General features: G+C 39.9%; 6 protein-coding genes across 7 annotated transcripts in view; 4 read left to right on the forward strand and 2 right to left on the reverse strand.

Moving 5' to 3' along the window:
• Positions 1–5,090: 5,090 nt before the first annotated feature.
• LOC103358736 (RNA-binding protein 5-like) lies at positions 5,091–14,370 on the reverse strand. Of its 2 annotated transcripts, none has more exons than XM_008283817.1 (25): positions 14,255–14,370; positions 13,603–13,653; positions 13,348–13,516; positions 13,078–13,221; positions 12,407–12,476; positions 11,944–12,017; positions 11,056–11,139; positions 10,871–10,931; positions 10,678–10,743; positions 10,427–10,587; positions 10,232–10,329; positions 9,877–9,964; positions 8,597–8,665; positions 8,436–8,508; positions 8,241–8,344; positions 7,989–8,118; positions 7,628–7,719; positions 7,333–7,521; positions 7,098–7,247; positions 6,723–6,794; positions 6,459–6,638; positions 6,178–6,252; positions 5,986–6,086; positions 5,718–5,847; positions 5,091–5,516 (listed from the first exon to the last, which is right to left on the reverse strand). In XM_008283817.1, the coding sequence occupies exons 2-25, from the start codon at positions 13,617–13,619 to the stop codon at positions 5,391–5,393; spliced, it is 2,523 nt and encodes an 840-aa protein (XP_008282039.1). In that variant the 5' UTR covers positions 13,620–13,653; positions 14,255–14,370; the 3' UTR covers positions 5,091–5,390. The 2 variants fall into 2 exon arrangements, with proteins under 2 accessions (XP_008282039.1, XP_008282040.1); XM_008283818.1 differs by having other exon boundaries at positions 14,292–14,366.
• Positions 14,371–16,975: 2,605 nt separating this feature from the next.
• Positions 16,976–20,887, forward strand: emc3 (ER membrane protein complex subunit 3). Its single transcript, XM_008283816.1, has 9 exons — positions 16,976–17,199; positions 17,566–17,754; positions 17,846–17,903; positions 18,014–18,107; positions 19,311–19,415; positions 19,561–19,642; positions 19,771–19,850; positions 20,043–20,125; positions 20,212–20,887. Exons 2-9 carry the CDS (start codon positions 17,600–17,602, stop codon positions 20,338–20,340), a joined length of 786 nt encoding a protein of 261 aa, XP_008282038.1. The 5' UTR covers positions 16,976–17,199; positions 17,566–17,599; the 3' UTR covers positions 20,341–20,887.
• Positions 20,888–21,906: 1,019 nt separating this feature from the next.
• On the forward strand, positions 21,907–35,350 carry usp4 (ubiquitin specific peptidase 4 (proto-oncogene)). The gene is made up of 22 exons (XM_008283815.1): positions 21,907–22,086; positions 23,359–23,486; positions 23,594–23,724; positions 23,810–23,936; positions 24,082–24,227; positions 24,849–24,910; positions 25,090–25,236; positions 26,950–27,067; positions 27,163–27,336; positions 27,475–27,633; positions 28,054–28,278; positions 28,495–28,578; positions 28,679–28,773; positions 28,881–29,063; positions 29,265–29,497; positions 29,618–29,815; positions 29,914–29,984; positions 30,069–30,184; positions 30,268–30,417; positions 31,797–31,900; positions 32,844–32,932; positions 33,112–35,350. Exons 1-22 carry the CDS (start codon positions 21,935–21,937, stop codon positions 33,232–33,234), a joined length of 3,015 nt encoding a protein of 1,004 aa, XP_008282037.1. The 5' UTR covers positions 21,907–21,934; the 3' UTR covers positions 33,235–35,350.
• A 650-nt stretch (positions 35,351–36,000) lies between these two features.
• On the reverse strand, positions 36,001–37,790 carry gpx1b (glutathione peroxidase 1b). The gene is given in 2 exon segments (XM_008283819.1): positions 36,001–36,664; positions 37,487–37,790. Coding segments are annotated over 2 exon segments (567 nt in total). The 5' UTR covers positions 37,703–37,790; the 3' UTR covers positions 36,001–36,313.
• A 2,500-nt stretch (positions 37,791–40,290) lies between these two features.
• fancd2 (FA complementation group D2) lies at positions 40,291–57,815 on the forward strand. Its single transcript, XM_008283820.1, has 44 exons — positions 40,291–40,357; positions 40,557–40,617; positions 42,300–42,434; positions 42,523–42,590; positions 42,690–42,796; positions 42,935–42,995; positions 43,135–43,187; positions 43,285–43,363; positions 43,560–43,684; positions 43,776–43,863; positions 44,514–44,618; positions 44,732–44,826; positions 45,279–45,390; positions 45,531–45,566; positions 45,903–46,049; positions 46,171–46,305; positions 46,408–46,539; positions 46,663–46,770; positions 46,863–46,972; positions 47,079–47,133; positions 48,710–48,829; positions 49,001–49,074; positions 49,160–49,303; positions 49,476–49,576; positions 49,678–49,793; positions 49,877–49,985; positions 50,117–50,215; positions 50,746–50,840; positions 50,918–51,073; positions 51,254–51,370; positions 51,582–51,710; positions 51,802–51,920; positions 52,048–52,158; positions 52,359–52,489; positions 52,575–52,674; positions 53,668–53,790; positions 54,686–54,779; positions 55,035–55,106; positions 55,309–55,347; positions 55,445–55,519; positions 56,129–56,203; positions 56,369–56,515; positions 56,599–56,685; positions 57,368–57,815. Exons 2-44 carry the CDS (start codon positions 40,557–40,559, stop codon positions 57,452–57,454), a joined length of 4,332 nt encoding a protein of 1,443 aa, XP_008282042.1. The 5' UTR covers positions 40,291–40,357; the 3' UTR covers positions 57,455–57,815.
• A 2,357-nt stretch (positions 57,816–60,172) lies between these two features.
• LOC103358740 (testis-expressed sequence 264 protein-like) overlaps positions 60,173–68,669 on the forward strand; it is a 15,281-nt gene continuing 6,784 nt past the window's right edge. The window contains exon 1 of the mRNA XM_008283821.1: positions 60,173–60,650. Within this exon, the coding sequence (XP_008282043.1) occupies positions 60,393–60,650 (258 nt within the window). The 5' untranslated portion in view covers positions 60,173–60,392. The remainder of the gene's footprint in view (positions 60,651–68,669) is intronic.

Below are 68,669 nucleotides of genomic sequence, written 5' to 3' on the forward strand. Positions count from 1 at the left end.
TCCATAAACACTGAGCACGCTTGCTGTGTGTGGCGACGTCGTGCCCTCTTCTGCGCATGCGGGAGACTTTTGGGTCGTATGAAGTTCACACAGCCACCACATACAAGTCAGATTTAACTGGAAATGTGAACGAACTCGCAAAAAAATCGAATTTTACAAAAAAATCTGAATCGAGCATTAAGTCCTGCAGTCTGAACATAGCCAATCTGTCGGATTGTTAAGTCAGATAATACATGTTATCCTTATTTGTGACATAAAATGTCATGTCGGAGTCGGAATCCAAGGCTGTCGGTATGTTAAGGCTATTTTTAATGGGTTCCGTTTGTTTTTCCTAAAAACCTGTCGCATAGCAAGATTTTCGGATGATTAAGAGTTGGATTATGGAGTCACGACTGTTTACAGAAATGTAAGGGTTAAACAGAAAGGTGCAGCTTGGTGGGCATAGCAACACTGCAACAAATGAAAACACATTTTCCAAGTTTTACTTGTAAGGGCTCATTTCATTAGGTTGTTTTTGTATAAATACCTCTAACTACTGCTCTATTAAACAGTATTTACAGGTAAATGGACCAGCACTATCAGATTTCTCCTCACACCAGGAGAAATAGGCCAAGTAAAACAAAACCAAAAAGAAAAACACATTAGATATATCTTGCGTTGGTTAATAACACATTCAGCCAAAAGGCTCCAAGCGAATTGTTATCAGACGGTTCGTCTTAAGGGCCCCTTGGGAGTAATATCCAAAAACATTCATGGAGTAACAAATCAGCAATAAGTCAGAAATACCTCATTTTATGAATGCTAAGATTCAATAATACATCTAAACTCTCTCTAAATGAATGTGCAGATCATAAGTTCCTCGGATATTGAATTCAGTTTTCCTGTGTTTGGACAGCTGGCCTGGACTTTTAAACCACTTGCCTGCATGAGACAAGTGTATTAGCAGTGTGAGTTGTCCTGTTTGAAATTTTGCTCGGAGTATAGTCTTAGATGTATTTCCTTTTTAGATCCCTGAGGAAAGGAACACAAACAATTCAGATGTAGACAAACAAGACATTGTACAGTATGTCCTTAGGATCAGTGCGGCTTTCCAACAATCCACCTGACAACATGGCGCACAGAGCTTCCCTGTTTACACTGATAACAGCCACTTAATTCACAGCATCTCTCTGTGCACAGTTGGCACAGTCTGAAATATACATAAGTTAGTCGTGCAAAACTAAACGGCTCAGTCTTGACATCGCGGCAAACGAGTAGATTCTCGAGGAGTCGCCTAATTAAAGTCAGCAAATCATATCCGGTGTTCAGTTCAGTTTAGTGCAGCATCTGGATGCCAAATAAAAACATAAATTCTACTCTATTCTGAAATAATGTCAATAAATGGCTATGGTTTGCAACTCTGAATAATCTTCAGCAGATTCAAGAAAATAAGATGCAGAGTTAGTCACTGTGGATCTGAAGCAAAATAAAAAGTGTTATTTTTAGTGGTGCGTTAAGCAGTCTATCAGATATGTACAGAAATTAAATAGCCACTCAAAGCTCAGTGAGAAGACACAGCAGAAGAGTCCGTTTCTCATTCCTACAGCTGAAAATTACAGTAAGTTGTCAAATAAAATGCCAATATTGATGTTAACTGATTCCACAATAATTCAGACAATGTTTAGTTATAACTCCTAATCACATTAGGTTGTATATTTTTTATGGACATTTGAATATGCATTAGATGAAAGATTGTGTATGTGCAGATTGCAATACTCGTGTTATGGGGACAAAATAAAGTCCTCTTAATGTAAATTGTTAAATTTAAGTTAACCTACTAAGATTAGACTAAGGCACGGATCTGCAACTCCGGTCCTCGTGAGCTACCGTCCTGCAGGTTTTAGACGTTTCCGTACTGCAACACACCTTACTCAGATTAATGGATCATTAAAAGACTTGTGTAGAACTTGACAACAAGCTGTTGGAGATCCATTAATTTGAGTCAGGTGTGTTGCAGTACGGAAACATCTAAAACCTGCAGGACAGTAACTCACAAGGACCGGAGTTGGAGATCCCTGGACTAAGGCTAGGTGTAGGTTAAAGTTGGGGTTTGGCATAGTCGTAGTTAAGGGTTTGGGTAAGTCACCAGGGAATGAATGCAGATCAGTGTAATGTATTCTGAAGTGATGGAAACACTGGGCTCAGAGTGTGTGCATGTGTGTGTGTGCGTGTGTGCATCTCTGCCAGCTCACATTACTGTTATCTTTGAATCCAGATACGTCTCTGGTGCAGCAAAGCCAATACAGAATTGTAATGTGACAAAAACGTGAGAACAGTCTAAATTAAAACAAATTATGAATATTTAAAGAGGCAGTTGCTTAAATTCCCAGTGAAATAGATTGTCATTGTTCTATATGAGCTTTACATATTATTACTAACAAGCCAAATATTACTTTGTTGCCATCTCCTATATTTGCATTAATAGCACACTTGTTGACACAAAAGCCCAAAAAAATCATCTGACTTTATTGTGTGATATATTTTTAGGGGCTGCAGTCAGCACTGACTAGGATTGACGTGAATATTATGTGGGTTTTTGTGAGGAATAGGACTGAGTTTCATTGAGAGAAAGACATTTTGTTGCCGTCTGTTATAGTGGTGAAATGTAAAAGGAAAGACAGTGTTACTCTGTGAGGCAAAAGCCATTATCTGGGTCATCTGACCTGCTCCAAAATGGCACAGACATACAAGCCTAAAGCAATGATGCAAGGATTGTTGAACCTAAAATGTGTAACTCTGTATGTTCAACACTCGGGATTGATATCATCCAGGAATGTGCGGAAGTTTCTGGAACCTCAGACACCTCTGAACATGTGGCTGTTCTTACAAAATAAAAGGCTTTGCATGAAGTGAAATCGATCCATATTCTCATTCTCTATACATTTGTGACACGAGGTATGCATGTCAGTCTCATCCTCTCACCATTTTATTGAGCACAAATGTGGCCACTGACTGCGTTATGCAAAACGGCTTAGTCAACTGACACAGATTCTGGTAAGCTGAGCTGGAGCCACGCTGAAAACTGAGTAGGCATTCACAAATGTCCCTGTGAGACAGTGAGCACAGTTCATTCTGTGCTGCAGTATTAATCAACAGGGAGATCAAAGCTGTCATTCTGCTACTACAGGGTTAGTTAATCTGCACTGTTTGGCTGTCAGTCAAGAGCAGACCTGGGGAAGATTTTGGCTCCCATCTTTTCCACACCACATGGTATGACACATGGAATTCTGACGGGAGCGACAGTGGGGGCGTCTTCGAGAAAAATCTAATGGAAATGATTCAGATTTACCTTCACCACTGTGGCTGCTGCATCATGACCCCGACACCAGTGATCTTAATCCTCCCCGCTGCACCCGCCCACCCTGTGCCCAGCATGACTCTGTGACAGACAGTGTGGGAGGCTGCTGATGTAAACAGATAGAAAAACTACAATCACAGCGAAACAGAGAGAGGGCTTAATCCGACAAGCGGTTTTGCATAAAAGGCGGCCAAGTGATGAGCATGAGGATGCATCTGAAATCATCAAAGCACCGTGTAAAAGTGAAAGTTTTGGAAACACTTTCTCAGCTAAAGTTTCAATTGTTGGAGGATCATTTCAGTGGATTTTGTGAAAGGTTTTATCTTTTTTTTTTTTTTTTTTTTTAAATAATGACTTGTTGAGGGAACTAAAAACTGCCACTGCCCTCTAGTGATGAGGATGAGAGTGAATCTTAACACTTGAAACACTAAACTGTACAACGCATCCATCAGATTTAGAAAAGCTGCAATATCTTTCCACTGGAATTATAGAGTAACCCCACTTCCTGCTTAGAATCTTCATCACTACAGAGCAAAAGAATAAAGAACCCATTATGAGCAGTACAAGTTCCTATTTGTTTGTGATCTGTCCTTAAAAATTCTCTCAGTTCCTCCATGAAATAGCAAAGAATTGAAATAAGCCGAACAAACATTACAAAGAATCTTTGACCTTCAAAACGCTGACATCTAAAGCATGACCAAGTGAAGTATTCCGTACACTAAGGCCAAGGAAAGAGGATATGAAATCAGTCAAAGGGGGACTGACAAAAATAATAAACAAGATGTCCAGTGGTGGTTGAGAGAGATGCAGCAGAATCAATGATGCGTTTATTCAGTGTATGTTGGAGATTCCCCTCTAGGGTGCCACCTTAACGACAGGTCTCTTGCGACATCCCTGAATGGGACTGTAGTGTAAGTCAGTGTAGTCTGACCAGGCTACAAGTATCTGTACAACACAGAATTTATAGCTACACAAACTTAGATGAAAATTTTTACCGTGTGCATCAGTCAGAGTGAAGCTTGGAGAAATATTGGAGGAAGCCAGCACACAGAGCAGCCAGTTCCAGGGTCAGCAAGATCAAGTCCCTATATGTGCCTTTTATATAGTTTGACAGCTCAATAAAGTCACATAAATCAAACTATTATATAAACTCATGCCTATACAGGGGATTTCGAGCACATAGAGTTCAACAAAGCCATACAGTCTGAAGGATACTGAGACGGAGTTTAAGAGAAAAAAAGACCTCTCATATGAACTCTCCACCTTGACCCTACATTCAAACCATGAGAAGAAACAGACGAGAAATGAATGTTTGAATTTTGAAATCAATGTGCAACTGATTAGGTCAGGAGAGCGGTTTATTAGTGGTGTCAGAGAATAACACACTGGAGATGAAGCTGACAAGGATAACCAACTACTGTCAAGTGATCTGGAAGTTCTCGGACCAATTTGCTATTTGAATATTGATCTCAGAGATCATTAACACCACTCAGTTATTAAATGTCTACAGCTCAGCGACTGTGACAGAGCCTCTGTGTATTCCTTAAACTGCTGCTGCTGCTGCTTACTGAATAAAAATGCGGAGTCTGATCTTCACAACACATTAGAGTGATGACAATAACAAGCTGCAGGGGGCTGACTGAATGACTAACCAGTTACACCAACAGGCAACTTTGCATTTATAAGCAATTTTATTTTATGTTAGAACTCAGAATAACAGGAAATTTACATTTGAAAAGAAGAAAACATTTTGCAGATGAGTGTCTGTGAGGACGAACGGCAGGTTTAGTAACCACACTGATTCTCACAGAAACAAGTCCTCATCAATGTCTGCACAACTTTACGTACCAACACTATACAAAATGTGCATGTTCTGTATCTTGAAAAGATATTTTGGATGACAAAATACCTAGCTAATATTAAAAAAAAACAAAAAAAAAAAAACAAATGTACATAAATAGTATGTACAAGGGGAAAAATCTACTTTTCTGTGTCACAGTAAGACGTTTTGGCCACAAAATGAAGGTTTCACAGTTCAGTGTGATTATTTTTCTCACTCTATCTCAGTGAAGCGTGCGAACATGGCCTTACGAACAGCATCCTTGTAGGTGTCAGATGCTGACAGTTCATACGAGCTTTGTTTAATACCCAAGCCTGTGCCCTTGGTCCTTAATGAAGCCTGTGTGGAGAAGCAAAGACAGTTATTAGAGGAGACAGATTGGACGCAGGTGCCCCTCAGGTAACAGTGCTAATTGCTTTGCGTGTACAAAAGCAGACACCAACATACAGATTCCATCTGCCGGATGGGTCAGTGAGGATATGAGTGTTACTTTGAAGAAAAAAACGTGAAAGTGCTGTGAATTGCTGTTTGTCTACTCACCGAGATGGGAGCGGTGATGCCCTGTTGGTGGCGCCCCAGACCTTTGCCCTCCTGCCAGCCCATTGCTTGCAACATTTTGCTGCCAATATTATCACTTGTCAGGCCGTCTTTTGTGGGCTGTTCATAGTTTCTGTTGGTGGTAAAAGACAGGAGACAGTTAAAAGGTAGATCTTTTCAAAGAAAATTAACAGACTTCACCAGAATCAGAAGGGTCCATTTTTAAATTTTTAAAGGTGGCTTGCAGTGAGATCTAATGAATGACACTTACACTGTTGGGACTGGTGCTTGATAGAATTTCTTCTTAGGTACAGGAGGTTCAGGAACACCGTACTTCTCCCTTCTTTCTGCAGCTCTGTCTCTGTATTTCAGCTGGTAAAATAATTGCGAGTTATTCAATATAGACTCAATGGCAAAAACAGAAAGGTGGAGAATAACAATTTCTATTGTTTGAGTCAAATACCTCAGTTTCTTTCCTCTCCAGCTCCTCCAGCTCAGCTTCTGAAAGCCTTGATCTTCTCTGAATTTCCAAATTTTGCTAAAGCAGTTAAAAGCACTTTTAATAACCAAATCAAAAAGAAAACTTAACAAATATTGTACTTACATAAATATATGTAATCTCCATGTCTCCATAATATATGTAATGTACATTTTGTAATGAAGCTTTATGCACTGAACAGATGGCAGCGCCCAGAATATTCATAGCTACTTGCACATTAAACGCCTGCTGTTTCCCGTCCTCACCTTGTGGAGGTCAGAGAGCTGCTGGTGACGCAGCAGAGCCTCTTTGGTGGGGAACTGACGGCGGCACAGCAGACAAACCATCTTCTTCCAGTCTGTTATTTTTCCCTCCTCTTCTGCTGCTCTATCTGAGCCGCCCTCCTCTGGGTCACTGTCCCCATTGTAGGCATCAACAAAATCACTCTGCAATATGAAAACAGATAGAGTTTCACGTTGTTTTCATTATTAACAATAAAACAGGCAGATAATGGCAAAGGGACAACAAACCTTTGCTGGAATCTCCTGCTCCGTCAGCTTAAACTGTTCAGCCAGGAGGGATGACATCTCAAAATTTCCAATCTGTTGAAAGGCAACAAATTAAGTGTTGACAACACAAAGGCCAGTCTGTCAGCCCACATTCACTACAAATAAAAAGCTATTAGCATTTCAGAGGCCAGTACAGATGGTAGCTATGTTGCTTTGTGTGCTTGAAAAACAGACAACTCAAATTAAGGGTTTTCATTAAATTAAGAAAAAGTCCAAATGTGAGTCAGTGTGATTTTCCAGTCAGCAGCATCACAGCATGTATCAACAGTTTCCTGTATGCCATCACATCAGTCCAAAGCTAATCATACTGAGGTCTAACAGTGGATATTACATTACCTTCTTCTCGAACAGTGAGAAACCAGCATCTGCCGCTGCAGACTCTTTCCTCTCCTCTTCCTTAGAAGCTCCCAAGCCTTGGAAACTGCTCTTAAAACTTTCTTTTTGCTTATTTAGGCTTTTTGCCCATCGCTCCATGTCCTTTGCAATCTGCAGTTCAATATAAAAAAAATAATTGTTTCAAAGACAATGTAGGAGCCACGACTAAAAACACATCCCTTGAAGTAGCATTCACCTGCTGTGCCGACTTGTTTTTAGGCTTCTCTTTTTTCTCTTTGGGCTCTTTGCTAGGGGTCAAGGAACTAGCTGTGGCGTTAGCCGTAGCTTGTTCTGTGCTTGTGTCTGATTCAGTCGCTGCGGGGAAGTACGACTGCTTCTCACTGTCCCAGTACAGGTACTGCTGAGTCGCAGAGTTATAGTAGTACTATTGATGGAAAGCAAAAGGAGGGGGGACTATTAGCATTGAAAGAAATAAGAACACAAATGCAGCAGTATATTATGTCGTTTCAGTAAAAGCACATTGTACGTACTTGGCTGCTGGGGTCATAATAGAGGCCAGTCTGTGGATCATAATAGTAACCTGACGACTCATCATACTGGTACGTGGAGGTGTCAGGGACAGCTGCAAATACAAAAACAAGGCAGATGTAAAACGAAAAACTTTTCTCATGCAGACTAAATTTAATATGGATCCATTAATTAGTATACAGAGGACTAATTCTTTTTTAAGCTGATTTTTTTTGTGGTATTTTATGCCTATATTTTATAGTGCCAGTACAAAAATTAGAGGCAGCAAAAGGTACCCAGCTGGTATTCAAATGAGGCTTTCACTGTTCAGGACATCTGGGTCGATGTGGTGATCCTGTACCATAATTCTGAAGCTCATCTTACCTGTTGTGCTAGCGGTCGGGGCAGCACAGACTGTTGTTGCAGCCGTGGAGGAAGCCGGTGTTACCAGTGATGTGGTGGAAACACTAGCAGCCTGTTGTGCTGCAACAACTGGCCTCACTAGTTGATGTGTCTTTAAGGGAGGGGGGAAAAAATCCTAATTAACTTTTGCATTCACTGTATAATACCAGAGTGATAAATGACACATCAGTAGCAGTTTGCAGTACACAGATGTCATATTTATACAGTATTTACCTGTATGGCCGGCTGGCTGATAATGACAGGTTGGTAAACCTGAGCTGCCTGGGATATGACTACACCTGTGGCTGTAGGCACCAAAGTCTTCACTCCTGGAGCAGCTGTAGACAGCAATGATAAAGTTAGCAATCTCTGTGTCTGGAACAAAAAGGGTACCCAAAATATGTGTTAGTGATTGACACCTCTTATTACCTCCAAGTAATCCATCTCCAATGACAGGAGCCAATCCTTCAGGCTGCTGCGGCCATACTTGATAATTTTGCCCCTAAATGAGAGGAAATGATTGACAGTACATCAACCGAAGGTCTTTCTTGTTAAAATCATTGTCGTGATAAAGTGGGCTGTGAACTGACCTGTGCTTGTTGTGCGTAGCCCTCTGGAAGAGCAACAAAATCAGAACTGGCACCTAAACTTTGTTGTAACTACAAGAAGAATAAAAGAAATAAATAAAATTTAAAAAGAATATGAAAAATTACAACACAGTAACCAAATAAAATGTGCAATTTGCTACTGAATTAATACAAATACATATAAATGCTTAAAACCAGTAAATTTTAAGCATGTTAAGCTCCACTAAATAATTATGTATTTAAACTGACAATGAATAAAATGACCCTTAAACTTAACAGGGTTCTTATATTGATAATCCAACTGAAAAGTAACTCAGCAGCTGTTTAGCTTCGCAGGCATCAGTCCATTTGTTTAGATCCCTCTGGTCTCTATATAAATCTGTTGACAAGCTAGCAAATAAACCAATTGTACACAACTTGTCTAGCATGAATGGAGGAAAGCCAGAATAAATGAATGACAAATACGAACAACAAAAAAATTGACAGACATTTTTCATTAAGGGCTGCCAAGCCAGAGAGGAAATATTGGACTTTAATTTGACAGGAGATGAGGAGGAGGACTCCCAAAGGATACTCGTGTTGCGCAGTTAGATATGTCAATCGTTGGCAAGAGACACTTATGCTCTAGTACACTGACTGGTAAATTAAAACAAAGAGCAGAAAGCAGGAAAAAAACATAAAATATTCGAAATTATAGGGGGAATTTGGTTTTGCATTGGTATAGAAAAAATATTCTCATTTAAAGGTTCCATATTGTGCCTATTTTCTGCATAATATTCAAAGTCTCACATGGCCCCGTCTTTCAGTTATTCAGCTCAAAATACTCAAAGATGGTTCATTTTACGATCATGATAATCCTAGTTTTAGCCCCATTCTAATTCCGATTTTCTACTTTGTGAAATTACATTTATTTGGAAGCTGCAGATATATTTATTTAGTCCAAATCAACTTAATAGAAGTTAACCACCAGAAAAAAACAACTTAATCAAAAATGTAGTTATTTTGGTCAAATAATGCAGCATATTTGTTCTATTTTCATCTTCAGAGTCAGGATCTCTGAGAAGACATCTGATGAATGCTAAATCCTCCTACACACTCCACACAATTGCTTTTTCTATTACTGTTATATACGACATTTGTATGGACATAACCTTCAGGTACCTCCGATCACAAGTGCTCTTTGCCTTAATTTAATGCCAAACCACTTACTGGTGGGCTTCACGGTATTCTAAGGGCAAATAATTTAAGTTACATACAAATAAACCCAAGTGAAAACCTGATACCTGACTGGATGACCACTGAGCAGCAGCAATAGCTGTGCTGGCAACAGAGAGAGCACTGGCCCTGATCCCATCAGGTTGCACTGAATCTCTGAAAAGGACAAGACAATTATTCGTTCATCCTTAATTTTGAAGAAGATTATTCCTTTGTTTGTGCCAATCTCTGTGAAGGGCCAATTAAACTGCCTGCAGCAGGATGTAATTATGAATCAAAAATGTGGGATAACTGAACTGATTGTATTTCATTCTTGGCATACAAAAAGTATGTATAGCATATCACACTGTGTAGATCCAAAATAGTTTGTGTGCGCTATTCTGAGAAAGCTGAATCAAGCTGTGTGTGTGTGTGATGACTCACTTCCTAGCACTCTTGGCATAATCCACACCAATTGTTTTTCCGTCTAGTTTTAGGGGTGGCTGAAGGCTCTGGAGAATGGTGAGCAGCTGAGACGCCTCCTATACAAAGATTGAAAGCGTATCGTCATACATGCGCACATCCTCAATAGAAACACACCAACGTATGTTATGAATACCCTGCAGTACAGCAACATACCAAGGGAGATGAGAGCTGCACAAAGGCAAAGCCTCTATTCTGTCCTTTTTGTTTGTCTTTAATGAGGCGGATGTTACTGGCAGACAGGTTGGCATATGGTGCCAATATGTTCAAAATTCCATCGACAGTTGACAGGGGGGCAATGTTCCTCAAAATTATTGCTGTGAATGAAAACAATGGTCATTAATAAAAGCAGAATATGTGTATTGGAGAGAAGTAATATCTTCAAATGTGGCATCAAACACACTCACTGTCTCCGCTGTATTCTCCCGGCTGTTGAGACTCAACGTTTACACCATTTGCTCCAGGGGACTCTCCTACACTCAGCAATGACAAAGAGTGACATATAGCTTTCAAGTTAGCACAAGCCGCTGATATTGTGCAAAACAGAGCTGCAGACTTCTGGCAGAGATTAAGCAAAGTTATACTTTAGTGTTTACTCACCAACTTTTGCTGCTCCACACCTGAAACATTTCAGCCTCTTCCGAAAATTGTACAGCCCACACTGTAATAACAAGCAACTGTGTTTAGAGTATAAAAAGCAGCAATAAGATATATATATATACACACACACACACACACACACACACACACATTTGGATCACAATGCATTCAGAAATAACACTTACAGCATTGCAAAGCCAATTTTCAAACTTCTGTTTCCTGTTGCTGTAGTGCACTGCAATGTTTTTCCCCTGGACCACCAACTTGTTCTGTGAAGTCAAAGGCAATCAGTTATATCAAAATCCCACACGTTTAAGACAAAAGAGGCAGATGAGGTCCTGCCACTACCCCACCCAGTGAGTGAGAGCAGCTGGAACGGGAAAGAGTGGCTAGGTTTACACTCGCTGCTTAGGTGGAGTTTCTCGGGGAGTAAAAGGGAACAGAGACAGAAAGAGAAGTTCAGAGAGAGAGAGATCTGCAGTCCTCAGTATGAGGGAATGTGGTCTCAAAAAAAAAAAAAAAAGCTTCTATGTGTTTGGGACCGGAGTGCTGCCAGCTCGTCCATGTCTCACTCCAGTCTTCGGATGTTAAATGGAGATGAGAAACTATCCAAGTGACTGAGCTGGAGCAGAGTGTGCTATGAAACCACAGGGCAGGCAGCACTAAACAAGACCACTTGGGCCACTCTGTGAATAGAAAGTGTAATCTCCACAAGTAGAGGCAAAAGGCTTATTTAGCTGAATAACTTCTGCATAGTGTTTTGGTGAAGATTTGTTACAGAGCATACAAAAGATTGTATTGCATTTTCAAATGCCAGAGCCTTACACAATGGTGTTGCAGTCTACAACTTAAATCAAATAAGCTGCTGAAACAGTCTGCTCTATGCTACAATAAAATGAATCAACTGTGAAATCAAAACTATGATCTCTGGTACCACAGATTTGAATGACCAAGCTTCTCTAACTACACACAAACAGATTCAGCTCTGTAAAATGGCATCATTATTATGGTGTTAGTCAATTTGGGCTCTAATCTCCAAGAATAATTCTAGACTTGGTGATTGTTGAGGCAACCTGATTGGTCTCCATCCATCGGGTAGAATCTTGCAAGTGATAAAACTCCACGAAGGCGAAACCTCGGCTTATACCTAGAGACAGCATTCAAATATAGACGGGAGGCGTGTTAGTTAGAATGCTTTGATATAACATTCAAACTTACAATGGGCTTGTACAGTCCAGTTTTAACGTAAAACGGAGGTTGGGGGGGTGCTTACAAGGTCAAGGGGGTTGGTGGTAGAATTTGTTTATCATAGCTTTTCATGTCTGTACAAAAATGCCAAAGATGTCGTACATACAATTACCTTCTTACCTGACTGTACCATCAGACCAGATTTTGTACGCAACAGAAAGGATCCTCTGACCATTTAATATAAGTCTTGTTTTTTTTTCAGGGATAGCAATAAAGGAGGTAAAGCAGGTTGCAAGACAGAGCATAGAAGTTGACTGAGAGACACTCCTTTGAACAGCGCACACTCACCTGTCCTTGTCTTCATCAAACGTATGTCCACAGGCTGGGGTCCCTGTAGCTGCTCGAGTGCTGTGCGAATCTGGAAGATGGAGGCAGATGAAGGTCAGACTTATCTGAATACAGTTATGGTTCTTTCTTCTCGTTTTCCTGACATTTAAATTACCCGTATACATTACAACAAGTTAGTGCTTAAGCTGTCTTCTTTTCCGAGTCACAAAAAGTGCAGTTAAGGTGAATTTCTTCAACTCTACAAATTGCCAGTACAGATGCTAAAAATGTACAGTGAAGCCAGACTGAATGCAGACTGCAGCCATCACCTTTAGCTGCTTGATGATGGATAGATTGCCGTGCCAGATTAAGTACTTTTGCAGTGTCAGTAAGGAAATAAAACAGATCCGCACATGAGCTTCCTTTGATTTTAACCATTTACACGTTATAATTTGCAAAGATTGTTGAGGTCTGGTTTCTGCTTACAACAAGAGACTTTCACACCTATTACATGTAAGTTTGCTGATTTGAAATTTGCCCAAAGCAAGTGCCTGCCCATTTCTGGCTGTAATCCCATCAAACTTGGACATGGATTTGCTGCTGCTCATGAAAAATGAAGACTTGGCTCCTCATTTGATGTGGTTTTACCCTTAAAAAGCATGAGTGAAGCTGGATGATTACTGTGAACTTACATCATCCTCTGTGACATGGGGAGAGAGACCCCTTAGCATGATAGTCTTGCTCTCCTCCTCCTGCTCCGTTTTGTAGTCCTGCTCTGGGTAATCACCATCATATTCATCGTCTGATCTGTCGCTGTTGCGTCGTTTTCGACCCCTCTGTTGCAGACCAAAAAAAAAAACAAAGCTGATCAAATTCAGAACCAAGATGTTGAGTTGTTGAGTATTCTTCTGCCAAAGGCTTACAAGTAACATGAGTTTACAAAGGACTTCCTATTCACTTACCTCTGGACTGTCTCGGTCTCTGCGTTCATCAAAGCGTTCTCTGTGTCTATCTTCAACCCAGCGTCGATCGTAATCCCTCTCCATATCTCTGCTTCGCCTGTCATACCATTCTGGATCATCTCTCCTCCCGTCCGAACCATACCTCCCACTACGTTCCCCACGACTGGGCCTGAAAAAGAAAAAAGTGGCAATAACATAAATATATGAGTACACTAGACTTGTGCCAACACATTACAAAGACTATGTGTGGCTTACCTCCTATCAGTTCCCATGGTTGAGTGTAGGACACACGTTAGAGCAGAAAATCTGTGGGAATATTTAAAAAAGCCACTGATTTACTGTTAAAAATTGGCACCAGTCAGAGCAACAAAACCTCAAAATCTCACGATACTTTGTTTATTTTGTGTAGCTAACATAAGTCGAGGCAAATGTATTTATGAAGCACATTTAAAAGCAAGACTCAGCATGAAAAAAGTAGCAACACATAAGACACAGTAAAAAGACAAATCTGGACAAAGGCACAATAAAATAATGAAACACAGAACATACAACACAATAAGGAATGAAGTCAAGGTGTCACAGTAAACATAGGTGGGGGTTGAGGTTAAAGATGGATATAAGCTAGGCACATCTCAGGCCTTGTATAAAACGACTGACAAAAAAATGGAATATATTTATTTAATCTGTTTAAGATGGAGATTAGCTTGGCACAAATATCTGCTCTACAACTCGCGCAGTGCTCGGACGTGACTGTTTTTGTTTTTGTCGACAGTCCAGCGATCCTTCGCTGGCAGTTAGCAACAATTAGCTCGGCTAGCCGCAGGAATACACTAGCGTTACGTCGACTAAATTAGCACAAGTTACACAAGACAAGAGATGCAATCCCGCCTGCGTCAATGCTACATACCGTTTTAATGACACAACTTGCTAAATATGATGAACACCTGAAAATACCAGAAGGTTTCTAGAAGTTTTTCCAGCTCTTCAGCTGACCTGCGAGTACAGGGTTGTTTTTTTCTTCTTCTGTAAAGCACCGTTAGAAAACAGCACAGTGCGCATTAGCCCCACCTACTGATGACACGTGATAACTGACAACTGGTGGATTAACAACACAGAAAATAACTAAAGATTCAACACAGTGAACAAACAAATAAATAAGCAGGAATGTAATAAAGCATGACTTATTCTCAGAAATAAATGTAATAAAGCATGATCAATGAGAATAAATCATGCTTTATTACATTCTTGCTCATGTGACCACAGAAAACTTTCTTTTGGAGTAACTTGCTAAATTCATATACAGTTGTGCGGCAATACATGTATTTGTTAATGTCAGAAGGGTAAATCAGGGTAAGTAGGACTTCAGAGGGAAAACATCCCCACAAATGAATTCCTCACTATTATAGGCTCAACATCCCTGATGATTGGTGATTTGACTTCAAGAATTTAAATACCAGTGACATTAAAGTTACAGTGAAAGTTTAAGTTTGGCCTTAATTCATCAGTTCTGGATGAATTGGCAGCTTTAAAAAAAATCAAAAATTATTTCTGCATTTGTAACATTATATTGGGGTTAAAGTAAGTACAAATTCTAAATAAAATTTATAAAAGTTAGTCTTATACATAAGTAACAAGTTTGCCTCTTTTCCAGGATTTTACATTTAGTTGAATACAAAATTGTGGACTTTAATGATTTAATTGGCCTCTAATTCTGTTCACTTAGGCACACTTCTTATTCAATACATATAACTTATTAGATCATCTATACAGGTAACTTTGCCCTTTTTGTCGCCTTGTAAATATACGTGTACATCTTGTGAATTTTTGCTTGAAACTTTGCTAGTCAAAGGTTTGGACACACCCACTCACACCCAGGATTATCTAATATTCACTATCAGTCACGTTGTACAGTTCTATTCACAATACTGAAGATTTTAAATTGGGAATAGTCTCCAGCATCCTATACCTCCACAAGGTTATGCAGGTATAGCTAATAGAAGGATGGAATTATTTAGTAAACACAACAAAAAAGTTAAATCCACTTTTTTGTTTCTTTCTTTCTTTTTAAACATTTGCAAGGTATTCTCAAAGTAGCCACATTTTACTTTGTTAACAACTCTTCACACTCTTAGCACAGTCTAAACCCTCCAGCATAATGGGAGCAGCTTATGTCTCCCGTTACTTCATAGTGGAGCTTGCAGCAATGAACATCAAAGTCAAACTAGATGTTAATTGAACTTTGCAGGATAAGAAACGATAGATGCCTGTGGTGTGTTTGAATGGGTCTCAGTAAGGCTGCTAAAATTAGCCACAGAAGACAGATCCACTTATTTTTTAGCGGGTTTGAAAAAAAAGAAACACATTTTTTTGTTTAAATAGTCCTTACAGAGTACAGAGGTGTGTTCTTGAAAAACAAACAATGGTCCTCTGAGTACAAACCTGTTGGGACTGCACAATGTTTCACCTTCATGACTGTATGTAGCATCTAACCTATATGTTAATGTTTTCTTATCAGATCTTAGCGTTGATGTCTTTGAGTGTATTTTTCTGCAGATTGTCCCTGGCACTGTACAGTAATAAGATGAGACCAATCATTTCATGTGAAAACATGTTTAGTATTCATAGACAGAGCAGCTGTTCTGTTCCAACCAAAATCCCAGTATTATGACTGTTAGTCAGGATGGAATGACCAAGATTCATGACTTGAGAATTTACATCTGGAGCACACATAGTTTCAAAGTACATTTTTTGATAAAGACTGTGATTTCAACTTCTTTCAATTGCATTTCACTTTACATTGATCTTGCATTCTGTTGATATGGGCCACTGGCATTTTTAATCTATTCTATTCCAGATTTGCATTAAACCATTAATAACCTAATTCCTATTCTTAATAATCCCTTGGGCAAGGCCCTTAACCCTATTTGCTTCAGAGGCAGCTTAGTTTGTGTGACCCTGCGCTCTGAACCTAGCTTCCCAACATGCCGGCATATGCCAAAACAGAATATCCCCTTGTAGGATTGATAAAGTATAGAAAATCATTTTTAAAAATGTTATTGGGGTATGTATCAGGATCTGAATCAGTTTTAAACAGTGACAAGCAGAAAAGTATTCAAGAAGAATTTTTACAAATGATTGCAAGTCAATATAATGTAAGTGTAGCAACTCCGAGAGATTATAGGTAATAAAAAGTAATACAATATTTATAGTGTGCAGGAACGTGCACATTATATAGTAGGAAATTCAAATAAAATACTTTACATCGTGATGTTAATTCATGATTTTTATTAAGCTTATGATTATTTCAAATGTAAGAACACAAAATAAACGTATTTCTCTTGATTTTACTTGTGAATGACTGAATAAACTAAATCTATCATTAATTCCCAGTCTATTAATTGCAGTTTATTTTTACATAAACACATGAGGCGCATGGTTTTCCTGTCTGACCGAGTTCTGGTTGCTTTCCTTGACTTTGTTACTGCGATACAACAACTCTATGCCGACCGATGGAACACCGACTGCAACACCGGGCGCTCAGGACATCAGTGGCCGAGAATAACGCACGCTCCTGCGGGCACCTCCTCCATCACCGCGGGGAGGCGCTGCAGTCCCGGCGAGTGAGATGCGAATGAGCTGCAGAAGCAGAAATCTGCTCTCATCCCTGGAGCCAACACAGCGCGATGACCGTGGCGGTGGATGCGAGCTGTTGAAGATTGTTACCTTGGTTGAAACTACCTCACACGGTGCATGAGTAGCGGCTGGTCGCGGCGGGAGGAAACACCGCAGCTGCTGGTCACTACGGACGGCTCGCCTGCTCTCACCGACTGTGACCCGGACATCAGGAAGAAGGTAGCCTGCTGGCTAACGTTAACATTAGCACACCGCTAGCGTCGGCTTTGATTAGCCACGGTTGAAGTTGCATACACGACTGGTAATGCTTTTAATAGATAGTTTCCACACTGTGTGTTTGAGTTTAGATGATGTGTTGTTTAACGGGAGCTAGTTAGCCTAATATCTGTCGTTAGCATTAAGGTCGCTGGCTAGCAAGCTACAGCCCATCCCTCTGTACGTCAGTGCTAGCTTGACATAATGCTTCTTAGAAATGTACTTCCCTTTTACAATAAGCAGGTCTCACAACAGTTAACACTATATCGGAGTAAAAATAAAACTTGCCTTCTATCCACCGAAAACCTTTTCCTCAAACCAATTTTGCAGTGTTTGTGACTGTCCAGTGAAGCCAGCAGGCAGAATGGCTGAGCCGGAGCTTCTGTTGGACTCCAATATCCGACTGTGGGTGGTGTTGCCCATCGTCTTCATCACCTTTCTAGTCGGGGTCATTCGCCATTATGTGTCCATTCTTCTTCAAAGTGACAAGAAGTTGACGTTGGAACAAGTCTCTGACAGGTACGGACTCTGTGATTGTAAAGTGGATCCCATTCATGCAGCATTTACAGATGCACTAATGAAACATGTGTTGCTTTATGTTCAAATCCAGTCAGGTTCTTATTCGGAGCAGAATTCTCAGAGAAAATGGAAAATACATTCCCAAACAGGTATGCAATTTTATTTACTTACAATATACTTAAATATGCACAACACACAAAAGCAAAACCATTGCTCTTTCCATGATTATGCTGTTCCTGAAGCTCTCTCTGTGTTTCAGTCCTTTTTGATGAGGAAGTTCTACTTCAATAATCAAGAAGATGGGTTTTTTAAGAAGACCAAAAGAAAGGTGGTTCCACCCTCTCCAATGACAGGTAAACCTATTAGGTTAAGTACAGGTTGCACTCTGATGCAACCATCAGTGCAATAATCAAAACAAATTAATGAAGATAATTTATGTTGAGCAGAAATGTCAGTTTTATTGAGATGATTAAAGGCAAGATTTTAAGTTAGGTCTGTTCTTACATGGCTAAATGCTACCCCACTTGAAACCAAATGAAGGAACAGACTTTTACTGTATTAATTTACCGCAAAGAGTCTTATTCTTGTATATCATGTTGCTGGTACTGGCATTTTATTTTTTTGTGTCTTAATTAATATATTACAAAAAAGTTATGTCCATGACAGCTGAGAGATCTCATGCAATGAAACCGATTAGTATGAAAACAAACCGCAGACTAACTCAGGACTTCACAACAGACTGAAACCCAGGCACAGGCAGAGCTGCAGTGATTAATCTACTAGTGGACAACTATTCAATTGGGATAATCAATTCAGTGCTTTGAGTAATTATTTAACAGAAAAGTCGTCATGATTTTCTGATTTCAGTTTCTTTAATTAAAGGTTTGATGATTTCTTTATTCCTCTGTGACAATAAATAGAATATTATTGGGTTGTGGACAAAACAAGACATTTCAGAATGTTATCTTGGAAGTTGGGAAACACTGATCAACGCTTTTCACAATTTTAATTTTGTAGACTGCACAACGAACGAGTTAACTGAGGAAATAATAGAGATTGATTGACAGTTGAAATAATTGTAAGTTATAACCTAGGTACAGGAGGGCATGATGTTGGCTCTGTTATATAGGATTGGCTATTAACATGTATTAGTTGCACTCTTGAGACCAGATTCTGCAGGATGGGCAAGCGACTGGTGCTTCTACATGAGGTGGAGTCTGCTAAATGTGAGGGTTACTTACTTGGACCTCGTGACCACCTGACTGTGTGAAGTTATTACAGTCTGCAGGAGAAATAGATGCATTTCAGAACAAATACTGCAGATGTGGTTGACCAGTAACTTCAACTTCAGCCTCTTTCTGTACATCAAGACTAAAGCAATAGCTTCTGCTCGTGTGTAGAAAAGTGTTCAGGAATATATGTGTCCAGGTCTTGAACGGCTGGTGCTTTATGTACGTGTGTTATATGACTCACTGACTTCTCATAGTGCAGCAAACTTACTTTGTTCTTCACATTCAACATTGAGTCAATGTGCTGCTCATTGCACATCTTCACAGATCCCAGCATGCTGACAGACATGATGAAAGGGAATGTGACCAATGTGCTTCCCATGATCCTCATCGGCGGATGGATCAACTGGACCTTTTCAGGATTTGTAACAAGTAATGATCCTTCTCACTCACAGATGTGGCAGCCTGCATCGCATCATATACCGAAGCAACATTCTATTCTACCTTTTCAAAGATATCAGTGATGTTACATTGGAGTTATACGCTGAGTCTCTTTTTGTGCTCTTATTTCACACAGCTAAGGTTCCCTTCCCTCTCACGCTGCGCTTTAAGCCCATGCTGCAGCAAGGAATCGAGCTGCTCTCACTGGATGCTTCCTGGTAAACCAATAAAATGAGATCTGCGGACATATACTGTTTCAGTCATTATGTAATATTCTCAAATGCTTAAGCTAGTGTATGACCTTCCTGTGATTTGCTCTTTGTTTTTGTGTGCATTTATTATCTAGGGTGAGCTCAGCGTCATGGTATTTCCTGAATGTGTTTGGACTTCGAAGCATGTACTCCTTAATTCTAGGCCAAGATAATGGTAAGTTTAGATAAGTGAAAGATGATTGAAGTGTTTTGTTGTGCCGAATGGGGACATTTAATGACAAAATGAAAATATTGGCAAAAGGTGAAACATGGTAATGTCTGACTTCTGTAATATCTTTTGTGAAGAACGTGGTATTTTTCATTCCCAGAAGCTGATTGTGTTTTCTATGTGATGCATTCCTTACAGGAGCAGATCAGTCAAGGATCATGCAGGAGCAAATGAGTGGTGCCGCCATGGCCATGCCTGCAGACACGAATAAAGCTTTCAAAGTATGTAGTATAGCGTCAGGATAATGAGCAACTGAGGGTTGGCAACGGTAGTTGTTTTTTCATGTGGTGTTTGTCTTTGATTTTAGGCTGAGTGGGAAGCACTGGAGCTGACCGACCATCAGTGGGCGCTGGAGAGCGTAGAGGAGGATCTGATGAGCAGGGAGCTGGACTTTGATGGCATGTTTAGCAAGGAGCTCCCCAGTGGTATCTTCTGATGGCCTAATCGTTTCTACTCGGAGCCTTCAATTTAATGTTTGGTCATTGCAGGGATTTGTTTTTGTGTAAAACCACACAAGTGGGACAAATCCCCTCATATTATGCAAAGTTTACATCAACTAATTTGTGGTCATTGTCTTTTCACATGTCTTTACCTTTCCATTCCTGTCCATAAATTATCTGAAATGACTTAAAATACACTGGTTCTGCTGCTGTCTCATGCATATTAGAAAGCATTGCTTTGTTGTGTCATCTTTGAGACAAGGAGATATTTGGGAGATATTAAGTGACTTTTTGCGTATTGAAAAGCATTATTATTGGCTTGCAACTTTATGCCATCAGAATGCTATAAGGTAATAGATCAAGATAGATCAGCTGTTTTGTGTCAGCTGTCTAAAGGCGAAAGCAGGCCCAAGTACAGTTAGTTTTTAGCAAGAGGACATGTTTTTGTGATTGAAAAATTGTGTTTCTGAATTATTTAGACAGTTTGTTTTGGAATGTAACTCCCTTGTGTTTTGTACAGTATAAAATCTGTTTGACTAAAAATCTGGTTTTATTTGTTGCAATATATCAAAAAGTTTTTTTTAAAATATGCAAACTGATAATATTTCAGTTTGGAAATCAGTTTTCAAAAATGAGGTGTTAATGCATTTCTTACTAATCAGTTGATATATTATAAAAGGACAGAGACAATGATATGGTAATCAATAAGTTCTCCTTGAGTGAAACATTTACTGGATTTACCTAAGGATGAATGTTAGTGAGACTGAAATAACTTCAGATTTAAGACTTTACAAAACAGGCAAAACATAGTTTGAAAGTACATTTTTGATTATAAGCTGTAGTTTGAGCTTTCCTCTGGTTTCGTTTTTTAAGTTGTGTTTACATTTATTATAGGTTAAAATATAGCTGATTTAAAAAAAATAAAATGTAAAAGACACATTCAGTTTTGATCTAGCCACTTCTTCCAATTGTTAATTGCCAAAACAGACGCCATACAATATGTAAGTGTTTTGTCCCTGTTAGGTTACAGCCGAATAATCATATATAGATTTGTTAAATCTTGTATATTTACATGTATGATAAACACTCAGATAAGGAAATCAAGGCTGTTAAATAAGAGGAATAAACTATAGTGTTATTCAGGCTCTTTGCTATTGCTGCTGTTTGTTTTTTTTGTTTATTAAGGATAAATATGCGTTGTCATACATGGATATTTCCACCTGCACTGCACCTCTTACTTCCTCCTTGCCATGGTGAATAATAGTATTGGAGCTCCATTGAGGTTTCATTATGTTCGTGCAGCGACAACATCAATTAAACTCACGTGTTCTGCAGACAACTTTAAAATCCGTTCAAGTCAGAGTTCAGGGTTGAGAGTTTGTTAAACCTGCTTTCTGGAACAGGCCCCTGGACACCACTGCTGACCCTCTGCTCTGGTAGTGTTGAGGACTGAACGCTGGAGTGCAACAGCAGCTCTCTTCCGCTGAGCAGCGACCGTCGAGGAAGAAGGACGTTTCCAATGAGCTGCACTCTGAGGCTCGCCCGAGTGCGTCTCTTCCAGCGCGTTCACGATACCGGCACACAGGCTGCATGATGGCCGAGGGAGGCGGACCCGAGTCGGGCAACGCGGCAGACTCCGACTCGGAGCCGGTAGCCGCGCAAATGCCAACTCCTTCAACTGAGAGTCAAAAACAGACAATTGGGTCCCTTTTGAAAACAACTCTGAGGAAGGGCGACGAATGGTAAGAAGCGGCAGCGGCCAAACGTTACCGGGGTGTTTAAAGCTAGCCAGCGTTAGCTAGTGAGAAACAGGAAATGCTAACATGCTAACGCTAGCAAGCTAATGACAGCGATGGGTCTGAAATCGACAGCTGCTGTGCTACTGATATTTTGGCAGGCTAATGTTTAACAGATTAGCACGCTAGCTGCTAGTCAGCCCGACTTTAAAATGCGTCTGCTAAGAGTGGCGGCTGTAGTAATAGGCATCAACATTGGTCGTAAACAACCAAACCAGCTACCCAAGTGGCTCATTTGTACAATAATTGTACCTTAATGGCTGTTTTGTGAGAAGTTGGGCGATGTTAGCTGATGTGGTGGTAGCTAGTCGGCTGATAGAGTAATTTAGGCCCTACTTTCAGATTGTAGGTTCTCCTTCCAGTCAAACCGGCTCGTTAATGCTGAGTTGTGATCGGGGAAGAGGCCCGTCGGCAAGATTATTACGAAATGTCGTTATCTGCTTGTAGTGGCATGCCAGTTTAAATTGTGTGACGGATTCTAACTGGCCAGCCACCTGTGTTAGCTAACATAGTTTCAGACCATATAGAAGATCCAGGCCGGAGCATAATGCAACCAAGGTATTAAAGAGGCTACAGCTCAGGAAATAAACAGTACAGGAATGTCAAATGAGGAAGCATTTCTGTTACTTTATTTGATGCAATTCGGCAGCAAAGGAATCGGTTTTAAAACAGCTACAAGCTACTCAACTTACGGTTTTATACAGTGATTTCATTTAGTCAGGTAGTGCATTTAGTTGATGTTTTATGCTGTTAGGAATGAACTACCACCCATGGCTCTCAAGTTGAGGTTCCCTATGTATACTAACAGCTTGGCCAAATTAATCTCTAGTTAAAGGACAAATGACATATACTTACACAGTGCTCACACTAAAAAAAGAGCTCCATGACCCAACTATGTGAATCACCATGTGATTGCTTGCTTTGTGAATACAAGCCTATTAGTGAAAGGAGATTTTTTAGATGAGATTAAGTCAAACTAGCTTGGTGTTACTATATCTGCAAATGCCAAAGCATTTTGGTGTTGCATAATGTTCTTGGATGGCATAGGGCAGAGTACAGTGTCTCTCTTATACCCATGCATTTTTATCATCGCTTGACCCTGTCTAGGAGAAAAAGTCACTTATAAGATTATAAATGTTAAAGCTTTTATGAGACACAAGCAAGTTTCTCAGTGTGTGATATGTTTGCCACTAACAGTCCCCTATCAATGTATTTTAGGTATCTAATAGACAGTCGGTGGTTCAAACAATGGAAGAAGTACGTTGGGTTTGACAGCTGGGATATGTACAATGTCGGAGAACGTAGCCTGTATCCAGGACCAATTGATAACTCTGGACTGTTCTCAGGTAAAACTGTTATTTTTGATTCTACTTTGAATACAGTAAATCCCCCTTTGCTATTAAAAGAACTGTATTTTCCAGCCTGTACTTATTTTTGTTTTTTTCCCCTAAAGACCAGGAGACTCAGGCCCTGAAAGAGCACCTTATAGATGAGCTGGACTATGTCCTTGTGCCCACTGAGGCATGGAATAAGCTTGTCAGCTGGTACGCCTGCCTTGAGGGCCAGAGACCTATTGTCAGGAAGGTAATGCTGTTGAAGGTATTTTTTCATTTTGAGCATGAACCATAATGCATGGACTGGGCTTCCAAATATCTTCTTTCTTCTTTAGGTGGTTGAACATGGCATGTTTGTGAAGCACTGTAAAGTGGAGGTCTATCTGCTGGAGCTGAACTTGTGTGAGAATGACAATATGGACAATGTGGTCACACGTCATTTTAGTAAAGCTGACACTATAGGTAAGGGTTTACATGAATATTCTATGGTTTCAATCTGTGTGCTTAAGGCAACCAGCTGACATTGAAAATAACCCAAGAAATGGCTCCATGCACACGAAAATGTCGATGTCTATCCATTATTATTTATCTTATCCCATTTTTCCAGATACTATAGAGAAGGAGATGAGGACACTGTTCAATATACCATCAGAGAAGGAGACCAGGCTCTGGAACAAATACATGAGCAACACCTACGAGCAGCTGAACAAGCCAGACAGCACTGTACAGGATGCTGGTCTCTTCCAGGGACAGGTAGTGTAAACACTTTTGCTATTCAAATAACCTTGAGATTACTGATAGACCACATAACTTTTTGCATCCTGGTAACATACTGGTACTCATTGTGCATACATAATTCATTTACAGGGATTGCACTTAATAACAGGAACACCAGAGAGCCTAATGTTATGCAGTACATTAGCCTGAGAATAAAATATGTCTGGTTAAAGTTATGATGTTTAATTCTTGTTCAGACTGTCAAAGAGAGGTCAGACTGTAATTCAGCTTTGATATTTGAGAGCGAAGCTTATAATGACATTGTATTGCAAGGGTAATGTAAGGTCTCACAAATATTTTGCTTCCCCTGCACATAAATCTGCCCCAGGGTTGGTCTCCTTTTACCACAGCAGTCATTGAACTTCAGATCCATAACAGCACCTGTTAGGATATTAGAGATGTCCACAATTTTTTAGAATGAGCAAAAAAGCTTCAAATGTATGCATATTAATTACAATTAAAACTGCTTTTAATTAACCTGCTTGCAGCTGCTGAAACATGGCAGCATTGGGGACATATAACTCAAACCACGTGACAGCTCTGACATGAAGGTCAGTTCTCCAAGCTCTGTTTTTCATTCATCTTGTTTTCCCACAGGTGCTTGTGATTGAGCGCAAAAACGAGGATGGCACATGGCCCAGACAAGCATCCCATCCCAAGTAAGCAAACCCCTTGTGGTTTTTATTGAAAAATCTGTGAGAAGGTACACAAGTTGTGTGCTGAATTAGAATCTTTAGAGCATTTGACCAAATATGTATCAGTTTACGTAAGATTAAAAGTTTAAGGTAACCTGTAAAAGTGTTCTTTTCTGAAACATGCTTTTGTTTCTGCTCACCAGATCCAGTACAACCCCATCAAGGAACTTCACTACCTCCCCAAAACTCTCCTCAAACTCATCAGTCAGTATCTCTTCAACAGTAACTAATGGAGACAGCAGCTGTAGCCCTGGATACACGCTCAACAACAGCACCTCATCTAGCAACAGGCAAGGGATTTTTTCTCATTTGTTCCACCTTCACTCTTTCTTTGTCCATGCCTACATTTTCCCTTTCATGGATATGTACTGTATAGCCTGCAAGGCACAGGAGCCGTCTTCATTGATTTTATTCTTTTCAGCGATGATTACAAGGCTTTGGAAAACATGTTTTTTATTCTGTTTATTACTTACTTTCTCAACTCTTGTACTCTCACATTGTACCTTGGTTAAAGACACATTGAATATTATAAGTCTTAATGTCAAGTAGAAAAAAATCTTGCACATTTTATATTTCTCATGCATCTCATGTGTTGTAAAGGTGACTAAAGAAGATCTTAACACATCACTCTAGCTTCTCAGACACACAATAAATCAGTATGTTAGTCTTTGAGGTTCTTTGTTGTCGGAAGAATGAATAATTTACCGTTACACACAGCACATTATTTTTCTTCTGTCAATAACGTCACCTTATCTTACACTACTCTCACTTCCCATTGGTTTAATGTTTTCCATTTTCTTTCATCTTAACTTTGCTTTTACTGGTGAATGTTCTGTTTGCTTTCACATGCACAGTGTGTCACCCAGAGTAACAGAGCATATCAACACATTTGAAGGCAGCCTGGTGTCAGATACATACCTTAGGGTTTTGTATAATTTTAATCCTATGGCATGATGAGGAAGATGCAATACTCCACTGTTACTGTGGCAGTAAGCGTCCATTACACTACCAGCTCATTTGCTGCATCTAAAGACATTTTTCAGCTCCACTTCATTTTGCACACTGTAGACTGATTACATTAGATTTAAAAAATGTTGTGATGGTTTTCCCATCCGTATGTATGTCAGCAAAAACAAATATGTGGAAATAATTGCAAAGCTTTTGAATTAGCATTGGGTTTAGCTTATACGACTGGCATCTCAGTATGAAGATAATTGTTGTAGACTTTGTGCAGTGTTCCTGCATACAACATAATATATGATATACAGAGGAAGATTTATGCTCACACTTAAGCCAGGCACAGTGTATTAAGGCACTGAGAGTGAACGTCTGAAGGGAATTAAAACGTAACTGCAGAATTGACATCTGAATTCAGTGCTGACTTTGTGAAATGGCTGCACTTCAAAAGGCTTTGATGTTCCTTTGATTTTCCCTGACTACCTCAAGAAGTGATTTGAGACCTGAAGTAGCAGTAATATTTACAGTTCCCATTTTAACAGCTGTGCAAGTAGAAAAATACCACAACTGCTTACTTGCTGAATAAAGATGCACGTGTGTATTTGTTACAGATACGATTTGATATCAAGCTTCAAATGGAAAATTACACATTTGACTGAACTTGCATATGCCGTCAGGATTTAATTTAATTATACATAAAAACTAATAAATTGTGGATTACAATACATAACTGCTCTGAGCTTCTGTGATCCTCAATCTTTTCTCAATCAGAGTGTAGTGTTGATTGCCTGCCTGGTCAGCATTAGTTGTTCATATAGGTGTGTGTCATGAGTACTTGACATGCTAAAGACACGAATGAACTTTATTCATGTAGTACCTTTCATACACAAAATGCAGTGTTCAGAGTGTTCAGTGTTTTGTTGCTGTGATGTTGCATCCACGTACCATATTTCAATGCCATGTTTAAACATTTGCCTGAAGTATTGTCTTCATCCCTACACAGTGTCTCTAAGATACAAACAGTAACACATCTGCTCTTCCAACAGATTTGGGGGCTACAATTCATACAGTTCCTCCTACAACTACAGAGAGTCACAATCACAGCCTGGTCTGTGTGGTCTCAGTAATTTGGGAAATACGTGCTTCATGAACTCTGCCCTCCAGGTAAAAATAAATAGCAAATATATTTGCAACTTCCACATTTTTTGGTATTGTGTTCATATAATCCACTTTCCCCTCCTCTCCCCCTGTTCCTCTAGTGCCTGAGCAATGCATCTCCACTCACAGAGTACTTCCTTAATGACCAGTATGAGGCAGAGATTAACAGAGAGAATCCCCTGGGAATGAGGGGAGAGATAGCAGAGGCCTATGCAGATCTAGTAAAGCAGATGTGGCTGAGCCGCAGTAGCTATGTGGCCCCTCGTACCTTTAAGGTGAGTCGTGTCAGCTTTATCAGCTTTCAGAAGCTGACAGCTTTATTTGAAGTGAATGCATACAGATTGAAAATTACCCAGTCAGATTAATCAAGCTCTCCAGACCAAGCATCTAACAGCTACCTTTTTTATTTCTAGACCCAGGTTGGACGCTTTGCACCCCAGTTTTCAGGCTACCAACAGCAGGACTCACAGGAGCTGTTGGCCTTTCTGCTCGATGGGCTCCATGAAGATCTGAACCGTGTCAAGAAGAAGCCTTATCTGGCCCTGAGGGATGCAGAGGGCCGTCCGGATGAGGTATAGCACATCACAGAAATGACATAATACTTGTTTTTGAAACTGTAGTCCTTCTGTGGTATTTTTTTTATGAGCTATTTGTCTCCAAAGAGTGAAAGACTCTGTCTGATGCTGTTATATAATGATCCTTAAATATCTGTCTTCATAGCACTCCAAGCTCTGTTATGTTTTGATATATAAAATTGAAATCTACTTTAAATTTCAAAGAGAATTACTAAGCTACAATAACTGCTAGACTCTGAAAACTAGATATAGCATAGGTATTTGTTTTGAAGTGTCACATTGTGTGCTTTGATCTAGACTGTTTTATGGTAACAAAAGAGCAGCAATAGCTTCATCAAGTTTCATACTTTCATCATGAATTGACGTTTTAAAATAATATCTAACTGAAATCTTTTTCAATTGGTTTTGGGGTTACAGATTGTTGCCAAGGAAGCATGGACGAACCACCGCTTGCGCAATGACTCCATTATAGTTGATATTTTCCATGGCCTCTTCAAATCCACATTGGTGTGCCCAGAGTGCTCCAAGGTGTCTGTAACCTTTGACCCATTCTGCTACCTCACACTGCCTCTGCCCATGAAGAAGGACCGTACCATGGAGGTTTTTCTGGTGCGATCAGACCCTCAGTCTAGACCCACACAGGTGAGTTGGAATTGATCGTATTGCTTTAGACCTGAACCCACAATTGAACTGATGCTAATTAGTACCTGCTAAGTAATAGTAAAATGCAGATTTTTAAAAACAGATTTGTTTTTTGTTTTTTTTGTTTGCTGTTGAGTCTGAGATTGATTTCTGAATGTATTTAATGATGCAGATCAAACATTGAGAACACCGAATCTCTTTTTCTTTGTCTACCAGTATCGGGTGGTGGTCCCCAAACTGGGTACAGTGACAGACCTGTGCAGCGCCTTGTCCAAACTCTGTGGATTCCCTCCAGAAAATGTTAGAACCTCACTCTTTTACACCTCCTTTGTACAGCAAACTTTACTTTTTTTTGTTTTATCTCATTCAACCTAAATTTGCAACCTGCTTGTTTTTCAAGATGGTGGTGGCGGATGTTTACAATCATAGATTCCACAAAATTTACAGGCGGGATGATGGGCTCAACCAAATCATGGAAAAAGATGACATCTTTGTGTAAGTCTTGTTGACTGACCAGTTATTGACTAAAAGATTAGAAGTTAGACACTGTGGTTGCAGCCTAATGTGAATACATTGTGTATTTTTGTTGGTGCTCTTTGCAGGTACGAGGTACAGGAGGAGGACAGTGAGAGGATGAATCTGCCTGTATATTTCAGGGAGCGCCACTCCAAGCATGCTGGGAGTTCCACAAGCACCATGCTTTTTGGCCAGCCTTTACTCATCACCGTGCCCAGACAAAACCTCATAGCAGACATTCTTTACGATAAGATCCTAGAGAGGATTGGGTAAGAAGCTACTGTGTGGATGACAATAAATAAAGCCACATTACAGTGTACTAGCAAGGAAGAGGGGTAAAACTGAAAACTAATTTATGACATTTAACTGACAAGTATAACTTTAATGATTTAAATTCTCTCGAACTTCTGAATTTCTTTTATTATTTGGCTCTTGCTGCTGTTTAACAATTTTTCCTGTTCCTTTTACAGACGCTATGTAAAGCACTCCCAGAGCCCAAATAGTGAAAGCAGGGCATCGGCCTCGGCCTCAGCCACCTTTGCCAGCTGCAACCAGGCTCCTGAATGTTCCACATCATCTAGTCTCAATGCCAGCCTGGGTGGCTGTGGGAGCCCCCTGTCAGATGGGGCCTCCTGCAGTGCCAGCTCCAGTAATGGCAGCAACCACTCAGGGACCTGCAATGAAACTAATGGGCTATATGATGGTAAGTGGCTGACATAAACAAACACTAATTTTAACCAAATGTTAAGGAAACATTGATCAAAGAGCAGTGCACAGATAATTCAGAAATAATTAGATGCCATTGTTGTCCCTGTCTGTTCAGGTGAAGAGGAGGCCATGGACCACCAGGTGAGTCCAGAGCCAGAGAACGGTCAGTCTGAAGAGGAGGAGGAGACCTCTGACTTGGAAAATGGGTCCAAAGGAGACTCGGCAAAGCTCTTCACTTTCAGCATAGTCAACTCGTATGGAACAGCCAACATCAGCCCGCTGCCTTGTGATGGAAACGTTCTCAAGCTTAATCGTCAGTGTTGACATTTTAAACCCACAGTTGGACTGATAGTTTAACTTTTCACAGGCTGCTTGTGTTTACACTGCTCCTCTCACGTCTTCTCTCTGCAGCACATTCCACGGTGGCAATCGACTGGGACACAGAGTCAAAGAAACTGTGTTATGATGAGCAGGAAGCAGAGGTCAGTGGGTTAGTGATCATCAGTTAATTCTGTGACACAGTAATGCAAACAGTCTATTTATAATTGTTTATGTATTGTGTGTAGGCCTACGAGAAGCATGAGAGCATGCTGCAGCCTCAAAAAAAGAAAGCCACCGTGGCTCTAAGGGAATGCATCGAGCTCTTTACAACCATGGAGACTCTGGGAGAGCACGATCCATGGTAAGGCTTCTTCAGCATAACATACCATCAAACTTCCACTTTTTCCACTGTCTGTGTCATCCCAACTTCATGTTTTTATGTAGGTATTGCCCAACATGTAAGAAGCACCAACAGGCCACGAAAAAGTTTGACTTGTGGTCGCTGCCTCGCATTCTGGTAGTTCATCTAAAGCGTTTCTCTTACAATCGATGTTGGAGGGACAAGCTGGACACAGTGGTGGACTTTCCCATCAGGTATGCAGGCAGGATTTCTCTTTAATCTTGTAGTTGAGGAGCTGAAGACTGTTCTGAATGAATTTCTAAAAGACTTGCAGTTTGATGTTGCTGTTAAAGGAAATCTTGTGCCCCTTTAATCATGGATTGTACCATATCATACTGTTAGCTATGCTCCTATCCATCCTTATGAGCGCGGGCTAGAACCTCTCCCATCCAACACTTGGGCTAGAGGTGGAGTACACCCTGGACAACCAACCATGCTTACATTCACAACAGTGGCTAATTTACAATCTAATCACTGAGAGTGAAAATTCCAAGTAGTTCTGTTAGAATCAACAACCAACCTCAAAGTTGCTAAAATCAACTCTGTTTATCACTATCTAAAACCATGGCAATTTTCCTTCTCCGTTTTTACACTATCTAGAAGTATTTGGCTAATAATTAGAGCACATACCACATAACAGTAATGTCCTTAGTTGGATTCTTGACCACCAGGACCTTTGTTGGATGTTACACCTCATTTCTCCTATTCTTATTTCCTGTCTCTCTCCCTACTTGCTCTATTAAATAAATGCAAAATGCAAATCATTTTAAAAAAAAAAAAAAAAAAAAAGCCCTTTACAGCAAGCCAATTGGCATTGACTTGAAACTCCTGCCGTGTAAATATTGTAACCTCATGTAGGAGTGATGATAAAGCAGAATCTAAAAATACTTTTGTTGCTTAGAATGCAAAAGACATATATCACAAGATAGTTACAACCACAATCTAAACTCTCAGATCTGGTTTTTGTGCACATTTTCTTCTGTTAAAAAAAACAAACAAACAATAAGAATCATACTGGTCATTTGAACACTGTGCCAAGCGAACTGCAAATGCTCTGGTATCAGTTTTACTTTAACAGCAGAGGGAGCTAAACATCACAAAGGAAATCAACCAGAGGTCTGATCGATTAAATAGTGATTGCCCTTCCAAGAAGTGGAGTCTTGTCTCATAGACCTGGCATCATACTTCAAAGAGTAATCAGCCCTGTGTTGTTACTGCCCCTTATCTTTATGGTCTTTGCACTTCAATGCTGTGAGTCATTAATCCTTTTTTTTCCCCTTTAGTTTAGTTGGTTCAGTGGGTTTTAAAATAGAGAAGTTGCCTCAGGGTTGTGTGGCTTAACAGCTACATGTCTCACTCTTGGAGTGGGACATATTGACCTCTGTTGAGGAACTTGATTCACCAAAAACCATGAAGCAAAGAAAATGTTGCTGAAATCCTGCTTTAAAAAAGGCTGACTCATGCTTACTAAAGATGCCTTAATCATACAGTAGGCCTAAATGCAGGGTTTTTGTTCCTTTTCATTTCTTGCCTGTGTTTTCTCCAACTGATGTTTTTTTTTTTCCTTTGCAAGGGATCTGAACATGTCAGAGTTTGTGTGTGACCCAAAGGCTGGGCCCTACATCTACGACCTTATTGCAGTGTCAAACCACTATGGAGGAATGGGAGGAGGTCACTGTGAGTCGCTGCTTATTTCCTTACCTTCTCTGTGTTTGATACTTTTAAAATTACACTTTCTTCTTGAGTGGAAAACAAAAGTTAAAATCACTCAACAGCAACATATTACAAAGAGCTCATTTTTACTTTTGGCTTTTACATTTTTCTTTCTTTCAAAGTTCTTTTGATTGAATTTTACAAATTTAACAAGAACATCATACCCATCAAATGCCCCTATCCCCCACTGTCACTCTGTTGAATGGACTTGCTTTTACCTTGTTAAAGCAGTGTAATTCCAGCATATACCCATCAGCACACCATAATGTACATAGTAATAGATCATTGATGAATAAAATTAAAAATAAATCAAAAAGAAGAAGAAAAAAAAAATGGGAAGAAAGGTATCTGACACTAGATGAAGTAAAAGCATTGTAGTCTGGTCTGGAATGTCAGATGTCCAGAGGCATCTCCAGGGCCAGAGTCAGTTTATTTATTTATTCGCTGCTGTACCTGTGTGGAGGGTTCATCAAAAAAGGTCTCACACTTCTATAAATTCCTTTTCGAAACCTCTCATTGTATACCTTATCTTTTCTAAGTGTAAAGTTCATCAATACATCTCTTATCCAATGAGAAACAGAGGTTGGCACAGGCCAATACATTTTTAACTAGTAATAAATCTGATCTCTAGTTCTTGTGCTAACACTTTGCTTAGCTTTTAAACGTGTGCAATATGTGTCAACAGACGGGGTGCCGAAGTGTTCGCTTCGTCTCCATGGACACTGCAATCGGTTAAAATTTAATACACCAAAAAGCCTCACATGTCATTGTTCTCTCTGGACTTGAGTCAACTTTTTTTCTTTTTTTTTCCGAGCATGTGCTTTGTCTGTTTGTAGTGAGCTGGTATGATAAGAAAGGAAAAGCCTGCATAGTTGTCCATTAACACTACCTTCCCTCTGTCTCACAGACACGGCTTACGGCAAGAATAAAGTGGATGGAAAGTGGTATTACTTTGACGACAGCAGTGTCTCGTCTGCCTCAGAGGACCAGATTGTGGTGAGTAGTGACTCTTAAACATTGAATACCGTCAGAGGTGCAGTAGATGTTGAACGTTGTGTTCTTATTTTTCGTCTTAATTATGAAGATGATAGTCCCCAACGGTTTTGGCTGTTTATCTGTGGTGTCAGGTGTTCCTCTTCGTGCCATGTAATCTTACCCTTATCTTCCCGCTGCAGACTAAAGCAGCCTACGTGCTGTTCTATCAGCGCAGAGACGAGGAGGGCCCTTCCAAACCTCAGCCTTCGGCCTCGTTGGGAGGAGCCCCCGAGCCAGCCGACGACCACATGGACACAAACTGAAGAGCCCTGACGCAAAGGGACACACACTGAAATGCATACGGCAAATAGAGACACTCGGACGCACACACAAAGCTACTTTAGTGACAGAGGATTCCACAGACTTAACATTATTAACCCAACCCTCCCCGTATTTTATTTGATTTCTGTCTTGTATGTCGTCAACTAGAGCCAACAGCCTTGTCAGAAGAGTGAACTGAGAGACTTCCTCCCTGCAGCGGGTGGCCTACTGATTTCTGAACATAGTTTACTAGTCTGGAACTAAGAGGAACATAAATGGATATAGATCCTCTCACTGGATGAACAGAATGTTAGAAGTGCCCTCAAATGCGTAGATAAACAAATGTTTCTGTTGCCCACGAGAACAGTCAGAAATATTTTAAAAAAAACAAAAAAAAAAAAAAGCCAAATGCACATATTGTTTCAACCAAAGCGTTCCAACGTATTTATGATAAAAATGAATCAACTGTTAGGATGTTAGCAGGACACTGGCATCGTGCCTAGATTTATCTCTAATATTCTTGCTGTGCTGAGGTGAATGCAAACTTTTAACAGTGTGATGTGCACACAGAACAATACATGCCACACTTGTTGAAAGAATCCTGTGACCTTATGCCACCTGTTTAAGTGGATCCTGGTATAAAAGGAGATCCCGCTGCTTCAGAGTAGCTGTGGCAGCTGTGCTCCTGGCCTGCTGGATCTGTGTTGGGATCTAAACCACAGAGGGGATGTCTTGTTTCAATGGTTTTTAACATCTCGGTCTTGACATGAGTTGTGGCAGGAGCTGTTTTTTGGGTGTTTTTTTTTTTTTTTTTTTTTTTGAGCTTGCTCATGGTCGGCCATTATTTTTTTGTTTGACGCACAGCACGGGCTCCGTTGTGGCCCTAAACTTATGAGAAGAGTCTTACCCTGCTAACAATTTGTATTTTCTTTTTTTCTTTTCTTTTTTTGATCACAATGCAAAAGCGGCCTTTCAATTCCTGCAACCTGACAAAAAAGGAGGCACTTTGAATTCTCCATGAGTACATTATCTACCTGCTTCTGGTCTATCTAGACATGACAGAACTGTATGGTTTGGCCTTAGCATTAAGGGTTATGGTCTGTCATACACTTCCAGATCATTTTAATGTGTCTTTTAAGCATAATTTGATTGCTGCCTGATTGGACCCCTAGCTCACCTTGCAATAGCTTGTCCTTATTAGTCTTGTACAATAATTCAGCTCTGTATTGAAATGGCTATGTTATTTGATATCTTCAAAGCACACTGAGTGAAGCAAAATAAACTAGTATAAAAGTGGTGCTTTATTCATGAAACTTGAACTTGCTCCCAATCATGAGGAACAATCTCTGTGTGTCATCAAATGGGAGTAGGACAGCAGTACCTTAACAGCATTCTCACCGAATGCAGTCATTTTGAGCCAGTTGTTTTCCTTCCAGTGATCTTAGTCCTCTACTCTGCTGTTGAAACAAATACATCTAAGTTGTTTTCTGGTGATATTACAAGTGAACAGTCCCTTTATTTTATCTTAATGTAGTCTTAATAGACATTAAACAATCCCAGGAAGCACAGGTGTCTTGAATGTGATCAACTTGAGAATAAAATAGAATGCATTCACTTATGCTCAATAACAAAGGTCTTCTAGTAAAACCAGGTGGCAGTTAGTACTTAATGTATCTATTCTCATGAGTCTTGTTCTGTGGCATAACTTCTGCACTTTGTTGCATAATGGCATGTTAATATGTAGGGTCTCCAAGTGCCCCGTCTGCTGGTCGGCCCCGCCATTGTTATGTCGTTCAGAGATGACTACCTAAATATGATCATTTATGCCTATGACTAGAAAAGCTTTACATCATATCTGTAATCCTAGATACTTTTTTGAAAACAAAATTCACCTGCCAAAATGCAGAAAGTCTTTGTTTTCTTCATCTCCCCCCCCACCTCCTCATGAAAATCATGACAGCAATTCAAAAATAACTGAAGAGATGTAAATAATCACACTATTTTAAATAGGTGTATAAATTCCTGTCCTCATATTTATCTTATTGCCAATATCTACAGTTTTTGTTTTTAACTGAGAAATATTTGAATTCAAAGTACAATAAAGACTGGAAGCCTCAACAAGGTGGTTTGTTTGAACTAACTGAGTGCACTGTAGCCTGATGCCAAAGCTGTGGTTCTCTACAGGAGCTAGTTGTGAAATACACATTTCTGTGTTGCAAAATTTCACTCTGTTTGCAGACGATGCAATATGTGATTGCGCTCGGATTCAAAAGGATTTGAATTCAAAGTACAATAAAAAAAAACTGGGAGGGTCAACAAGCTGGTGTGGTTGGACTAAATGCATGCACTGTAACTCCACACTAAAGATCTTACGCAAGGTTGCCGTTACATAACACCCCCTGTCTGTATTGCAACATTACCTCCTGTTCACAGGTGATTCAACCTGAATTACCTGCGATTCATGCTGACTAGCTAAGTGGACTATAATCTGTAACTGGGTGCGGGCAGGGAAAAAACCAACATGTTGTAATCACACTAAGTGCTGCTGTGTGCAAACCTGTGATTTGCTGAGTATTTTACCCACAATAACTCCTTTTTCTCCTCAGATGATGTTTGAGGAAAAAGATCAAATACATCAGAAAAGACGAGTGATTACAGTGTTGAAATGGAGCTTCTGTTTAAACTCTGGGAGACTGGTTTCAGGTTGAAGTTGTGTTTAGGTTAAGAAGAGTGATCTAGAACCTTCATTCAGAGGCAGCCACAGAAAATCGTGAAAAAAAATACATTTATTGGTCATACATCACGCAGCGGTTGTGCTTTACATGCACCCAATGCAGCTACAAACGTTCTGCCTTTTACGTTTCATCAGATACCCTCCACACAACGTGGTTTCAGAGGATGTCTTCATTTAGTGAAAGAACACAACAGTAGTCATCATGTACAAGAGAGCACAGGCGGCATGGGTAAAGTGTCAGACACCATCTACAGAAGCTATGGAAGGAACAGTGAGAACTTGAGCTCAAAGGCTTGTGCAAGTAGTAGCTGTTGGATGGGTTAACTTTTTTTTTTTTGTTGGATTATTTATTTCGCCTGACTGAGGAGCTTCTTGATGTCGCCATCGATGTCACTGGTGAGGAACCTCCTGCTGTAACGCTTGAAGGGAACTCCGTCCGGCCCGATGAGGAACTTCTCAAAGTTCCAGGCCACGTCGTTCCTGCAGACGGGGCTCCACATGATCAGCTTGGGGTCAGTCATCAGGGCCGCGGGCTCGTCGCTGGGGAACGGCAGCTTCTCCCTCAGGAACACAAACAAGGGATGGGCATCCTTTCCGTTCACATCCACCTTCTCAAGGAGCTGGAACTTTGGCTCGAAGCCGTTTCCGGGACGGACGTACTTCAGAGACAGAAGGATTTCTTCATTCTTGCAGTTCTCCTGCACGGGTTGATCGCAGCATTAGTGTCTGTTTACAGAGCTGGCTTTGTCTATTCAGTTGTCAACTCAACCAGGAAGTATCAGCCTCCTTGACTGTTTCACTTCCTATTTTCTAAGATGCCTTCATAACACTGAAGATCACCACAGTAACCAACTATTAATCAGTTACTAATATTATTACAACAAACAACTTCTTTCTGGCTTAATGTCTGCACAGATGAAACAATGATTAATGAAAGCATTGTGACATGAGGAACAACTTGTGTTGTTATCAGGTGTGATCCTGTCACTCAACCACAATTTCCTCACTTCCTAAACTTAGAACTGACAACTAACGCACTCACACTAAAAAAAAAAAGAACTTAACTTTTTATTAAATGGATGTTACAGCTGCAAATTAACAAAAAAAAGTTAACCTAAAACATGTCAGTACACTTGGAAATTAGCAGAATGTATAAAGCAGCTTTAAAAAAAAACAAGAAAAAAAGTTTAAGAAAAAAAAAACTTCCTTAATGTGAGGAAGCAGATGCATGATACATTTGTATTAAATGGGCCATGCAGTTAAAAATTGACAAAAACCTTAATCAAAAACGTATCGGTACACTTGGAAATGAGCAGAATGAATAAAGCAGTTTGGTTTTTTTTTTCAAATAGAAGAAAAAAAAAAACTTTCTTCATATGAGGAAACATGCATGATGCAGGTTTAGATTGCATTCAAGCGGGCTACTGGCAGGAATATTGTATCTAACATGCAAAGTTAAAGAATTAAACACAACTAATCCCAATGAAAGTCCACAGTTTAAGGAACAGGTAGATGCTCACCTGGTGGCCGAACTGGTTGCAGGGCACTCCCAGGATCACGAGCCCCTTGGCGGCGTAGCGCTCGTGGAGCTCGTTCATCTGGGTGTAATCCCTGCTGGTCGTCCCTCAGAGAGACGCCACGTTCTCGATGAGGACCACTTTGCCCTGAAGGGAGGAGAAGTTAAACGCTTCCCCCGTTAACAGCTTGGCCGTGAGGTCGTAAAATTTCGCAGCCATTCTTCTTATTCTTCTCGCTTCCTTCCTTATGAATACCAGACACCTTGCTCGGCCGCTGCTCTGAGCCTCCGTCAGCTCCCGCTGCCAGTCTTATAGCGTCAAAGAGCTCGTGTTGTCAAGATAGTTCCCTCCCTGCGACCTGCAGCACGGACCTGCCAAGGGAAGCAAAACTATGAGTATTAACATAAGATACCTCAGCTGTGTTTGACATCCATTCAAAATTGTATGACCTTACAGTAATTGCATTATTCTGAGTAGAACAGTAGAATATTTGCTCTTGTGTGAAATTAAACAGGAACAGTTTAGACTTAAAATTCAGGCCTCACAGTCGGAACCCTGTGCAAAGAAAGTCACCTTTCATTACTGAGGTTTTTTTTTTCTTCAATACTTAATATGTCCACGTTTATTTTTGATAAGGATAAATCCTTCTCAGCATGGAAGAAAGCAGTGTTGCACTGTTTTTATCAGCTGTTTGTTGCTAAAAAGTTTGTGTTGCTCTATTTACATCTCTTTAAAATATCCACAAAGGTGTTTTATTAGATTAAAGTTAGGTGACACACATGTCCAATTCATAGTTTCCACTTTAAAAAAAAAAAAAAAAAATCTACTTTAGAAAGTCTTGTAATGTTGGCGGTGTGCTTTGAATCACTATCATGCTGGAGTATTGCACTTCTGCCAAGCTTTCTGCAGACTTGAAGTCCTGTCTGCCAGTATTTTGGTGTATCCACAGCCGACCCCTTCCCAACAGCTTTTGTTCTCTTGCGGCTGCATTTTGTCACACTGCCACCTTTGTGCTTCATAGCCAGGACTATGCATTCACTGTGGTAGTTCTGGTTCATGACAAACACCCTGAACCCAGTCTAATGTGTTCACTGCATGTTGTTGCGCTAATTTTCTACTTTGAGGATTGTGTTTTCAAGCATTTCTAAATTTTTGAATTGCTTATAATAGGAAATACTCTACTTGTCAGCTTAGAAATAATGCAGTTACTAAGAAGTGATAGAATTTAAAATCATTTGACATTCAAACAATATCACACAGGGGTGTACTTACTTCTGTTGTGTATATGTACAGTAGTACAATGGCATATACTAACATGTATGCAGTTTAACATAACGTACCTGCTAATACCTGAGATAACTGAGATCTGGCAATAAAATACAAAAAAATAACTATGCAAATTAACAATGCCATTGCAAACAAATAATATCCAACCAGATCATGCCAGCTCAGCTTTTTGTGCTTTAGAAGCAAGTCAGCATGATTTTGTCAAGTCTCTCGCTATAAGCACTCAAAGCAGTGTAATTTTACAATAGCAAATATTTAACTTATTACCATAATTTTGCTAAACTGTTAGAGTGAGTACATCTCTTACTCAAATACATCTTTTGATGTGTCACAATTCTCGCACGCTATATCTAAATCTTGACCTATTCTGACTCAAATACCATATTTTTTATTTCCCAGGGTGTTTTTTTATGTAGTAATTTATTCCGTTTTATTACCTTTGGAATCAAAATCTGTTTGCCAAATAGGTTTAATTTTACAAGAACTTTAACTGGGTGTGTAGGTACTTAACAGAAAAGACTGATTAACAGAAAATTATAAGAGGATAATGTAGCAAACCAAAGCTCTTATAAAGTGATAACACCCTTTTTCATGTCGGGGGAAACTGGCTTCTGTGCATACAAGTACAGTAACTGTTAAAAAAAACAACAACTTTAAAGCTCAGCAAATGTCATGAGTTAATGCTGCATATTTTTTGAAGCTGTCTGAGGGAAATGATGAGCTCTGATTTAAAGCACCTGCTTTAGTCACTTATTCAACACCTGCTGCTAATTTATTCAGTGACTATTTTAAGTTACAAGACTGTTGTTACAAAATATAAGTCAAATGAGCATTGCATACATTAACATGCAATAACTTTACATTACAGCACTTTACTATGGACACAAATGTGCAATAACGAAATGACTGCAATTTATAGGATGGCAGTGTGAGGGTACTGAACAGTGCATGTGTCTGTGTGAGAATAATGTGCTCTATTTATTACTTATTTTAACATAATTCTACTTTATATTTTCCACTTTTTAATAAATTTCTCCTTTTTATATATTTATCGAGCACGGGGCACTTAAATTTCGTTGTATGTCTATACAATGACAATAAAGAACCTAATCTATACATTGTTTTGTTATTTATATTGTAAATCACGACGTTAGTGGGTTAATGTTAACAAACGAGCTAAAGAGGGAAGCAGCAGCAGCAGCAGCAGCACAGAAACAGCTAAAAAAAAATCCACTCTTCGCAAGTGTCGCTTGTTTCGTTTCACGGCGTATCCCGGAAAGCCGCGAGCTCTAACATTGCCCTCACAACTATTCCTAAAACCCAATACTAGAACAGCCCGTGCAAATGATGTTTATTGTCTTTATAATGTTGACTGCCACTTTTAGCAAAGACACAAACGTATAACATTGCTAAACATCGTGATTAGTTGATTTTTAAAGCCTCTTCCGGCCTACAGAGTGTATATTCCAAGCTGCCACACTCCGCGAATTCAAAGCAGTGACGTGATGACGTAAAAGCACATTGGCGCGGAAGTTTGTTTTGTAACTTCAGAGTCTGGTCGTCTGTGGGTTTGTCTGTCTGCTAAACGTATGTATCTGTCCTATATTCTGAATTATTCTGTCAGCCAACAGCACTCTCTGTCGATATCGATACATAAATAAAGCATGTTGTGTCGTTAGCTGTAATGTCGAGCGTTAGAGGTGTCCAGTTGTTAGCTTGTTTTGTTTCCTATGAATGCTAGCCTAGTTTAGCTTTTAACCACCTTTTTACTTTTATATTTCAGCAGATGATTCGCAAAAGGGGACGCTCCTCTGTGGAGAAAGGAGATGGAGCTTCTACAAACACCAGTAAGTTTTATTTAGCTTCACAACAGGTCATAAATACAGCATACAATCCAATATTATTTAAATGTCAAATGATTCAATGTGTAATGCACTATTTCTACGTTGTCACGTAGAATATTTCCTCTTATAAATAATGCAAAATTTGAAAACTGTATGAATTAAAAATAAATAAATACTGCATTAAGATATTGACAATCCAGGCCCCAAAGTAGAAAATCAGTGCAACAAAGGTGAATAAACTTGTAATCAGTGACACCCAAGTTAAACATCTGTAATTGCTGAAACAAAACTGAGCATGCATATGAGTCCCAATTAACCTAATAGCATGACAGTGGTGGTAAAATGATCTGTAAACGTTCTCGATTTGGGGTCAATGTTCTGTGTCTATTGCATGTATGTATCATGGCTCCAGATGAATAAGAATTGCTAGAGGAAATCAATCTGTGTCACTCCACAAAGATGGAAAAGAAAGCAAGGAAATGGTGACCAGCCTAAAATCAGTTAAAACACAGTTGTAACAGTAATCAAGAGGTATAGAATGAGCGATAGCACCACTAATCAGAACTACATTGGGCTCTTCTTAAAATGACGCCAAAGATAATGTACTGCTTGCACAATCTAGCTTCGAAAAACAGATGGGCAGGTGGTTTAGACTTGGCACAGGGGTTATCGGTGAAAATCAGAGCTTCTGCAACAGCTCAAATCATGTGAAAGACGGTGCATTGCATTAGACTCTTAAACTTTTGTTCGTTCTTTGGCCCGTCGTTGAAAGATTAAACTTTGCTAAAGGACATTAACAGAAACCTGATAAATGGGAGCATAATCTTTGACCAGATGAGATTTGTTTAGCTCACATGTGTTGGGGATCAGCTGGGTCAGGGCTACCACAGTGACTACATTGTCCTGGCAGTGAAGCACGGAGGTATTTAAGTGATGCTGCATGGGGGTGTAATCATTTATGTTGTACAGTGTACGAGGTGTGTCAGAAAGGTTCTGGTGTCACAAAAGATGTATTACAAATCCAAACTGCAAACTATGAGTTTTCCCCTTCAAACGATCAACCAGCACGTCTACAAAGAGATCCTGCGGCGTTTGCTTCGTTCGGTGTGTGAGAAGAGGTGAGAGTTGTAGCAGGACAAGTTGTGGCTGCTTCACCATGGCAACACATCTGCAAACAATGCCCTGAGCATCCGACAGTTCCTGGCTGAAAAGAACATCGCCGTGCTGGAGCAACCTCCCTACTCACCCCAAGCTCAAGGCGGTCATCAAGGGAACCTGTTTTGAAGACATGGACGACATCAAGATGGCTGTGACGACGGAGCTGCGGAGGATCCTGGAAGAATCGTTCCAGGAGTGCATGACGGCGTGGCAGAGAAGGCTGGGAAAGTGTGTTAGACTTCAGGAGGATAACTTTGAAGGGAAAACTTGTAGTTTGTAGTTTGGATTTGAAATATATCTTTTGTGACACCAGTCCTGAAACTTTTCTAACACACCTTGTATGTGCCAGGTTAACCCTGTGAAATATCAAAGTAACCAAGTGTCAAGAATATCATCATGCTGTACAGTTTATATTGAGATCAAAGTAGAATCAGTGTTGTTACGAATACATTTTCTATATGTGAAGGTGTGTAGTTGTTTTCGACAGAATTTTCCTTACTGTAAGGTTTGTTTTCTATTTCTTATAGAGGCAAAGAAGAGTCGCACCACTGGTCGCCAACCTAAGGAAGCTGTTCCCGAAGAGACAAATGAAAGTGTATTCGGAGTCTTTCTGAGAGAGGCAGGCGTCACCTTGAAACCCTGTGGCACATCCAATGAGATTGGTAATCGTGCTCGGTCAAAGTTTCAAAACATTCTAGGTCAGTGAGTGAGATCAGATGTTCACTTGCGTTGTTGCGTTTTCTCCTTCAGCTGTTGACCAAGTAGTCTTCCAGAAACGAATACGACAGCAGCTACAGAAGAGTCCCAGGTACCCCAGTGTGAGTATAAACCCTGCACAAACCCAGAACAAAACACAAAACTAAATGGATTTGTTGCTGAGTTTGTTGCTTATGTTTAATCACTTTTTCATTGCTTAGATCATACAGGAATTCATCACTAGCTTGGAGTCTTATATCGAGGACTCTGACAGATTTAGAAACTGCCTCCTTCCATGTGTTCCACAATTACTTGATGGATATTCCAAGTAAGTGTCATAAAAACAATCGGTGCTGTAGAGACGACTTTCAGTAGTTTTATATAATTTACAGCTACAAGTTAGACTAAGCTCAGGTCAGGGTTCAGTAAAGCTTAACAGACTGATATGTTTTCCTCTGTGCTGCAGTGCTGTCAGTTCATTCCAGGAAAGCCTGCTGCGCATGTTGCTGGGCATTGAGATGCTCCAGGTAGGATTTTCTGTCTAGAAAACTGCATCACAATTTCATGAAGATGTGACAGAAAAACAAATACAAAATGCCTCTTTCTGCTGTAGCTACATGTAAAGGAGAGCAGATGTAATCATTATTCATCCGCTCTGTCTTGCAGACTTTGATCATTAACACGTTGCTCGAGAAACTCCCTGAATTTATGCTTGATGGGTTAGTGTTTCATTGGTTCACTTTACAAGTTTTCATCCGTTTATTGCACAAGTTTTTCGTGAGCTTTCGTGACTTTTTCCTGTTGTGTGTCTCACAGTGCTGCTGATGGAGGACTCAGTATTCCACGCATGATAATTAACCAGCTCAAATGGCTAGACAGAGTTGTAGACGCCAAGGTAATCATTTCTGTAATGACAGGTTTTGTTGCATCTTCGGTCATCACAGCTATTAAAGCTATTGTTATTTTTGCTTTTCTCTTCAGTTTGCCCTCTAAAATCACATATTCCATCTTCACTATCAGTCACGATTATATTGTCACTAAATTCTACAGGGTGACTCACTTTTTAAATGTATTTCTGCTTTTTCTTGCAGGAGTTGGCAACAAAGCTCATGGAGCTGGTGTCAGTAGCACCAGTGGAGGTTCAGCGTGACATCATCACCAGTCTACCAGAGATACTGGAAGACTCCCAGCACAATGACATAGCCCGGGAGCTCAAGTATGTACAGTAAATCTCTATGACAGATCCCTCGTTCTTGTGCTTTAATGTGCAATTTTAAAGTTGCTGTTTTCATCCCTGCCATCTGCAGCTCTTTGCTCCAGGAGAACACTCAGTTGACCGTCCCCATCCTGGATGCCCTCTCTAGTCTGAACCTCAGTTCCTCTTTGCTGACAGAGGTAGCACACACACATATTACATGCAAACATACTATAAAAATGTGTTAACTGTATTCTTTTAACAATTTGCCATTATTTTCTAGCTTTTCTCTGTTTTTGTTAAATTAGAGATGATAACTAATAAAATCATCGAAAAAAAACATAGTCATTTCCATGAAAGCTGCAAAAAAACAGCCCAAATCTGTAAATAATGTCCACATCAAGAATCTGTATTTTTAAAAATGGTAGTCTGTTCTTCTACAACTGAAAAAATGACTCCATTTTCTCCTGTATTTAAATCAGCAAAAAAAAATTTTACAGATATTTGCCATCATGTGAAAATATATGAAATATATTAAGATTAAAAAATGGTAAATGATAAAAAATATTTTACAGATCTTCCATTTTGTTAAGGTACATATATCAACTCGTAGAATCACAGAAAATGTGTGATAAAAAAAATTCCACTGTTTTCCTGTATTTAAAATTGAATTCAAAATATCATTATTCTTCATATATTAACAGTTTAAACAAACAATTTTTTTTAGCAATTTTTGAACATTGCAATATTTGACTACATATTTTCCAGACACCCATCCTGACAGATTTTCACAGTGTTTTTTGCACACACATTTTGTGGTGTCCTTATCTGCTGCTGTCTGCTCTCTCAGGTTCGTGGGGCTGTGATGGCAACACTGGCCGCTGTGCAACTGGAGGATCTACCTGTCATGGTCAAGTTCATCCTGCACTCTGTCTCAGCTTCTGATGCATATGAGGTCAGAGCTCTGAAGCATTTAGAAAATGATACAGTAACGGTACTAATTCTTATGTTGTCACAGAACATTTATTTTGAAATCAATAAGTATGGCATGTGTTTCGCTGTGTGCAGGTGGTGTGTAATCTTCGTAAAAAACTCGAGCTGGAGCAGTGTGTTCTTCCTGCTGTGCTGCAGGCCTCCCAGAGCCGCATTAAGAACAAAGCAGCGTAAGATAACACATATTCAAATTCAGTTACAGCTCAATATAAAAACATGAAACCCAGAACCCATTTTGAAGTACGAGGTGTGTCAGAAAAGCTCCAGGACTGGTGTCACAAAAGATATATTTCAAACCCAAACTACAAACTACAAGTGTCCCCCTATAGACAATCAACCAGCACGTCAACAAAGAGATCCTGCGGCGTTTGCTTTGGTCAGTGCGGGAAAAGAGGCGAGAGTTGTAGCAGGACAAGTCGTGGCGAGTGCATGGCGAAGTGGCAGAGAGGGCTGGGAAAGTGCGTTAGACTCCAGGGGGATTACTTTGAAGGGAAAACTTGTAGTTTGTAGTTTGGATTTGAAATATGTCTTTTGTGACACCAGTCCTAAAAACCTTTCTGACACACCTCATAAGTCAGAGGATTTTTGATAATCTGATGTAATGAGTCCATTTTTGGGACAGGTCTGCTTCCACAGCAGCAGCCGGCAGCAGCCAGGACAGCGTTATGTTGATACTGGACTGCATCAAGTCCGCAGTACGATTCCAGAAATCCATTTCTGAAGCTTGGCTCAAAGTATGAAAAAATATTTTTCTCAAACATTCTTGCCTAATTGATTATCTATTATATCTGTTACAGTTGTTTTTTTCACTTCCTAATAAATAATAATCCCTTTCATCTTCCTTTCATTAACGTTTACTCTATTTTATTATTAGGCAATAGAGTCTGTGGAAGAAGTGGAGGATCATAAGGTGAGTTCAGTGTGTTCCAGATGAACACTGACTGCAGGGTTTGGTCTCATATTAGGTGGAGGTTCCTGCAAAGAAGCCAAGATGATTTAAAAACTAGTGGAAAATGTATGAAATACTTTTGGAAATAGCATTGATTGTTTTGTTATTCATTTTTATTGACGGCCACTGACAAAGTTTAGATTTGTTGAATTTCCCTTCTGGGATAAATAAAGTATTTTTCATTCATTTCATTTGGCAAAAATGTGACATTTTGAAATGGAAGACATCAACCACTTTTTATTGGCTTACATTTTTGTGTTTTTTATATGGGACTGTATCTTTTTCTTGCCATTTCAGGTAATAGATCTGCTGGTGCTGTTCATCCTTCACTCCACTAACGCCAATCAGAACCGACGGGGGGCAGAGAGAGTGCTGAAGGTCAAAGTGAGGACTGGACTGATCCAAGAGGCTCTGCTGCAGAAAACCTTCAGGGACTACGCTCAGGTAGGTTTAACCTGAGGACACACAGGCTTGAAAATAACAACAGCGGCACTATTTTTACACTATTGCCCTAATTCTTTATTGTTTGATAAATGTGTCATTTTTATTACTGATTGTGTTGTAGGTCATGCGAGGTTACTTCCCCTCAATCTTGGCTCTAGCTCAGAGTTTGCTGCGCTCCCCGGACCCCTGCGTGGTGCCTTTTGGTGGACACATGTACAGACACTCATTCACTACATTCGATACCTACTGCCATCAGGTGGGTGTGGGATTCATTTTAATCATGTCTGTGTGGGTTTTTTTGTGTGTTTTAGGGTGTTTGCGTTCTTTAAAATATATCTCGTTGTATTATGTCTTATAGGAGGTGGTGGGCTCGCTAGTGACCCATGTGTGTAGCGGTGTGAATGGGGAGGTGGACATGGCTCTGGAGCTGCTCTGTGGTTTAGTCACAGAAAAACCTGCAGAAATGGCCCTGTATGCTGTTTTTGTCAAGGTAATGAGGTGACACAAGTATTTTTGCTGCTAATCCAAGCGAACAGTTTGTAGCTGGTTCCTCTTGACAATATCTTGCTATTGTGTTTAGTTGAACTTTTAACCAATTTTGATAATAACACAGGGCATCTTGGATTACATGGACAACCTCACACCTCAGCAGATTCGAAGACTCTTCCACCTTCTGAGCAGACTGGCTTTTGGGCAGCAGCAGCAAGGATCTTACATCCAGGTGCGTAGTCATGTGTTCAACACTTTTCTAGCCTTTTCTTGCTCTCCTTTTCCCACTGATGTATCATTATCACTGTGTTTTCTTCCTCTCAGGATGACATGCACATAGTGATCCGCAAACAGCTCTCCAGCACTGTGCCCAAGTACAAACGTATTGGCATCATTGGTGCCGTGATGATTGTCGGCAGTATGGGGGCCTCTGGGTAAGAGCTGTTTCTCACACATCAGATCAGCGCTACTTTTCTTCTCTCATTTTATCTTTCTATGTCTTCACCTCACTCTCTTTCCTCCACTCCCATGTCATCCCAGGCCTAAAGGGAAAGAATCACAGAATGGGTCATTGCCCCAGGAGACATTCAGACAGGTAAGTATTAGACATTTAGAAAGCAGAGCAAACAGTATATACGTTGCAGATCTTTTATTTTTTTATTTCAGTGCCACTTTAGCTTAGGGTTTTTATTTTAGCTTCAAAAACTTATACTGCCACATTTACAATTTTGCCTGCTGTCTCTATGTAGATTATAGATATTTACTAAAGTAAGACTGACTGGCTTTGCTTCAGCTTGGACTAATATTTGTCAAAGGTACAATCAAACTGAAGTGCCAATTAGAAGGAGGAGAAAAGAACAAACCAGCCACAAAAAAGAGAAAAAACACTACTGTGGTGTTTCTGTATGCACGAAAAGGTAAAATGATTTGGGAAGGCAAATGTATGACTCTGAATGTGGAGAGTAACGGCCACAGTAGAGCTCCATCTTATAATAAAAAAAGGAGTTTCAGGGAGTATGTTATTTGTTACATCTGATATATTTTCCATACTTTCTCAATCCAGATATTGTATATTAGGGATATAGGTTTAAACTGCTTAACTATGATGCATTTGATTGCTGCAGTGTTTGTAAAAGTATTTTTTCTTGCTCTTCCATTAGTCAATTGCAGTATCAGGCCAATCAGTGCGCCCTTTGGTCTTTTGTGGAATTTTGGTGGAATATTTCTTTAGGTGTGTCCTCCCAAAATATTTTAAATTTAGTGTGCATGGTTGTTTTTTTGTTTGTTACCACAACTGCTCCAACATTTATGTTTACTATTACTTTCTATTAAGTATGTTGAGCCCATTTTACCCACTATTTCTGGTGTCTAAAAAATTTCAGTTACCTTCTGTTTGAATTCCCTCCATGTATTTGACTTGGTTGCCAGATGTTCTCCAGTGCGTTTTTCTTCCCACATGCCCCACGATATTTCTGTATCTGCATTTCAGCTTTCCCACCTTTCTTTTATCTGTAGTGTATTATCCAAAATTATGGCAGAGAATATTTGGTAACTTTCTTATCCTGATTCCTTGTTTGTGTTTCGATTAGGACTTAACAGGGAGTTACAGCTGCCATAGACTTTTTTGTATGTACTGTATGTTCTAGTTTTAGTGTTTGTGTAGGAAAACAGCCAAAAGCCTTTGACTAAAACTCTCATTCAAAGCATTTATAATATTTTAATAAACATGGTGTCAGCTCCTGTCTTTGTATTGTTGCCGTCTTATTATTTTTTTTGAGCTAAGACCAATGCTAAAATAACTGTTATCTGTACCGTCTGATAATAACACTTGTTGTATGCAACCAGGTGGGGCTGCTGTGGCATTGGGGTTTCCACTGAGGTAGTTTAATTAGTAAGGAAGGACATTTATTGTTCAAACCGCTGTATCTACAGTATATATCCAATCAAATACATAGTGAGCAGCTTGTGACACTGAAAAATTGGCTTTTTTGAACTTGCACTTTGACCTCCCTGTGAAAGACATGATGTTAAAGAAGAACAATGTCTTTAATCTGCAGACAATATGACATTTTTATCATATTCTTTATTGTTGCTATTGAGAGTATTTCCTTCACTTCTGCTACAGATTTTGTGATCTCTCACTGTGTTTGTGTGATCATGGCTTGTTGCAGGTGGCGGCCCTGTTGGAGCTGGTGAAGTCGAGCAGCGAAAGCTCACCTGAGGCTACAGCTCTGTACTATGATGAACTGGCCAATCTAATTTCGAACACGACCCTGGACCCACAAGTGCAGGTGTGTCTCAAAAATGTCCTCTTAAACTTCAGGTATTGATGGCTCTTTTATCTCTTGATGTTTTTAATGAAATACACTGTAGATGCCACTGTTGACACATAGTCTCCTTTATAAGATGAAATTATGCCACAACTAAGCATTCTGATGTGATTTTCTTCCTCCTGCCTTTAGGAAAAGATTGGAAGTAGCGTCCTAGAGGACTTTCAGGATGACTTTATCGTGGACCTTTGCCCAGAAATAACAGGGTTAGTGATGGACAGTTTGCCCAGATGTGAGACCTTTTATTCCTATAACTAGTGTCATTGATCCTTTCCTGCCTCCTTGTTTCAGCTCCTTCCCCTTTCCAGCCCGTGTGATGTACAGGCTGGATGAGGGGGAGAGTCAGTCAGACATTGCCATCAACCTGATGCCCGTGCTGGTCCAAGACCTCCAAAACAAAGGAGAGCAGCAAAATCAAACCAAGAAGGCACAAAAGTCAGTCACCCCTCTCCCACCATCTCTTACTAGTTCTGATGATTGACAGATGTTTAATCAATATAGGATTTCACTTGCAGCAGTGTCAAATTTACAATTTCACTTCTTTGTGTGGTTATATTTCAAACACATATGCAATCAATGAGATTTTTGCTTTGTTTTCTGGGGGCAGGCGAGTGTCTCCGCTCTGTTTGTCTCCATTTTTCCGCCTCCTGAGGCTGTGTGAGCAGAAACAGCATCAAGGAGACTTGGAGGAGATCGATGGTCTTCTGGGTAAGAGAGAGGAAGTGACACATTGTGGAAACCAGTTTGTACTTGATTTATATTGCTCTCTAACAATTTATGCCTGTTTTTGTACATTTGCTGCATCACAGGTTGCCCTCTGATCCTAATGGACCTGGATGTAGTAGAAAAACTAGACAGCCTGTCCAAAGCTGAGAGGGAGTTTCTGTGTACTTTGCTCTTTCACACCATCAACTGGTTCAGAGAGGTAACTGCATGTTGATGTAAAAAAAAAACCCCATTAAGGTTCAGGTGTGAGATCTGCGGCTAAACCTGTGTATGTTTACACAGGTCATAAATGGATTCTGTGGAGTAAAAGAAATTGAGATGAAGATGAAAGTGATGACTCGCTTACAGAATATCACTTACCTTCAGACACTGTTGGAAAAGGCTCTGGCAGGTGTGTTGTGTTTGTTTTTTTTGATCGAGCAATAGAAGATCTAAAAAAAAAAAACCCTCCTTATTATGCAGCAATATGTCAATTCTACTAATAAGTTTAAAATTCTGAATGTTGTTTAATTTGTGTTTCAGGAACACCTGGTTATGTTCCACCTGTTTCCAACTTTGATGGAGAAAGCACAGACGGGATCGTGATTAGTTCCGTTGCCCCTGTGAATAAGGCAAAGAAAGGTAATGTTGTACTCCAAGGTGTGTCGATACTCCAAGGCTGTGTCTCTATATAATATTGCTTTCTGGCAGGATGCTGGAGAATGCTTAATCAAAAAGGGCTGCGATAAAGTACATGGGGTTTGTTTCTAAGACAACATCTTAAAACCGTATCCTCACTTTAATCACTGTTGTACAATAAAGTAGCGTCATCCTTCCATGACAATTTCTGTCTGACAGATTTAAAAGCTCATGATCAAAAGACACGGCTAGAACAAGCTTTCCTTTTGGGTACCCAAGTGTTGAATTCCACCCAGATGATTAGCTGTCAGAAAGGAACAGTGAGGACACGAGTGTTTTTCTGATAAGTTCAAAGATTTTCCACTAAAGCGCCTGCAGTTGCTTCGCTCTTTCTCTTGGCGGCCATGTAAGCTCTCTTCCTCGCTGGGGATATGAAAAAAAGATGCTGGTGCTTTGAAAAAAATACTGCATGAACACACAGCCTGCATAATGAATTTGTATATTTAAGTGTCCAACTCACACATGTTGTTCAGATGGCACAGCAAAGAAGAGGAAGGCCCCCGGTAAGAACTCATCAGAAAGCAGCTCTCAGCATGAGGAGGCGACTGAAGCAGATGAAACTCAGCAGGTGAACATCTACATCTCACAAGATTCAGTTATTAAATAAGCACATGAGCTAAAATGTTGATTGTTCTTGTGCTGAAGGAGCAGCCAGAAAAGGAGAAAGAAAAGGAGATTCGGCCAGGTGTCAGTCTGGCGTCCTACAGACCATTTTTCAGGGAGCTGGACATGGAGGTGCTGAGTGTTCTGCAGTGTGGCCTGCTGTCCTGCTCGCTGCTCGACTCTGAGCTCCACACCAATGTAAGAAAATAAATTACAAGTTTACTTTTTCTTGAAAAAAAGAGTACTACCCAACATCCTCTTTCTCACTTTTTTGAAGCAGGCAGATTTGTTTGGATTGCAGGGAAATCAATTAATTTATGCCAGTGAGAGCCGATTCTAACGTATTACACACATTTATGATATTTTTACATCACTAAGGTGCGAGAAGAGGTTCTGCTGGGTCCGGCTGAGCTCGTCTTCCTGCTGGAGGATATGCTACGCAAACTGGAGTTTAGTCTTACAGCTGCCCCTGCCAAAAGAGCCCCTTTCCTCAAGGTACGGGAAAAAAACACCAGCAAATTGAATGTAACAATTTCATGAGGAGAAACTGCTCAAATGGATGGAAGTAAATTATGGTAGTTTGAATCTGTCTTTATAGTCTAAGATAACCTACGATGAAGCTCTGAGTGTCAACAACACTTTGTCACCACTGTGTTAAACTATAATGACCGTCACATGCAACTTAATGAAATACGTCCTTGTGTAGGGAAAGGCCGATAAAAGCGTGGGCTTCTCCCACCTGCAACAGAGGAGTTCCAAGGACATTGCCTCCTGTTGTGTCCAGCTGATGCCGGCCCTCTGCTCACACCTGGAGAACTGCCACAACCACTTTCAAGTATATAATCAAGAACTCTCTTTTTAGAGCAAAGTCTCAACTCCTCCAAGTGTCTGAAACAATTCCCTTGTATGCATTTGTGCCATCGCAGACTCTGCTGTCTGAGAACAATGGTGTTGTGGATGGACCTGCTACCGATGAGCACGAGCACCAGTTAATGTCGTCTGGCTACCAGCTGCTCCTACAGGTCTTGAACACCACCTTCAGCTGGTGAGCGCAACCAAACCAGCACCACTGACTTGGATGTCAGAAGAAAAGCATTAGAGTCTTTTAGTTGGCAGCCAGTCTCTTCCCGATGTCAAATTTTGTTCCTTGTTCGTATATGTACATCTGTCAGGTCTGGATTTAGTCAGCCAGGTCAACGCAGCCTATTGAAGAAGGTCCTGGGAGTTTTGGCTGGACGACTCAAAGAAGGAGGCGCTGAGTTGACCATGGAGCAGCTTGTGAAGTAAGTAATGAAGTTTAAGAGCCAGAGAGGAAAAACTGATGTATGTGAAGAATGCCACAAAACAAAAAATCACAGCATGGTTCTCTAAACAAGAAGCAGAATAATCTCTGGGTTTGTTTAATTTTAGGCCAATTGCTTTTATTTGCATTTGTGTACGATGACAGAATAAATGTATTTATATGCCCTTTTGTTTTGTTCAGACACAGTTTCGAGTACTTGCTGAACTTCCGCAGCACGATACCAAATCTCAGCACGGCGCTGAGCCTGTCCCAGCTTCTGTCCACTGTGTCTGAGAAGGGAGGGAATTCTGCAGCCTACAGAGAGCAGACCGGTCAGGCTGATGTCTCACCTCCTTTTTATTGACTCATCTACGATCCAATAGAGTGGGATGATAATTGGCCGATTTTTCTTCCTAGCTTCCCTTGCACGACGTTTCCTCAGCCAATCCTGGGTGACCGCCAGCGGAGAGAAGGAACGAGGGGCCAAATTCAATGAAACCCTTCACAGTCTGCTGAGGTGAGCTTTAGTACATGAAATACAAATATAGAACCAATGGAAGGTGACTGAAACGATTGTGTTCAAGCATCACTGAGAGATTGCCACTGCGCTTGATCACACGTTATAAGATAACAATACATCGTTATGGTTGTAGCTAATCATATGGTTTTGTAAAAACTCCAAACAGCCGATCAACAGGTTCAAATTCAGAGCCCTGCTGTAAGGCTACAGTGCTAACCACCTGTACCACTATACTGCTCGTGATGGTATGGTAATTAATCAGAGTAAAGGAACTGTTTGTAGGATTTATTGTCATCTTGCAATACGATTTCAGATATCAGCAAAACTTCTGTCACTCTCAAGCCAGTGCTTTTTTTTGGTCTATTCTTGGCCACAGTAGAAACACGACAGCACAACATGGACCTACTCCCTACATAGACATGAAGAGCTTATTCAAGCTAAAAAAAACACACAACAATTCATAATCTTGAATACTATATTTCATATCTGCTCATAGATCCTCTTAATCCAAACACACAGGTTCTCTAATGGATTTAAACTGATGTGTATAAGTACCAGGATGCTGAGTAATGCTTTACTACATTTATTGGGGTTTTTTTTGTGTCTTTTGTATGTTTGTGTGTGTTATGTTTTTTGCAATACAAACAGCCTGTGGAAACTGTTTAGTTGATGAGCTGTCCACAATAGACCACACAAGTAGCTGTGAATTTGGAGTAGCTCAGTCACCATAAATTAAGTTGATCATTTATTCACCAGTTGCAATAGTTTCACAACACTATGACCTCGACACATTTATGTTAAACTTTGAAGGAATTACTGAAGTAAAATCCTTTCCATCCATACATGGACCCCATCTTGCTACCCAAACACATTTTAATGCACATAGTCACTACTTCATATTTCTAACCACATATTGTTATAACTATGAACAAGCATCAGCCCTTCTTAACTAGGATTTATTTTTTTGTGTCTTTTTCTGTGTCTCTGCAGCATCTACCTGGATCATGTTGACGATGTTCTTAGGGCAGTGGAGGAAATCGCTGAGAAAGGAATGCAAGAGCTTATCAATACATCCAAAGATGAGAGCTCGACCTCCTGGCCCACTCTCAACAGGTAGAGCTTTACCGTCTGCTCTTTCTAGTTCGTTACGCTGCCGTTAAATACAGTGCTGGAAAGTACGTACGTTATGTTTAGGTCCAATTTTTTATTGCTTTATTTGAGTAGTTACATTTTATGCTACTTTATACTTCCAGTCCACTTCATTTTAGAGGGAAATATTATGCTTTCTACTCGGCTACACTCTACATTTAGTTGACAGCTTTAGCTTTTACACAATGGAGAATATAACATTTAAAATATAACACGCTGTTAAAGATTAAACTAGATTCCGACCTTTGCGTCCCCTGACATCTTATAAAGAGCAGCGGGTAGTCGTGGTCACATTTCACATGTCTGAGTTGTTACTAGCTCTACCAAACACTAATCAAGTTTGGATAGTTCCACCTACAGCAGCTCCAACAGTAACATGCTGCTGACAGACTGATGCTTCACTATTAATCATTTAACAATGTCATATATAGTAATATATCAGTCAGAGGGGGGTTTAAGCTAATTGACCTAACAAACCGTTGCTTTAATAATTTAACTACAGTTTGCTGTTAGTACTTTTACCGAGGTGGAATTTTTCCTGCAGGGGGTTTACTTGTAATGGAGCATTATTACAATCTGTACTTATACTTAAGTAAAGGAACTCAATTCTTTTTTACATTTTTTTTTTTTTTTACCACTGGTAAAATGAAATATTGCTTTAGCTAAGCAGCAACACAGATCCATGTGCTGTTACTGACCTGCTTCTGTAGTAACAGCAGCACCTGGGTGTACTTGGCTACATCCCTGTATGTGTGATTGCAGTAAATGACCAAATATCGTGAAAAATAGTATAATCAGCCATATTGATAGGATTAATATCCTGTTGTTCACTCCTCTATTATGTTCTCTTTTTCTTCAGGCAGACATTCCTGGTTTACTACAAAGTGTTGATGGCAGAGCTGGAGAAAGCTGTGCGGAAGATTCCTGCTGGCAAAATGAGTGACAACACTGAGGTGAGCCACTAGGTGTCATACTGTTCAGTATGCTCTCCTGCATGTACTGGAAATCAGTGTAGTCTGATCCACAGGGCACCGCTGTTCTACTAGAAATTGCTAATCTGCAATCATTTTGTCAGTTTCTTTATAACTGCAGCTTCGAACTGAGAGCATTTTAGAATATGCAGCATGAATGCATGATTAAGGGCAATTTTTAATAGTCTTTCTGGGTGATTCACGAGTGTCAGCACATAACTCATGTCCTTCCTCTAGGCTCAGAGTGTGAAACTGCTGACTTGGACCCTGGCTGTCCGAGATTTTCACATCATGGTCAACCTAGTTAAGGTACTGTACATTGGTCACACAGTCATAAAGCTGTAAATATCTTTCAAACTTACTCTGACTGTGGATCTAACCTGCTTAGAACATTTATCTACAGTCAATGATACGATATGCAACTGATAGCTCTTACTTCACCTCATCTTTTTATTACTTTAACACATCTGTGTGTTTGGTTCAACCTATTTGTCCTGTGATCCTCTTGCAGATATTTGATTCTAGGCTGGTTCTCAATGTGTGCTTAAAGGTGGGTTGGCTCTGCGTGTTGAATAGGATTTCACATACTAGCTGGTGGAACGTATAGGTGACCTGGTATTAACTTATTATAATGTTGTGACTGATAGTATGGCCGCCTTTTCCTGGAGTCTTTCCTGAAGTTGGGGATGCCGCTGCTAGACTACAGTTTCAAAAGGCACAAGGTAGACATGAAATAACCTCACAGCTACAGCCATTTTAAAAGTGTGTTTAAAGTCCCTCCTCAATTAAAAAATATCCTTTCATCATTGCTCTTGGATGTTTGCATACAGAATGATGCATGTTTGAAATAGGTTTGACGTTAGAAACCGGTCAGATTTATATGCTGAAACATGGAAATAGTTTATTGTTGCCTTCAATATGATTACTACACATTACCCAAGGGAATTCACCCTGCTACTGAATTAATAGAAGCAAAAACCAATTAACAGGACCACCCATGACATCCTGTAATGCTTATCTAATCCCTATATTTTACTTTAATACGCAGAATTTCATGTAGGAACCTTTATCTACAACAAAGATTGGACAATTAGAGTCAAGCTTTGCTTTATATTTAGGCTTCAGATTTCTGCCTCACTATATCAGTCAACACTAGTTGCTGCTAAAGCTTTATCAGACACAGAAAAAACATTGTTCATTGTTGTATTCAGCCATGCTAAATGAAGAGCTGCTGACAGACCTTTGTCACAGCAGACATTCTGTGACAATGGAAATGTCTGCTGTGACTAAAGTCTCAGGGATGACTGTGTGCGATGCATTTTGCTTTTAAGGAGGACGTCCAGAGCTTGTTGAAAACCTTCCAGCTCAGCACGCGCCAGCTCCATCACATGTGTGGACATTCTAAGGTAGTTATAGATTTTCAGATTCTTGCTCATTCCTGTGTAATTTTTGCATCCACTGTGCCAGTCAAGGAGAGGAAAATATTCTACTCAAGAGTCTGTGCAGTGCATGTAGTAATCCTCAGGAGCGCTATAACGAAGTAATCTTGTCATTAATGTTATGGTACCCAGCTTAACCAGGATACCAGCTTGACCAACCATGTTCCAGCCCTGAAGAAGAGCCTCGAGCTGTTTGTGTACAGAGTGAAGGCCATGTTGACGCTCAACAACTGTCAGGAGGCCTTTTGGATCGGTAACCTGAAGAATCGCAACCTGAAGGTAAAACATTATTAAACTTGTATCATTAACCTCTGTGCTGTTTCAGTTATGTATTTAACAGAGTGATGTAACGTATCCTGCAGGGTGAAGAGATTCTGTCTCAGAAATCACAAGAAAGTGATGATGACGATGAAGAGGAAGAGGAGAAGCAGCAACAGTCAGATGATGAGGTACTTTCCATTTGTAGAAAGAGACAAATCTGAAACAGAAATTGGGCTGTGCTGCTTGTATTTATTCCAGATTGGAATCTATATTTGACAATGGTTTAGAGTAATGATGATGTAGAAAGTGTCACACACAGTACTGAAGCTTGGCTTAAAAACAACAGAGCTCACTTTTTTTTTAAAGTTATCCGTGCAAGCTAAATTTTAGGTAGACAGAATAGACCATAATGAGTTTTTAAACTACAAACTACGAAGATTTTAAAAGATTTAGGCTTCAAAAATGTGAGTCTATAAGGTATTCAAGTAAATGACAGAAGCTTCTAGATGATAACAATGTGTGTTTTATTTTGAGGAATAAGCAGTCGACTGTACAAGAGAGCTAAACTGCCTCCTCTCACTGCTGCTCAGTCAGTGATTACTTGCTGAAGTTTAAACCATCCTTGACGGTTGAGAGGCAGTTGAAACTGTAGAGGGCAGCCACGCTGATAAGATAAGTGGAGGAGTTCTCTTGCAAGCTAATGATTAGTGAGTGACACAGTTAACAGGGAAACCGCTTGATACGGCGTCAGTCCCGAGACCCTGTGTCCTGCAGCCGCTGCACTTCTAACATGTTTTACATTGACGCTGTTTCATGCAAACATGTTCGTAACTTCAAATATTCATGCTTGACAAATGTGTTTCCCTGCAGGATCAGGAGAGTGACACTGAGGGAATTAAGAAGATAAACGCAGCAGAAGATGCAGATCCAGATGATGTTGTAGATGACTCTGAGTGATATGCTTTAAAAAAAAACAACAAAACAACAAACTGGTTGGTTTAGGTTTAAACATTTTATAAAGCAACTTTTCAGGTTTTTGTAGAGCTGTATTTGCTTTTTACTTGTGCACTTTCTACATTTACAAAATACTGCAACTCATTGTGGGCAATGGATAGGTATGACATCACTGATACACATCTAAACACAGCTCTTGTATTCTGTGTGGGAATAACACCTTACGAATTCATTTTATTATTATTTTTTAAATTGATGCGTTTATATAATCCCACAGTTTTGTTTTTCTGTTGATGATAAAACGTTTCTAATTGTATTACATGTTGTCACAGCAGGTTTGCTTCTGGAAAAAGAACTGTTGATGTTAGTGATGATGTTGATGTTAATATTATATTTGTTTGTCAAAGGAATAAAAGATAAAATTGTCATTCAGTATTAATGACAAACTTCATGTTTTTTTTTAATACACAAGAGTGATTAATTTATATTACTGCCATGTGAATATTTCTCATAAAACACAATATATGAATATTGTTAGCTTTGATACTGAAAAAAATTCAAGTGGTTATTTAAAAAAAAAAAAAAAAAATCCAAATGCCTTGGTGGCATGTAAGAGCAGTAACCCTTTTTTCTTTCAAGTGTTTTCTCAAAATGAGCACAAATTAAACCAGCCTGGGAACGCAACACAGCAGTACACTTGCTAAACACTGCAATTTTTGTTCCTGGCAAATCCCACAAAGAGGGACAGCACTGATTATCGGAAGCTTTAAGTCAAGGAAAACAACATCGTTGATACTTTAAGATCCAGGAGACTCAGGTAAACATGTAAAACCAGGACTGAGTGATTCAAACTCTTTGTACTTTAAAGTTGAGAAAAAAAAACACACTTGATGTTAGAATAAACATTTCTTGTTGAAGTCACATTGCTTCATTGAAATCTGTAAAACTTAAAACTGATGTAAAGGTATTGAATTTTTAGTAAAATGTTTGTTACAATATAAAAAAGCAGACTTAAAACACAAACTGAAAGAGATATCCTGGCCTGGTGTGCTGAAGTCTGTAGAGAAAACTAATTTGTTGCTTACAAAATTATACAAGCTTTCCAAATGCTTGTGTATCAGTTCTCTGTGACAAATCCTAAGGGTTATGGGATTAGACTGATTTTCCAGGGTCATACGAGGACATCTATTAAAACATTATAGCCTAAAGCACAGACGTCCTCTACAGGTCGTGTGGTTTCTTACTTAACATAACAACACTGCGGTACAACTGTGTGTTTTCAGGTTTCTTCTGTCCCTTTTCTAGAGTTAGACACTTTCTGTTTTAGTGGGAAGCATTGTAAACTATATTAAGATTGAAAGTGTTCTGGTTCATGTTAGAGTTACAAACAACATTAAGCAGGTACACAAAATCCATCGTATCACATTAGTAAAGCTTTTGTAAGAAATTCTGGAATATAGTCAGGGTTGTTCTGCTTGTGTAACCCTCAATCCCAACTCTGGCCCATAAATCAAAATGGCAACAGGCCTCAGCCACATCTGTCCTCTCAAATACTCTTGAAAGAGTTAAGTAGGAGGCAAAATTAAAGAGGTGACCTACTTTGGTTTTGAAGGAAAAATCCACAATGAAACAGTGTTAACGTGTACTGTTCCAAGCTGTTTGGACACTAATGTCAACATTTTCAAACCTCTGTCTCCCTTAACTGGAACTCAAGGATAAACATGAATTGATGGTGTCTCTTTATAGAGGTCTGTCAAATTTGTAGCTTCTCTGCCTCTACTTTTCTCTTGATTCAGTCTACATTATTCAACATTGATGCATTAACCACAAGAGTTGTATGATGGAGATCTTCAGCGCGCCAAAACTCAACACACACTCCTAAATAGAGCCAAGTAGGAGCTGACACAACCTGAACCTTGCTCTGTTCAGGTTGTCACTCTGGTCCTACATCCTAGAAACTGGAAATCAGTGGCATTCGTGTACTCATCAGCTTGTATTGATTTTTTTTTTTTGGTCCATTGTGACCAAGTGCTGATGAATGCAACTTCAAACTTTGCAAGTCAAGCACACAAGCTGCTCCAACTGTCAGCACAAATGTCTGAGCATAATGCAGACAGAAAAAAATCCCTATTTTATGTAGTGTTTTAATTTACTGTCATACTACTCCTAACTTGTTGTGAGAATGTGTTCTGGTCCTTTCTCGCAATCCAATCATGTTCTTGAAATTCTGCTTAGGTTTAGTTTCTGTTTCAAACCATATTTTGTCCCTAATAAATTTCCTACAAGACTTTGCTGAACCACTGTTTGACTTCACAGCCCCTGAAATCAGCCCTAAAGGCTGAAAGTACCTTCAGCATTTAGAATAACCTCCATACATAATTTACCAAGCGAGGACATCAGCAGAAAGACGTTACAGTGAGACATGAAAGAAACAGAAAGTAATAGTTTATTTGTTCAGTATTTTTCATGCTCAACAGCTAGACTGAACCATAATGATAAAAATAGGGGGTACCTTTGCCATTCATGTGTATATTCATTTTTCTAATTACGTTTTACAGATCTCAAGATGACTCATATTTATTAAATACAATATATTACATGGAGGTTTGATATTCTAACGCTGTGATTTACGAATGCAAACGAGTCATTTGAATAATACATTAGCGCCTCCCCCCCGAAGCGATTAGAATGGTCTATCCGGGAAGCGTGTTCCACTGTTTGGGGAAATACCATAAACAAACTGGCTTCAGTCTACTTGAACGACTGTTTTGTCTTTCACGAAAAACGGATTTAACACCGACTTTTGAATAGCTACGTTGTCCGTGCGGTCGCTCGAAGCTTCAGGACACAGTCCCGGTGTATTCTACCCGGAGGGAGGGACGTTTAGCTCGGACATATTTTGCGAATTGACCTGACTGCAGCTGTGCCGCTTTCAGAGACCATGTCTGATTTCATTCTGGTGCTGCTCATAATTGCCCTCCTGGTGTGTCTCATTGTGACAGTGGGGGGCTTACTGCTGTACTCAGGGCTCCTGACAGAGGTGGTTATTAAGACCGGGCCGCCTCCGATCAAAAATGTTACCTTTGCTTATAAGTTCAAAGAGGGATCATACAAGGACTGCGGTGCAGCCTACACAGAGAGCTGCAGCATTGGGCCGAAGCTGACCTCCATCGCTGTCTTCTACGATGACCCCAAGCAGGTGAGACCCCCCGAGACCCCAGCAGCTGTTCGTGCACCGCTGAACCATACAGCCCTCAATCTGTATTTTGCACTTGACCTCATGACATAACCACAAAAACCCCATGTACTTTGTTTCCTGATAAGATGTTACAGTGGGTGAGATATGTTCTGTTTGACCTGGACAGAGTCCTAAAGGTCACTCAGAAGTTGACACAGTGAATTTAAAGCTCAAGTCTGATAATTGTTGCACCATTTCTCCCAGTATCCAAGGAACTGGGATTGTCCATGTCGTGTTCTAACTATTAAATTAACCATCAACTGTTTTGACAATCAATCAATCAAGCAATCAATCAGTTTTTAAGGGGAAAAATGTCAATTTTCTGATTCCAGCTTCATAAATTTAAACCTTTTCTGGTTTGTTCACTCTGTGACAGTAAACTGAATATCCTTTGATTGTTGGCAAATGTCATCTTGACATTTTTCAGCATTTTGTGACATTTTCTGACAAGACCAAACAGCAAATCTAGTAATTCGGTAAATGATTGACAGATTCATCAACAACAAAAATAACACTAGTTGCAGCTCTCGTTGCTTTAAACAATTTAAACATTGTTTGAACCCCAGCTGCAACTCAGTAGTGCTATAATTTATCATCTGATGGATTTTTAAAATTCATTATATTCCAGATTTTTTAAAATTTTTATCACAGTATTCCAGAGCCTGAAGTAGCATCTTAAAATTGCACATTTTGTCCAGCCAATATTCAAAATCAAGACAGATTTCATGTAGTATTACAGCAAATCATGTTTTTTGAGAAGCTGAGAATTTTTAGAAGTTTTGCTTTATAATTGTTAAAAAAAAACAAAAACTATCAAAATTGTTGCTGAAAAATTTCATCAGTTAGTTGGTGAAGTGACTGATAATCTGTGAAGAACTTGGACAGTCAACTTATCATTTTGCTCAAAAAACTGTTTTACCGGTTGAGAAAGTTTCATAATTCTTTACAAAGAGTGATTGTGTATCAACTTGTCAACTGCCCTGTCCCAAGGTCTTGGAGATATGGAATAGTAATGTGGTGTGTAAGTAGATAAATTCAGTGTAAAACAGAGTTTGTAGCTCAAAGGGTTAAACGTACAAGCTGCCTTTTGAAGGAACTGAGCCTGAATGATGAAACCAGTCAGCTGTTCATTGCCACGTTGCACTGTTGATATCTTTTCCCCTCTCATCTGTGACTCCAGGGCGCTTTAGCATTTGTCTGCTTCTGACTCAGAGATGGTAACCAGATGCCAGACAAGAAGGACACACACAGCCTCCTCACATGTGTCTGAGGAAAGCTGACAGATGTCTGAAACTGTACCGCTTTCTGGTGTGGCCTAAATGGATATGGCATTACAGGCACTATCCAGATGCAACAAGCAGTGAATCTCCTTTTTGTCATCTTGATCCAAAAACCAAATTTCGTATAAATGGGTCATTCCTCAGCTGAGATCTGTGGTTGTTTCCTGCTTTCATTCGACATACCGCTGTTCATCACGAGCTGTGTTTTTAGTCAACAAATTATGTCTGCACAACAGCTGCTTGTTGGCTGGGAATGTTTATTGAGTTTCCAGCTGACGTGGGAAGAGTTTGCACCCAAGCAGTGTGTATATGTTTAAATTTTTACAGTTGCACATTATTGCCTATATATAGCTTGTTCCACAGCAACAAGCAACACTCAACGTACAACTCTTTAGCTCTTTGATTGGGTTATATTGTGTCAGTTCTGCTGACATTTGACTTTGTTATGGTTGGGTGAGTTAAGCCATCTGACAAACAGTGCAGCAAAATAGAGGCATGTGGCACATAAGCCAAAAGTTCAGTCTGTATGGTGGTAAGGAACAGAGTCACTGAGCCGGTGTCTAAGTCGCAGCTTTACTTCATTCCCAGCCACTGACCCAAATCATCATTTAGTTATTCTTTGTGGAATAAAGAATGTGGCACGCTGGCAGGACTGTGGTTGTATTTCTGCTTACACCCACTGTTTTTTTGGTTTTTTTTGTGTCCATTTTTAAAGACTTTTCTTAGATGCCCTGCCTGTGAGTCACGCCAGTGGAAAATTGTGGCAAGAGGCTCATTGAGGAGCTTTTAAAACTTTTTTTTGCTGGTGCTGGAGTTTGTGGAGAGTGTGCATCATAAGGAGCCATTACAGAATGTCTCCACAGAGTAGGGAGATTACTATGTGGATCTCATGACTCTAACATAGCCTAAAAACGTCCTTCCAAAGATGAATAAGTTTTACAGGGCTAAATTGAGTATTAAAACATTTGAACTTTATTATTAGTTAAAGTGTAGAAGCCCAAACTGCCTTTAAATTTAGTCACCTCCTGAATTTAAAGGCCTTGTTTACTGACACAGAACTATAGAACCCAGAAGTTAGATTGTTTTATGTTTCTACAAGTTAAAGCCTGTAGTAGTAGCTTACAGATCAGAAGAGTTGACAAGGGCTGTCCTGATCATTAAATTTTATTTAACGATTGATTGTCAGATAAATAATTGTGATTATCAAATACAATCAGATTAACAATATCAGTGCCTTTGGCTGGTAGCTTTGTGCTGCAAATTTAACAAATTGCCTCCTCCAACGCTGGACTCTCCTTATTTATTTGGTCAGCCTACCACAGCAGGGAAATGGGGTTTTGATTTTACCAATAAAGAAATCCACGACATTATTGTCAATAGATGCTCATTGAAATGCAGTCTGTCAAATACTAACGGTTAAACAGAAAGCACGACTAAGCCTTAGCAGAGGAGAGGGGGAAAAATGGTTGAAAATGATGCTGAAGTTTTTTTTTTTCCAGAAACCTGTACAGAGGTGAATGGAAAGGTTTCAAATGATTTAAAAAAAAGGATTACATTCAGCTCAAATAATTGCGAACCAATGATTATGTCATAAATGTAACTGGCCATTACTGGCTGTAACCTTAGCTGTTTGCTGTGTCCCTGGTGTGTGGTGTGACATTCTCATTAGAGCCCGGCATATATTGTTTGGTCAATTTCATCTGTCATGATGTACAGCAATAATGAAAACCTTTATTTTATAATTTTTTTTTACCACATATATTACACAAAGTATGCCTGGGGTATTTTAGAAACAGTGTTATATGTCCAGCAGAGCAGCTTCAACATATTTCTTTTTACAATCCTCTCAGCACTGTCTGCAGCACATGTAGCAGAGCATACATCACAGCTGAGCAGACGGTGGTTCGCACTCCAGCTTGGTCTACAATGTAGACTACAATCTAGACCAAGCTTGAATACGCAAACTAGTTTGCAACTTACCATATAGACTCTACATGGTAGGTTGCTAACTAGTTTGTGAAATACATTCCTGGAAAGTTAATAAACAATGTAATAATAATAATAATAATAATATATCAGCATTTCTTTTTCTATTTATAATTGGCACCAGAACCAAAAATACCACATCAATCAGGCTTTAATTTTGATTGCTCACCAACAACCACAAAAGTTAGCTCAAGTTGTGAGAGATGGATGAACTTTGGCTGATATGGAAGTTGTACGCAACGGTAGTGCTTGTTTTTATGTATCTCAACCCTAAACTGTGGTGCAATAATTCCCCAAACTAAAGTTTATGGGTCAACTGTGAGGAAACCTCTACATTTGGTACAATTACCAGCAAATCAGTGTATGCTCTTTCGTCATCAAAAGTGCTTTGTGATACATAAAATACAGTACATATCGGTAGAAATGAGTGACTAGCTCACTAACGTAGACTGGAGAACAAGTAAAACTGTTCATGTTGAGGTTTCTTTGAGAAAAATGTCATATTGCACTTGCAGATGTATTTGTGTCTATCCACATCTTTCTCTGGTGAAGGTGTTAAATGTGAATGCAGTTGTGTGTTTAACGCAATCTCGTATGTATAAAACATGAGGAGACTGGTGCACATGATAATTAAACTGTCTGGCACATACCAAGTCTGAGAGCCTATAGTGGTAAAGTATTTTTTTCATGCTCTTACAATGCAGATGTTGCTGTGCACCAGTCTGACATTTCTCCATGAAGTTAATGGAAGAGTTTTTGAACTGCACTGAGTCTTTTTTTCTGATTATTATGGAGTAGACTCGGCACTCTGTTATCCACTGTGCACTGACGGCTGAAAGCTGGTCTGTTTGCTGTACACTGGTGGTCACTAGATGGCACTAGTAGCACAGAAATGAAGTCCATCTGGGAGGCTGGCGCATCCTCGAAACCACATTGATCTTTATACTTAATTTATTATAATGGCATAAGTAGTGTGACTCAGCCTCTCATTTTTCATTCTTTCAAAATGAGTTTCATCACATTAAAACAAAAACTCAATTTCATAGCTGCGTAAGTGGCCGGTCACCATGACTCTACTCCAGTGTTTCTCAGTCCTGGTTCCGAATCCAGAGCATAGCTGGTTTTGAACAACTGGTTTGTATTCACCTTGCATTTAAATTGTAGTAATCCCTGTTTAATGACTATGGTGGAAGCTGGCAGGACTCTGTGTACAGAGGATGAGGATTCAAAACTAACTACACCAGCTGATCAAAGAGCAGGCTTCTATTATAGTGGCTGAATCTATTGTGTATATATGGCATGTGGGATAGCTCTTTGGATAGAAATAGACTGTTTGATTTCAGTGGTCTGTACTGGTAAATGTGGGTATTGTTGAACACCAAATCTAACTGCTCTTCTTCTTATCTCTTGCTTGTATATGCCCATTCATCTATGTGTGTGTTTACTTGTAGGCTTATAATTACTGTAGCTTATTTTCACAAAGGCCTGAAGGATTTAACAATTGGCTCACAAGTGTCAGTAAACTGGACCGTGGCAACATTGGATGTTAAACTCATCTCTCCATCCAATGCGGAGTTTCCTCGGGCTCTGCTATAATGGAGCTTTGACACAAGTATTGAGTAAATCCTGGATTGGATAAAGTGCAGGCTAAATCATTGGATGTAAGGTTTGTAGCCCTTTGTTGTGTTGTAGAAAGGAAAGGAGTAAAGAATTCACAAGCAGGCTGCCTGTGTGCAAGGAATCTCCAGAGCAGAATTTATCAACAGGAGTGGGCAGCAGTGAACGCTCAGTGTGTTTCTTGAGGAATAAAACAAACTCCCAGAAAGTAAGGAACTCAAAGAATGTAATTCCATTGTTTCAGTGGAATTAGCAGGTAGCACAAGTTTCTGGATAGTTTCTTCAATTGTAACGCTGTCTGTTGTGATCAAAGCAACTACACAGCAAACGCAGCCGCCTCTGACACTCATGACGTGTTGTGTTTGTATCGAGGCTAAACCAGAGCTGCTGTTTGGTTCATCCTCTGATCTACTGAATTCCCACTTTGTATTAGCTTCTGAACAAACTCACTCATGGCTCCACATGACAAGGAGGAGAAAATGAAATGTCATGTGTAGGTATATGTGGGAGTGGCAGTGAGAGATGAGGCGAGGTGTGGAACTGTCTTGGAAGAGGGGTATAAATTGGTAGGAGTCTGACTCACCTTGAGAGCCTCGCAGTGCTCCAATTCATCAATCGGAATTTCAGATCAGAGCGCTGAGCATCGCTGCACTCCCAGTCAAATTTATTAGCATTTTACTGCCGCTTGTCTGTCTGTCGACAGCAACAACATGAAAGGGGGGCTGCTGGCAAGGGGGTTGCTGCTTTTAAAGGTGGATATAAAATGAGAAATAAATACACTGATACTCCGAAGCCTGGTCCCGCAGGTCTTCAAGTCAATATTATGCAAGATTGTGGACATGCCAGCTCTCCCTGTAGTAAAGCACCCTATTAATGTTTATGGACATCTACAGTGGGTGAGATACCGCAAAACGAGAAGGCAGCAGTCCAGACGGGATCTATTAAATGTAGAACTGCTTTTTTATCCTGGAATAGAGCTTTGGTGGAGTTTTAGGGTGGACATTTTGATCTGTTTTCCCAAAGTGTGTTGGAAAAAAAAGACTACAGCTACAATTAGTCAGTGAAACAAGAAGGTGAAGGATGTCTTTAAATCTTTCATTCTATCAATCTTGCAACATGTATTGGCTTTTAATCCTGTGATGCACAGGATATTGGATTACACAGCTAAATATTTATCAAGAAGAGCACACAGGGAGAAAGATGGTGGAGGAAGAGTGTTGAGCATTTACAGAGAAGGAAGTAAGCCTGTGCAGAGCAAGGAGGAATTCATTCATATTTCCTATTAGGGAAGATTAACTCTGTGCTCTGTGACATCTGGCTGGAGGAGTGCCACACTGTGTCCAGCTGGCCGAGGAGTGGTAAAGCAGCCCCACAACTATGGCGAAGAAAAACTGTGTCCTGCCTCCAGCAGGCTGCTTATCCTCACCAGTAATTATACATGCCAGAACTCCCAGGATGCCATGTGTAATTACCAGCGAAGTCTGAGCACAGCCTGAAGGGACAGAGCTGCACTTGGTGAAAGAGAGAGAGAGACTGAAAAACAGATTTCCTCTGGCTCCTCCTGACTTTAGGGGCCAATGGGGCCCACACCTCATCACATCACTGGATATATAATCTGATTTGTATACTTTAGGGCCCATTTCCAAATGAGGACATATTGATGTTCTGAACTTTGTAGTTTGAATAAATTTTGTTTCACAGTCATTTCAAGAGATGATGTGTTCAAGTGACTTAATACTAAATCAATCGATATGATGTTTAATTTTGCTTTGTGCCCAAATAGTCAAATGAACATCACTGTTTCCTGCTAAATAATCATTTTTCCCTAAATGCTCTTGTCTGGGTAAGCATACTTGCTTCACAGCAAGTCCTGCTTCATTAATTTAGCTGCAAACAGCATACCTGTTGGTCCCAGTGCTGTGCAACCCTGTAAGTTTCAATTTCCTTCCTGGTGACTTTGTCTCTGCTGTCTCATCTGCCTGTGGGGGGTGAATGGCTTCCAGTCAGCTGAGACAGGTTATTGCTCTGACACACTGAGGCGAAAGACAGCTCTTGTTGAGAAATTGCTTATCCCGTAGTCTTCTGTTCTTTTCGCTCCCCATGTGTCAGGTTCCTTGCTTGTTCATAGAAGTGCCCTAAACACCATCTGTCTCAGCGTACCAGATATAGAAAGAAAATGATACTGTGAACCACTGAACAGAAAGGCAGAGCTCTCCTCCAAAAGCAGTCATGTGTCTTGTTTGTGCAATACGTTTATCCAATGGAGTTGGACTGTAGAAGAAATATGATTTCTGGCTGTTATCTGCTCCTCACAAACTTGGTGTGCTCTTTATTAAAGCTGCATTTGCTGCTTGTCGTGCTTCACTGCAGATGTTGATTTGGAGATGACATAGATGTTTAGTGAGGCTCCAAATTTTCCGATTTTTTTTGGCTGCAGTGCAATAAGGGACCCTTGTACAACCACAGCGTCTTTAACTCCATTCTAGCCATAATAGCAAAACCCAGTTTGCCATCAAGAGCACGAAGGGCAAACATGCCATGTTTGGCTCTTTCTATTTGAAAGTTAATCGTGCACACACTCTGCTAATTTAGCTCCACATTTTGTTGATAGGTTGTTTGTCAGTTTTGTTTTAATGAGCGTGCTAACGGTCCTTGGTCAGGCAGAGTACGGTAAGCTTTTTATCATTTGTTCTTCATGCTGCAGTAAGGCGGAGAGTTGGCTGCTTAACTTGTTTGTCCCTGTCCTCCCTAACTTGAGAAGATTTCAGACTTCAGAAGTGACTAATTGTAAATGGGCCCACACTCAAAACAGCATCCCAAGTGGTGATGGCCAGGAGAAAAGAGATGCAGGGCCAAGAGCAGGAGAGATGAAGAGAGTAAATCCTCATTACGTGTCTGTTAATAAAGAATTACCTCTGTCAGCTGTAGCTTTTTATTGTTGGAGTGCCCTCATCCATCAAAAAAAGCCTCTTGTAGCCTCAAGCAAAGAATTGCTTGTGAAATTACTTTTTCCTCTCCCAACAGGCCCTTAGAGACTTGGCTTAAAGGAATCAGGTAGAGATAGGAATGCCACTACACACACACACACACACACACA

Source organism: Stegastes partitus, unplaced genomic scaffold, assembly GCF_000690725.1.
Source record: "Stegastes partitus isolate 25-593 unplaced genomic scaffold, Stegastes_partitus-1.0.2 Scaffold328, whole genome shotgun sequence".
Lineage (NCBI taxonomy): Eukaryota > Metazoa > Chordata > Actinopteri > Pomacentridae > Stegastes > Stegastes partitus.

Bases quoted from the DNA above. Each gene is read 5' to 3' on its own strand.
- LOC103358736 (XM_008283817.1), bottom strand. The intron at 11,140-11,943 runs GTTGCCTCAACA...TTGACTTCACAG, and splicing joins GATGGATGGAGACCAATCAG to AACAAGTTGGTGGTCCAGGG. The intron at 6,253-6,458 runs GTGAGGACGGGA...TAACTGCTTTAG, and splicing joins AGCTCTCTGACCTCCACAAG to CAAAATTTGGAAATTCAGAG.
- emc3 (XM_008283816.1), top strand. From the start codon at position 17,600: ATGGCTGAGCCGGAGCTTCTGTTGGACTCCAATATCCGACTGTGGGTG. The intron at 18,108-19,310 runs GTAAACCTATTA...ACATCTTCACAG, and splicing joins TCCACCCTCTCCAATGACAG to ATCCCAGCATGCTGACAGAC. The intron at 20,126-20,211 runs GTATGTAGTATA...CTTTGATTTTAG, and splicing joins ACACGAATAAAGCTTTCAAA to GCTGAGTGGGAAGCACTGGA.
- usp4 (XM_008283815.1), top strand. From the start codon at position 21,935: ATGATGGCCGAGGGAGGCGGACCCGAGTCGGGCAACGCGGCAGACTCC. The intron at 23,725-23,809 runs GTAATGCTGTTG...TTTCTTCTTTAG, and splicing joins AGAGACCTATTGTCAGGAAG to GTGGTTGAACATGGCATGTT. The intron at 30,185-30,267 runs GTAAGGCTTCTT...GTTTTTATGTAG, and splicing joins CTGGGAGAGCACGATCCATG to GTATTGCCCAACATGTAAGA.
- fancd2 (XM_008283820.1), top strand. From the start codon at position 40,557: ATGATTCGCAAAAGGGGACGCTCCTCTGTGGAGAAAGGAGATGGAGCT. The intron at 45,567-45,902 runs GTGAGTTCAGTG...TTGCCATTTCAG, and splicing joins AAGAAGTGGAGGATCATAAG to GTAATAGATCTGCTGGTGCT. The intron at 46,306-46,407 runs GTGGGTGTGGGA...TATGTCTTATAG, and splicing joins TCGATACCTACTGCCATCAG to GAGGTGGTGGGCTCGCTAGT.